The sequence below is a fragment of the Sminthopsis crassicaudata genome, chromosome 2, assembly GCF_048593235.1.
Source record: "Sminthopsis crassicaudata isolate SCR6 chromosome 2, ASM4859323v1, whole genome shotgun sequence".
Classification (NCBI taxonomy): Eukaryota; Metazoa; Chordata; class Mammalia; order Dasyuromorphia; family Dasyuridae; genus Sminthopsis; species Sminthopsis crassicaudata.
The window spans coordinates 99,185,581-99,257,669 of NC_133618.1; the positions used below are offsets into that span (position 1 = coordinate 99,185,581).

Here is a 72,089-nt window from a genome sequence, read left to right on the forward strand (position 1 = left end):
TCTGGCTGCCTCCACATTAAAGGATCAAAGGGCCTGGAACCTGATATTCCAAAAAGGCAAAAGATCAAGGATTACAACCAAGAATAAACTACCCAGCTAAGTTTAGCATTTTCTTCCATGGAAGAAGATGGTCATTCAATTAAACAGAGGAATTCCATTTGTTTCTAAGAAAAAAAACAAACTTAAACAAAAAATTTGATCTACATCCACAAGATTGAAGAGAAACAGAAAAAGGTAAAAAGAACTCTTGAGAACTGTATCTCTGTTGCGGATATATAGAAAGTCCGCATGGATAATTTGATTTTACTGATATTTAAAAAGGGGGGAGGGGAGTAGTAAAGGGTAGTATCAGAAAAAGGGGAAGGAGTGATAAAAAGAGGGAAACTACATCCCAGGAAGAGGCATCGAAAATTTACCACATCTGAGGGAATTTAGAGAGGGGGAGAATCATTGTGTGAATCTTAGCCTCATCAGAGAGGGCTCAAAGAATAAATAATTGAAATATTTGTTTTTCAGAGAATTCTCTCTCACCTCCTTAAAAGGGGGGAAGAGGAAAAGGGAAAAGGAAAAGAGGAATAAGGGAAGGATACAAGAAAGGGGAAGGGACTTAAAAGGAGGGAGGAGGAATACTAAAAAGGGAAGGCTGTGTGACACAAGTGGGGTCGATTAATAAAATTTAGAGGAATAGGTTCAGGGGGGTCAAGGGAAAAAAAAGCATAATCTGGGGATAATATGATGGCAGGAAATACAGAATTAGTAAATTTAACTGCAAATGTGAATGGGATGAACTCTCCCATTAAACAGAGGCAGATAGCAGACTGAATCAAAAGTCAGAAGCCTACAATATGTTGTTTACAGGAAACACACTTAAAGCAGGGAGATACATACAGAGTAAAGGTAAAAGGTTGGAGCAGAATCTATTATGCTTCAGGTAAAGCCAAAAAAGCAGGGGTTGCCATCTGTATCTCAGATCAAGCAAAAGCAGAAATTGATCTAATTAAAAGAGATAAGGAAGGAAATTATATCCTGATAAAATGTACTATAAACAATGAAGCCACATCAGTACTAAACATATATCCACCAAGTGGTATACCATCTAACTTCCTAAAGGAAAAGTTAAGAGAGTTGCAAGAAGAAATAGACAGCAAAACTATAATAGTGGGAGATCTGAAACTTGCACTCTCAGAATTAGACAAATCAAATCACAAACACATAAGAAAGAAATCAAAAAGGTAAATATAACATAAGAAAAACTAGGTATGATAGACCTTTGGAGAAAACTGAATGGTGATAGAAAGGAGTATACCTTCTTCTAAGAAGTTCATGGAACCTATACAAAAATTAACCATATATTGGGACATAAAGATCTCAAAATTAAATGCAGAAAGGCAGAAATAATAAATGCCTTCTTCTCAGATCACAATGCAATAAAAACTACATTCAGTAAAAAGTTAGGGATAAATAGACCAAAAAGTAATTGGAAAGTAAATAATATCATCTTAAAGAATGACTGGGTTAAACAGCAAATTATAGAACCAATTAATAATTTCACCCCTGATAATGCCAACTATGAGACATCATTCCAAAATTTGTGGGATGCAGCTAAAGTGGTAATAAGGGGGAATTTTATATCTTTAGAGGCTTATTTGAACAAACTAAAGAAAGAAAACATTAATGAATTGGGCCTGCAACTTAAAATGCTAGAAAAAGACCAAATTAAAAACCCCCAACCAAAAACCAAACTTGAAATACTAAAATTAAAAGGAGAAATCAATAATAATGAAAGTTAAAAAAACAAAAAAAAAACAAAACAAAAAAAAAAACAACTATTGAATTAATAAATAAAACCAAGAATTGGTTTTATGAAAAAGCCAATAAAATAAATAAACCTTTGGTAAATCTGATCAGGAAAAGGAAAGAGGAAAATCAAATTGTTAGTCTTACAAATGAAAAGGGGGAATTTTCCACCAATGAAGAGGAAATTAGAGAAATAATAATGAGTTACTTTCCCTAATTTTATGCCAATATATGTGATAACTTAAGTGACATGGATGACTATCTCCAAAAATATACGCTTCCTAGATTAACAGAGGAAGAGATAAACTGCTTAAATAGTCTCATTTCAGAAAAAGAAATAGAACAAGCTATTAATCAATTCCCCAGGAGAAAATCTCCAGGACCACATGGATTTATAAGTGAATTCTACCAAACATTTAAAGCAAAATTAGCCTCATGTTATATAAATTATTTGAAAAAAATAGGGGATGAAGGAGTCCTACCAAACTCCTTTTATGACACAGACATGGTACTGATACCTAAATCAGGTAGATTGAAAACTAAGAAAGAAAACTATAGATCAATTTCCCTAGTGAATATTGATGCTAAAATCTTAAATAAGATATTGGCAAAAAGATTTCAGAAAATCATCCCCAGGATAATACACTATGATGAAGTAGGATTTATACCTGGAATACAGGGCTGGTTTAATATTAGGAAAACTATTAATATTATTGATCATATTAATAATCAAATTAATAAAAAACATATGATCACCTCAATAGAGTATTTGATAAAATCCAACATCCATTCCTACTAAAAACTCTTGAGAGTATAGGAATAAATGGACTATTCCTTAGAATAATCAGGAGCATATATTTACGACTGTCAGTAAGCATAATATGTAATGGAGATAAACTGAAATCTTTCCCAGTTAGATCAGAAGTGAAACAAGTTTGCCTACTATCACCATTACTATTCAATATTGTATTAGAAATGCTAGCCTCGGCAATAAGAGTCAAGAAAGAGATTAAAGGAATAAGAGTAGGTAATGAGGAAATCAAACTATCACTCTGTGCAGTAACATGATGGTATACTTAGAGAACCCCAAAGACTCTGCTAAAAAGCTATTAGAAATAATTCAGAATTTTAGCAAATTTGCTGTGTAGAAAATAAATCCACATAAATCCTCCACATTTTTATACATCACCAACAAAATGCAACAGCAAGAGATTCAAAGAGAAATTCTATTCCAAACAAATGTCAGGAGCATAAAATATTTGGCAATCCATCTACTAAAGAAAAGTCAGGAATTATATGAACAAAATTACAAAACACTTGCCACAAAAATAAATTCAGATTTAAATAATTGGAAAGACATTAATTGTTCTTGAATAGGCCAAGCAAATATAATAAAGATGACAATACTCCCCAAACTAATCTATTTATTTAGTGCTATACCAATCAGACTCCCAAGAAACTATTTTAATGGCCTAGAAAAAATAACAAAATTCATAAGGAAGAATAAAAGGTTGAAAATTTCAAGAGAATTATTTAAAAAAAGACAGATGAAGGTGGTCTAGGTTTACCTGATCTAAAGCTATATTATATAGCAGCAGTCACCAAAACCATTTGGTATTGACTAAGAAATAGAACAGTCGATCAGTGGAACAGATTAGGTACAAAGGACAAAAAAGGATACATCTCTAGCAATCTAGTGTTTGACAAACCCAAAGATACCAACTTTTGGGATAAAAATGCATTATTTGAAAAAAACTGTTGGAAAAACTGGAAATTAGCATTGCAGAAATTAGATATGGAGCCACACTTAACACCATATACCAAGATAAGATCAAAATGGGTCCATGATTTAGGCATAAAAAATAAGATCATAAATAGATTAGAGGAACAGAGGATAATCTACCTTTCAGACCTGTGGAGGAGGAGGAAGGAATTTATGACCAGAGGAGAACTAGAGATCATTATTGATCACAAAATAGAACATTTTGATTACATCAAACTAAAAACTTTCTGTACAAACAATACTAATGCAAACAAGATTAGAAGGGAAGTAACAAATTTGGAAAATATTTTTAAAATTAAAGGTTCTGATAAAGGTCTCATTTCCAAAATCTAGAGAGAACTGACCCTAATTTTTAAGAAATCAAACCATTCTCCAATTGGTAAATGGTCAAAGTATATGAACAGAAAATTCTTGGATAATGAAATTGAAACTATATCCACTCATATGAAAGAGTGTTCCAAATCACTACTGATCAGAGAAATGAAAATTAAGACAACTCTGAGATACCACTATACACCTCTCTGATTGGCTAAGATGACAGGAACAAATAATGATGAATGTTGGAGGGGATGTCGGAAAACTGGGACACTAATACATTGTTGGTGGAATTGTGAAAGAATCCGGCCATTCTGGAGAGCAATTTGGAACTATGCCCCAAAAGTTATCAAACTGTGCATATCCTTTGATCCAGCAATGCTATTACTGGGCTTATACCTCTAAGAAACACTAAATAGGGGAAAGGGACCTATATGTGCCAAAATGTTTGTGGCAGCTCTTTTCATAGTGGCTAGAAACTGGAAGATGAATGAATGTCCAACAATTGGAGAATGGTTGGGTAAATTCTGGTATATGAAGTTTATGGAATATTATTGCTCTGTAAGAAATGACCAGCAGGATGAATTCAGAAAGGTTTGGAGAGACTTACATGAACTGATGTTGAGTGAAATGAGCAGAACCAGAAGATCGCTGTATACTTCCATGTTGTATGAAGATGTATTCTGATAGAAGTGGATATCTTCAACATAAAGAAGATCCAACTCACTTCCATTTGATCAATGATGGACAGAAACAACTACACCCAGAGAAGGAACACTGGGAATTGAATGTAAACTGTTAGCACTACTGTCTTATCTACCCAGGCTACTTATACCTTCAGGACCCAATACTTAATGTTCAACAAGAAAATTGGATTTACACACATATTTTGTATCTAGGTTATACTGTAACACATGTAAAATGTATGGGACTGCCTGTCATCTAGGGGAGGGAGTAGAGGGAGGGAGGGAGGGGAAAATTTGGAAAAATGAATAAAAGGGATAATGTTATAAAAATTTTGTCATGCATATATGCTGTCAAAAAATTTATAATTATAAAAATTAATTAAAAAAAAAAGATAATTCCTGACTGGCTCATTACTTGAGTTTTTGTTCGTTTGTTTGTTTGTTTATTTGTTTGTTATGTTTTGTTATGTTTTTTTTCTGTCAGGTTGCAGTTCTGGAGTTTTGAAACAATATTTCTTAGTGTTTTCCTTGTGGGATCTCTTTCTGCAAGTAATAGCTGTTTTGCCTTCTTGTTTTAGTATATTAGGGCACTTTTTGTTGATGGTCTTTTGAAGAATGCTATCCAGTCTTTTTTTTTTTTTTTTAGTCTTGGCCTTCAGATAGACAAATAATTTTAAAATTATCTTTCCTCCATCTATTTTTCAGGTCCCAGTGAGGCATTTTACAGTTTTGTTTTCTTTTCATTTTTTCCACATTCTTTTCAGTTTGTGTGACTGCTTCTTGATATCTCATAAAATCATTAACTTCCATTTGCTCTGTTCTAGTTTTTAATATGTGATTTTCTTGATTTAGGTTTTGTATCTCTTTTCCTTTTGATTAATTATTCTTTTCAAGGTGGTGTTTTTTTTTTAATGGATTTATTTGTTTATTATAGCCAACTCTATATTTTAAGGAATTAATTATTTCAGTATTTTTTTTTTTTTTTTGCATTTGGCCTATTGTATTTTTTAAGGAATTGTTTTATTTAATTAATTTTGATTCTCCTCCCCTCCCAAGCTATAGACATTCTCTTGCATACCTCTCATTTCTTTTCCAAGTTTTTTTTAATCTTTCTTATTTTCCTTTTAAAATCTTTTATGAGTGCTTTGAAAAAAACTCTTTGAGCTTATGAGCAATTTATATCACCCTTTGAGATTTTCCATGTGAGCATTTTGTCCTCTGCTAAGTTGAAGTTTTGCTCTTTCTTGTCTCCATATTAGCTTTCTATGGTTAATGTTCTTTTCTGCTCATTTTCTTTTGTCCTCCCTCCCTTCCTTCCCTCCTTTCTTCTTGCCTTCCTTTCTTCATTCCTGCCTTCCTTCCTTCTTTTTAAATAATGATATCATTTAAAAAAATAAATTCATATGATAATCTTATATTAAATTTATATTAAATATTATGTACATTCCTAATAAAAACTCTAGCAAGCATAAAAATAAAAAGATATTTTCTTAGAATATTGAGTAATATTTGTCTAAAAGTAAAATCAGGGGGCTGAGCCAAGATGGTGGAGAAGGCACAAGCAATTTTCTAAGCTCCTCTCATACCTCATTACCAATTTTTAAAATCAGCCTCAAAAATAGTGCTTGACTGGTAAAATTCACAAAGATTGGAAGTACAACTTACCAGCCGAAGATAATCTGGAATATCACCAGAAAATGTTTGTCCTGAGTGGCAGGAAAAGACCAGATCAGGCAGGGATAGAACTGGGAACAGGGGTGGCCACCATGGCTACAGGTTTACATAGAGCTCTCTGCCATAGCCTGACTACTTTGCTTTGGTTGCAGAGCAGTGGACCAGCAGATAAATTAGAGGCTAGCGTAGAGGGTACTCTGAAGGACACCAGAGCCTAACAGGATATGGCTGTGCCCATCCAGGACCAGAAGTGACCCAGCACAGACCATAACACAACTCTTCAGTGGAATTTTGCAGCAGAGGCTTTCAAATCCTCACGGCAGGGGGCACAGCCTCGTGGCTGCCTTTAATCTGTACAGTGGGGGACTTGGCCTGGGGCAATGGAATTTCCCCAGCTCGACTATGCTCCCCAGGCAGAGACATTTCCAATGCTGTGAGGGAAAGGACACCTGCTAATACTCAAAGTGGGTTTTTGTGGGGGGCAGTGATACTTTTGCAGCTCAGCCTCTGCCCTTAAGGCAATTGCTAATCCTCACTTCAGGGCTCCTCCCAGGGCACTTGCACAGCCTTGCCAGTGACCCAGGCCTAGTCACTTCCAGTGTGGAGCTCTTTCCAAAGCACTCTTACAACTCAGCAGCTACTTGCAGCCCATTGAGAAAACAGCTACTGTCCATATACCTATCCTTGCTCTGAAGAGGAAGCTGGTAATCTCCTTGCCCTGAAGGCAGACTCTAAAATCTATTTTTAAAAAAGAGTAAAAAAATCAAAAGGATGATTGACAGCTTCTATATAGAAAGGGAGCAGGTTCTCAACCCCCAAGGAGACTAATAACAGACAGTCTCCAGACAATTGTTGGTCCCCAACACAAAAGGCTCTCCTAAAAGAAACTATAAAAAATCTTAAAAGAGAACTAGAAGGAAAATGGGGAAAGGAAAGAGAAGCGATGGAAGAGAGCAACAACTTCCTGAAATGTGAATTAGAAAAAGTAAAGAACTCCCACAAAGTCCAGGGAAACAGAATTTGGGAATTGGAAAAGATAAAGAACTCCCAAGAAAGCCGGATTTGTGAATTGGAAATGATAAAGAACTCCCAGGAAAGTAAGATTTGTGAATTGGAAAAGATAAAGAATTCCCTAGAAAGTAGGATTTGTGAATTGGAAAAGATAAAGAATTCCCTAGAAAGTAGGATTTATGAATTGGGGAAAAAAATTAGTGAAATGGGAAAAAAAAATCCATAGAGAAAAACAACTCATTTAAAAACTCAATTGGACATGTACAAAAAGAAGCTTTTTTTTTTTTTTTTTTCCCCCCAGGTCTGTTGTTTTCCAAGTAGATACTTAACATTTTTTTTCTAGTTTTTCATTTTTTTTTTTTTATTTTGTTTGACTGATTCTTGATGTCTCAATGAATCATTCATTTCTATTTGTTCAGTTCTGATTCTTATTGAGTTATTCTATCTAACTCAATAAGAATCAGAACTGAACAAATAGAACAACAGACCTGGAAAATAGATCTAGGAGAGATAATCTGAGGATCATTGGCCTTCTCGAAAATTATGATGAAAAGAGCTTAGATAATATTATACAGGAAATCATCAAAGAGAACTTCCCAGATGTAATAGAATCAGAAGGTAAAATAGGCATTTAAAGAATTCATCGAACACCTTTTGAAAAAGACCCTAAAATAGAAACTCCAAGGAATATTGTGGCCAAATTTCAGAACTATAAAACTAAGGAAAAAATTAAACAAGCAACTGGGAAAAAAAATCAAATACCGAGGTGCTACAATAAGGATCACTCAAGATCTGGGTGCTTCCACATTAAAGGATTGAAGGGCCTAGAGTCTAATATTCTGAAAGGCAAAAGAACTTGAAATGCAACCAAGAATAAACTACCCAGGTAAGCTGAGCATTTTGTTCTGTGGAAGAAGATGGACATTTAATGAAATAGATGAAATCCATTTGTTTCTAAGGAAAAAAACAGATCTAAACAAAAAATTTGATCTCCAACCATAGGACTCAAGAGAAACAGAAAAAGGTAAAAAGAACTCTTGAGAGCTGTATTTCTGTTGTGGATATACATAAAGAGTACATGTATAATTTGATTTTACTGATATATCAAAAAAAAAAGGGTAGTAAAAATGGAAAGGGGATAGTTTCAAAAAAAGAGAAAAGGGGAGATAAAAAGAGGCAAACAACATCCCATGAAAAGGCAAAGGAAACCTATCATATCTGAGGAAATTTAGAGAGGGGGAGAAACATTGTGTGAATCTTCTCTCATCAGTGTTGACTCAAAGAGAAAATAATTGACATGTTTGGTTTTGAGAGAAAGTTCTCTCACCCCATTAAAAAGTGAGAGAGAAAAAGGAAAAAGGAAAAGAGTAATAAAGGAAGGATGCAAGAAAGGGTAAGGGATTCAAAGGGGGAAGGGATTGTCCCTAAAGAGGGACAGCTATGTGACACTAGTGGTGTCCATAAGTTTAATACTGAGAAAGGGAATTAGGAGGGGCAATTAAAAGAAAAGCATAATATGGGGATAATAAGATGGCAGGAAATACAGAATTAGTAATTTTAACCATAAATATGAAAGGGATGATCTCTCCCATAAAGCAGAGGCAGATAGCAGACTGGATCAAAAGTTAGAACCCTACAATATGTAGGGAGACACATACAGAGTAAAAATAAAAGGCTGAAGTAGAATCTATTATGCTTCAGGTGAAGTCAAAAAAGCGGGAATAACCATCCTTATCTCAGATCTAGGAAAAGCAAAAATTGATCTGATTAAAAGAGAAAAGGAATAAAACTATTTCTTGCTGAAGGGTAGCATAGACAATGAAGCAATATCAATAATAAACATACATGCACTATGTGGTGTAGCATTTAACTTTATAACGGAGAAGTTAAGAGAGTTGTAAGAAGAAATAGACAGCAAAACTATAATAGTGGGAGATCTCAACCTTGCATTCTAAAAATTAAATAATCAAACCACAAAACAAATAAAAAAATTAGAAAAATTAGGCATGTTAGATCTTTGGAGAAAACTGAATGGTGACAGAAAGGAGCATACTTTCTTCTCAGCAGTTCATGGAACCTATACAAAAATTGACTATGTATTAGGACATAAAGACCTCAAAATTAAATGCAGGAAGGCAGAAATAGTATTCTTTTCAGATAATGATGTAATAAAAACTACATTCAACAAAAAGTTAGGGGTAAATAGAGCAAAAAGTAATTGGAAACTAAATAATCTCATCTTAAAAAATGATTGGGTGAAACAGCAAATTATAGGCACAATTAATAATTTTACTCAAGATAATGACAATGATGAAACATCATATCAAAATTTGTGGGATGCATCCAAAGTGATAATAAGGGGAAATTTTATACCCGAGGGCTGCTTGAATAAAATAGAGAAAGAGAAGATCAATGAATTGGGCTTGCAACTTAAAAAGCTAGAAAAAGACCAAACTAAAAACCCCCAATTAAATAATACTCTTGAAATTCTTAAATTAAAAGGAGAAATTAATAATATTGAAAGTAAAAAATAAATAAATAAAACTAAGAGTTGGTTTTATGACAAATCCAATAAAATAGATAAACCTTTGGTAAATCTGATGAGAAAAAGGAACGAGGAAAATCAAATTGTTAGTCTTAAAAATGAAAAGGGAGAACTTTCCACCAATGAAGAGGAAATTAGAGCAATAATAAGGAATTACTTTACCCAACTTTATGACAATAAATTTAATAACCTGGGTGAAATGGATGACTACCTCCAAAAATATAGGCTTCCCAAATTAATGGAGAAGAAAGTAAATTGGTTAATTAATCCCATTTCAGAAAAAGAAATAGAACAAATTATTAATCAATTCCCTCATAAAATATCCCCAGAACCAGATGGATTTACATATAAATTCTACCAAACATTTAAAGAACAATAACCCCAATGCTATATAAACTATTTGAAAAAATAGGGAATGAAGGAATCCTACCAAATTCCTTTTTATGAAACATACATGGTACTGATGCCTAAACCAGGTAGGTTGAAAACAGAGAAAAAAAAAATTATAGACCAATCTCCCTAATGAATATTCATGCTAAATCTTGAATAAAATATTAGCAAAAAGACTACAGAAAATCATCCCCAAGATAATACACTATGATCAAGTAAGATTTATACCAAAACTATAGGTAGGAAAACTCTCAGTATAATTGACCATATTAACAACCAAATTAATAAAAACCATATGATCATCTCAATAGATGCAGAAAAAACATTTAATAAAATTCAACATCCATTCCTATTAAAAAAAACACTTGACAGTATAGGAATAAATGTAGTTTTCCTTAAAATAATCAGTAGCATGTATTTAAAACCATCAGTAAGTATATCATATAATGGAGATAAACTGCAACCATTCCCAGTAAGATTGGGAGTGAAACAAGGTTGCCCACTGTCACCATTATTATTCAATATTTTATTAGAAATGGTAGCTTTGTGAGTAAGAGTTGAGAAAGAGATTAAAGGAATTAGAGTAGGTAATTAGAAAACCAAATTATCACTCTTTGCTGATTATATGATGTATACTTAGAGAATCCTAGATTCTACTAAAAAGCTATTAGTAATAACCCAACCTTTATTGAAGTTTCAGGATACAAAATAAAATGTAAAGGGCTGATGCAGTTGGATAACCAAGCACTTAAGGCTAATTACCAATTGGACAATACTCTGTTAGCATATGCTTGGAGAATGGCTTGGCATACTATCCTGTGCTGGCTTGTTCTCTGGGTGTATATAGAAAATTCTGAGAGGGATCAGAGGATGGAGTAATAGAAGCATGAGTCACATTTTTGCAGTGGAAAGAGAGAAAGATGGTATGGAGATTCCTATATCCAGTCCCCTGACTGCTACCCCAAGATCAAAAATAAAGATCAAGGACTTTTGCTTATCCTGACTCCTGCTGATTATAAGGTATCCAGGGTACTAACTTGGCCTTCACAATAAACCCATATAAGTCATCAGCATTCTTATATATCACTAACAAAATCCAACAGTTAGAGTTACAAAGATAAATTTCATTTAAATAAATACCAATAGTATAAAATATTTAGGAATCTATCTGGCAAGGGAAAGTCAGAAACTATATGAGCAAAACTGCAAAACACTTTCCACACAAATAAAGTCAGATCTAACCAATTGTAAAAATATTAAGTACTCTTGGATAGGCTGAGCTAATATAATAAAGATGACAATACTACCTAAACTAATCTATTTCTTTAGTGCGATACCAATCAGACTCCCAAAAAACTATTTTAATGAGCTTGAAAAAATAACAACAAAATTCATATGGAAAAACAAAAGGTCAAGAGTTTCAAGGGAATTGATGAAAAAAAAAATCAAATGAAGGTGGCCTAGTTGTACCAGATCTAAAATTATATTATAAAGCAGCAGTTACCAAAAGTATTTGGTAATGACTAAGAAAGGGACTAGTTGATCAGTGGAATAGGTTAGGTTCAAAGGTCAAAACAGTCAATAACTTTAATAATCTAATCTTTGAGAAACCCAAAGTCCCCAGATTTGGGGATAAGAACTCACTGTTTGACAAAAATTGCTGGGAAAATTGGAAATTAATATGGCAGAAATTAGTTATTGACTTACACCAAGATAAGGCTAAAATGGGTTCATGACCCAAGCATAAAGAATGAGATTATAAATAAATTAGAAGAACATAGTATACTTTACCTCTCAGACCTGTGGAAGAGGAAGCAATTTATGACCAAATAGGAACTAGAGATCATTATTGATAACAAAATAGAAAATTTTGATTTTATCAAATTGAAAATGTTGTGTACAAAAAAACCTAATGAAGACAAGATTAGAAGGGAAGCAATAAACTGGGAAAACATTTTTACAGTCAAAAATTCTAATAAAGGTCTCATTACCAAAATATATAGAGAATTGACTCTAATTTATAATAAATCAAGCCATTCCCCAATTGCAAAGTGGTCAAAAGATATGAACAAATAATTCTCAGACAAAGAAGTTGAAACTATTTCTAGCCATATGAAAAGATGCTCCAAGTCATTATTAATCAGAGAAATGCAAATTAAGACAACTCTGAGATAACACTACACACTTGTCAGATTGGTTAGAATGACAGGGAAAGATAATGCAAAATGTTGGAGTGGATGTGGGAAAGCTAGGACATTGATACATTGTTGGTGGAATTGTGAATACATCCAGCCATTCTGGAAAATGCTTTGGAATTATGCTCAAAAAGTTATCAAACTCTGCATATCCTCTGATCCCACAGTTTACTACTGGGCTTACATCACAAAGAAATTTTAAAGAAAAGAAAGGGACTTGTATGTGCAAGAATGTTTGCGGCAGCCTTTTTTGTAGTGGCCAGAAACTGGAAACTGAGCGGATGCCCATCAATTGGAGAATGGCTGAATAAAATGTGATATATGAAAATTTTGGAATATTATTGTTCTGTAAGAAATGACCAGCAGGATGATTTCAGAAAGGCCTAGAAAAACTTATGTGAACTGATGCTGACTGAAATGAGCAGGACTAAGAGATCATTATATACTACAACAACAATACTGATTGATGTGACCCTCTTCAACAATGAGATGGACCAAATCAGTTCCAATGATGATCAGTTCTAGAAGCAGCTACACCCAGAGAAAGAACTCTGGGAAATGACTATGAACCACTATATAGAATTCTCAATCCCTCTATTTTTGTTTGCCTGCATTTCTGATTTCCTTCTCAGGCTAATTGTACACTATTTCAAAGTCCAATTCTTTTTGTACAGCAAAATAACTGTATGGACATGTATGCATAGATTGTATTTAACTAATACTTTAACATATTTAGCATGTATTGATCAACCTGCCATCTAGGGGAAGGTGTGTGTGTGTGTGTGTGTGGAAATTTAAAAAAAGAAGGAAAAAAAAAAAGTATAATCAATTATTATCTAAAGTGGGGATAAATTAGTAGCCTTCCCAGTAGTATTAAGAATAAACTAAGGATGTCCATTATCACCATTATTAATCAATGTTCTTAAAATTCTAACTATAACAATAAGGTTAAAAAAAAACAAAGGGAGTACAGTAGGTGAGGAAACAAATCTATTACTCTTTGTGTATGATATGTGGTATACTTAGAGCATACTAGAGAATCAATGAAAAAAAACTATCTTAAATAATTAGCAACTTTAGTAGTTACAGAATATAACATTAATTCATATAAACTGTCAGCACTTTATATATATTATGAACAAAGTCCAGTAGCAACAGATTGAAAAAGCAATGCCATTTAACATAACTGAGATAATATAAAATATTTTGTAGTCTATCTGCCAAGACAAATCCAGGAACTATAGAAACCCCAAATACGAAACACTTTTCACACAAGTAAATTAAGATCTATACAATAGGAGAAAATTTAATTTCTTAAAGGTAGGCCCAGTCAATATAATAAAAATAACAATTCTACCTAAACTAATTTGCTTATTCAATGAAATACCAATCAAAGTAATAAAACTTATTTTATATAGCTAAAAATAATAAAATCTCTCTGGGAAAGTAAAAATCAATAATATCAAGAGAATTAATGAAAATATGTAAAGGAAGATGGTCTAGCAGCACTGTATCTCAAACTATATTACAAAGTGGCAATCGTAAAGACAATCACGTATTGGCTAAAAAATAGAATTATGAATCAGTGGAATAGATTAGCAAAGCTAGTATTGTGTTTAGTTTTATATCTTATAATCCTATCTTCAAAATGAACAAATAATATGATATTATAACCAGTACTGTGATATTTTACTAAATATATAGGTATACATTTTTACTATCTTTTTGTTCTGTTAAGATCATATGTGGATTATTATATTCATTTCTATGAAGGGGATCCAGAAAAGGCAAATTTGTATTGTGTGAAAACAGGTAAATCAACCTTTAGAAGTTAAGTAAAGGAACTATTAGAGGTTGAAACTAAAGAAATAAAAACAAAGGAAAAATTAGTACAATTAAATTTTAGAATTATTTGTAGAACTGTCCACATTTAAAAGGATTTGTTTTTTTTTTTGTTTGTTTGTTTCCTAATAAAGAATTTATGAGCAGTAGATAGAAGTAACAGAAAAATGGATTTAATTTTGATATGAAGAAAATCTTCATAAAAAATTAAAGGGATGCAGAAACAGAATGGAGTTAGTGAAATGTATAGTTCACAATCATTCAGTCTGTGGCAGCAAACTCAAATAGAAATTGAGAATACCAAACTATACCCAAGAATATCTTGGGCAATTGAATAATTTTAAGTGTTTTATCTTGTTTTAATTTATTTTGTTATTTTTCCCCAATTGCATTTTAATCTAGGTTCCTCATAGGTTACATATAGCCTGAAGGTCCAGTGTTTGACACCTTTGATTTAGTCAATAAAGTGATTTTTATTAAGCTCTTCATAGTCAGGAACTGTTTTGGTCCTAAAATTATAAAGCCGAAAATGAAATTGTCCTGTCCTTAAGAAATTTGCATTCCAATGGAAAAGACATAATGTGTAAAAGTATACAAAATAGATAAAAAACATAAAATTTTGTGCAAGACACTTACTAGTGGAATGTTGGAGTTATACTGAAAAAAAGGTGGAGCTTGAGCTAAATTTGAAGGAAGAAAAGGGATTTCATAAAATAAAAGAAAAAGTGGGATAATTCCCATTCCTGGAAGATAGTAAATGCCAAAATACAGAGATTAAATGTGAGGTATCTCAAGACTATTTGGACTTCAGAACATAGTATAGGGTGAATTGTATGATAAGGTTGAAATTATTTTTGAAGAACAAATTTCTAAGATGCTTTACATGACAAAGGAATTTAGAATTGGGACTAGAGAAAATCAAGTACTACCATTTCTGAAATAAAAGAGCAACATATTAAGATTTGTGCTTGAGGAAAAGAATTAGCAGCATTGCACAGTGTAATATGGATTGGGCAGAGCCTTGATTCACGATTACTAATTAGGATACCATTGCATTACATAAAGTGGAAAACAATTTCTCCTGGAATCAATTGCTTGGGTTCTGTTTCTAATGTTATCTGTATTACATAAGGTAAGAGGCTTGATATGCTTGGATTTCTGTTCCCTTGTCTATAAATGGAGACATTTGGAATAAAAGGATTCTTACATTTTTCCAGCACTTGATCCATGATACTATAGGAAGGTTGATGAAGATTTAAAGTTGTGTGAATAGATATAAAGAACATATTAGAGAAATATCATAGAGGCAGAAAGCACTCTATCTTGCAATTGATTGATTGTATATGGTGAGGTACAGTGGGTAGCTAAAGATAATGCCAGTCACATGCCTTGGGGACTGGAAGATTGATTTGAGGAAAATAGGGAACTTTAGAAAAGAAAAAAGCTTTTAGATGAAAGATATATAGTTCTGTTTTAGATAAGCTTAGTGTGAGATTCCTATAATACATTCATTTTAAGATATGGTATTGGAGTTCAGCACTTTAGAGATAAAAACATACATTTATTCACAATATATAATTAAATAATATGTTCATAGTAGCTGATTAGATTATAGAAAAAAAAAAGATCCAGAATATACACAGTTTGAGACTCTAATACATTATGTATGTACATTTAAAAATATAAACATTTATATTTTATATTTTATATACATATATGAGACATATGTGTATATATATATATATTATATGTATGTGTTAAATATTATATATAAATATACATATATACATAAATGTATGTATGTAAATTAGTAAAAATGATGGGGTGGGGCAAAACCAAAAAAGAAGACTCACAAAACCCATGAGGGAGAGTATATTCAATAGGAAAGGAGAGTTGCCTGTATTAAAGGAAGTAATGAAATTTAAAACAAAAGGCAGAGAAAAGCCCATCCCTTTTTCTAATTAAGACATTTCCCCACTTTTTCTTGTTGTTGGTCTACCTCCTCCCTCTCTTCCCCTCCCCCCCACACACAAAGGAAGGAAAACTGTTGTATTTAAAGTTATAAGATTAGCAGATATGGAAAGGATGAAAATAAGTAAGGTGATGACTGTTAAAATCATTTTTCTGGAAAATATATGATAAAGACTATAATTGGAATCAGACTTTATTGGAAGAGTTGCCTGTTCATCAGAGATTTGAATAAATAACACAAAAAGAAAATTTAGTTATAAAGAACAAGGTGAGAGAATTTGTATTTTCCCAGTAAAGTACAGGGCAAAGTGATCAGCTGAAGGGGTAAAAGAAAATATGGTATAAAATTTCTGAAGGAAGATTAGAAGTTTTGGACCGTCTTTGTGGAGAATGAGCGAAAATATCAATTAAGCAGAAATGAGATGATTGTCTTGTTACAGAGAGGACACAGTTGAAATAAAATAACATTATTTTGTAGTAGATTGATTTGATCCGATTTTCAAGCAAAATCTAGATGGCCATTAATAAAGGTCAGGGAGAAAGAACACAGAAGTCTGAATGAATATTCAGAAAATCTGACTTCAAGTCTAGAGTTAATACTGTTCAGAAAGGGGAAAGCTTATAGACAAGTTACTTATCCTCAACAATCAATGGGCCTTAGTTTACTCATCTCTAAAACTGAAGACAGTTTGTTTTTATATGTCTTGTTCTTGTTTATACACACACACACACACATACTCATATGTCTTATATATATGTATACATCATATACATTCATTATGTATTTTTTCTTGGTTCTATTTGTTTCACTTTGTATCAATTTATGTCAATTTCAGGATTTTCTGTATTGATCATATTCATAATATCTTCCAGCTAAGTAATAATCTATTGTTTCATATGCTACAACTTGTTTATTTTTTCTCTTTTCCATGAACAGCTACTCTCTATTTTTTTTGTACTATGAAAAGTGGTACTATAAATATTACAATGGATCTTTTAATTATTGTGTTTCTTTATTGTTTTGCAGTAGATCCTGATCCTTGCTTCATGAACATTTACCGCATATATATAAAAATTCATCAACCCAATTCTTACACATTTTGTCATGTCACTATCCATTTTCCTTTCATACCTTCTACTTTTCAACTCTTGTTTTGTAAACAGTAATCAAATCAAAATTACTATTCCAAGGAAAGACATGCCTATCAATTGCACTAGGATTCTAATTAACTTCTCTGTTCAAATATCTCCTCAATGTCAGCTATTCCTTCATGCATATTAATTCCCACTATTTGATGGCAGAAATTATCTTGTCTACTGGTTTTTGTATCTTCATCACTTAGCACAATGTATGGCACATAGTAAGCTATCCATAAATCATTTTTCATTAATTCAAATTTAGGAAAGTCATATATTGCTTTTCTGAATGATTGTACTAGTGTTTTAGCATTTTTTTCCAATCCCTCCAATTCTGACTTTTCCTTGATTGTGATAACTTTGAAAATTTCCTAATTATTAGTTGAAAATTCAACTGTATTCATATGACTTTTTCACAATAGTAATGATATAAAATAATTTTACATCTGCTTGTTAATGATTTAAAATTCTTCTTTGAAGAAATTTTATATGTGTATACATACAAACATATATATGCAATTTTTACTATTTCTTTATGTACAAATAGTTTTTGTTTTATAGATTTCTGTTAGATAACTATGTATTTGATATTTTCAATATTTTTCTTTAAAATTAAACACTTTCTCAAACTAGTTATATTAATTTTGTATTAGTAAAATATAATACTTTTCATTATCATACAATTGAATTTATCTACTTTGAAAAATAAGTATCTCTTGTTTGAATAACCACTCATACTCCTATGTTAGGATTACTAGGTGAGAACTCAGGTTGTCTGGACAATGACAAGGTGAGAATTCAGGTTGTCTGGACAATTACAAGGTGAGAACTCAGGTTGACTTGATAGTTCTCTGGCTCACATTGAGCAAGCTCATTGGTTGGAGTACTTCTTCCCAGAAGCCCTTGTATTATCCCACGCCCATTCTCTGGGAGGATAAAAAGAGGCAACATTGAGCTTGGAGAGCAGTCTGGACTAAGGAAGGACAAGGGCTGGAGAACAGCACTCCAGGAAGAGGAGAAGTCTCTGCATTACATCAGGCCTGACCTGGCTCTCTGCAGGAAGGGAAGTCACTTCTCTAGACAAGAGTTAACAGCAACTGCCTGGAAACAACAGTTCTCTACAGGAAGAAGAATCTGTCTAAGAGATTTGAGTAGACGCAGCAGATCTATTCCCAGAGAGCGATCCAGCAGCTTCTGGAGACCACAGCTTGCTACACTCCTAGACATAATTGTTAGAGTGACCTGATCTGGTTTACATTTGGGTGTATTATATGATGTTGAATATTCATTTTCATGTACTCCTTTTCTATTTATTATGATATAGTTTTTCAACTGGTTTACCTAAAGCTAATTTGTTCCAGGTTGTTTCTCATTCATTCCCACCTCAACATATATATCCCAAACCTCATATATGTATCTGTATGTGTATCTGTATCTATATATATTTGTATGTTTATTAGGTTTTAATATATTTGTATGTTTATTATGTTTTACTAAGTTTATTTTTTCTAATAATTTAATAATATACATTTATATTTTTATCCCCTATTAGTTAATTTTAAATGGCATCATAAGCAGTGTAATAAAAAATACAAATAAATTTGCTAATTATGTTATGCCACAGTTCTCTTTTAATGTCCTGGCCGAGTTTCCCTAATTGTCCTATTCAGTTATTCTGCCTCAGGTTATAACCATTCCCTTTTATTTATTTATTTATTTATTTATTTATTTATTTTTACAAACAGTACCCCTTGTATTTATTTTTCCAAATTTTCCCCTTCCTCCCTTTACTCCCTCTCTTAGATGACAGGCAATCCCATACATTTTACATGTATTACAGTATAACCTAGATACAATATATGTATGTAAATCCAATTTTCTTGTTGAACATTAAGTATTGGATTCCAAAGGTATAAGTAATCTGGCTCGATAGACAGTAGTGCTAACAGTTCACATTCAATTCCCAGTGTTCCTTCTCTGGGTGTAGTTATTTCTGTCCATCATTGATCAGCTGGAAGTGAGTTGGATCTTTTTTATGTTGAAGATTTCCGCTACCATCAGAATACATCCTCATACAGTATTGTTGTTGAAGTGTACAGCGATCTTCTGGTTCTGTTCATATCACTCAGCATCAGTTGATGTAAGTCTCTCCAAGCCTCTCTGTATGCCTCCTGCTGGTCATTTCTTACAGAGCAATAATATTCATATACCTTCATATACCACAATTTACCCAACCATTCTCCAACTGATGGACATCCATTCATATTCCAGTTTCTAGCTACAACAAAAAGAGCTGCCACAAACATTTTGGCACATATATGTCTCTTTCTGCTCTTTAGTATTTCTTTGGGATATAAGCCCAGTAGTAGCACTGCTGGGTCAAAGGGTATGCACAGTTTGACAACTTTTTGGGCATAGTTCCAAATTGCTCTCCAGAATGGCCGGATTCTTTCACAACTCCACCAACAATGTATTAGTGTCCCAGTTTTCCCACATGCCCTCCAACATTTATCATTATTTGTTCCTGTCATTTTAGCCAATCAGAGAGGTCTGTAGTGGTATCTCAGAGTTGTCTTAATTTACATTTCTCTGATCAGTAATGATTTGGAACACTCTTTCATATGAGTGGATATAGTTTCAATTTCATCATCTGAGAATTGTCGATCATATCCTTTGACTATTTACCAATTGGAGAATGGTTTGATTTCTTAAAAATTAGGGTCAGTTCTCTCTAGATTTTGGAAATGAGACCTTTATCAGAACCTTTAACTGTAAAAATATTTTCTCAATTTGTTACTTCCCTTCTAATCTTCTTTGCATTAGTATTGTTTGTACAGAAAGCTTTTAGTTTGATGTAATCAAAATGTTCTATTTTGTGATCAATAATGATCTCTAGTTCTCTTCTGGTCATAAATTCCTTCCTCCTCCTCCACAGGTCTGAAAGGTAGACTATTTTCTGTTCCTCTAATCTATTTATGATCTTATTATTTATGCCTAAATCATGGACCCATTTTGATTTTATCTTGGTATATGGTGTTAAGTGTGGCTCCATATCTAATTTCTGCCATGCTAATTTCCAGTTTTTCCAACAGTTTTTTTCAAATAATGAATTTTTATCCCAAAAGTTGGTATCTTTGGGTTTGTCAAAAACTAGATTGCTAGAGATATATCCTTTTTTGTCCTTTGTACCTAATCTGTTCCACTGATCGACTGGTCTATTTCTTAGCCAATACCAAATGTTTTTGGTGACTGTTGCTTTATAATACAGTTATAGATCAGGTAAACCTAGACCATCTTCATCTGACTTTTTTTTTTCATTAGTTCCCTTGAAATTCTCGATCTTTTATTCTTCCATATGAATTTTGTTGTTATTTTTTCTAGGCCATTAAAATAGTTTCTTGGGAGTCTGATTAGTATAGCACTAAATAAATAGATTAGTTTGGGAGTATTGTCATCTTTATTATATTTGCTTAGCCTATCCAAGAACAATTAATGTCTTTCCAATTATTTAAATATGACTTTATTTTTGTGACAAGTGTTTTGTAAATTTGCTCATATAATTCTTGACTTTTCTTTGGTAGATGGATTCCCAAATATTTTATGCTCTCACCATTTGTTTGGAATGAAATTTCTCTTTGAATTTCTTGCTGTTCATTTTGTTGGTGATGTATAAAAATGCTGAGGATTTATGTGGATTTATTTTGTATCCTGCAACTTTGCTAAAATTCTGAATTATTTCTAATAGCTTTTTAGCAGAGTCTTTGGGGTTCTCTAAGTATACCATCATGTCACTGCAAAGAGTGATAGTTTGATTTCCTCATTTCCTACTCTAATTCCTTGAATCTCTTTCTCAGCTCTTATTGTCGAGGCTAGAGTTTCTAGTACTATATTGAATAGTAATGGTGATAGTGGGCAAACTTGTTTCACTTCTGATCTTACTGGGAAAGATTCCAGTTTATCTCTATTGCATATTATGCTTACTGACGGTCGTAAATATTTGTTCCTTATTATTCTAAGGAATAGTCCATTTATTCCTATACTCTCAAGCGTTTTTAGTAGGAATAGATGTTGGATTTTATCAAATGCTTTTTCTGCATCTATTGAGATGATCATATGATTTTTATTAATTTGATTATTAATATGGTCAATTATACTAATAGTTTTCCTAATATTAAAACAGCCCTGCATTCCTGGTAAATCCTACTTCATCATAGTGTATTATCCTGGGGATGATTTTCTGAAATCTTTTTGCTAATATCTTATTTAAGATTTTAGCATCAATATTCACTAAGGAAATAGGTCTATAGTTTTCTTTCTTAGTTTTCAATCTACCTGGTTTAGGTATCAGTACCATGTCTGTGTCATAAAAAGAGTTTGGTAGGACTCCTTCATCCCCTATTTTTTTTTTTTTCAAATAATTTATATAACAATGGGGCTAATTGTTCTTTAAATGTTTGGTATAATAAACATGTAAATCCATCTGGTCCTGGGGATTTTTTCCTGGGGAGTTGATTAATAGCTTGTTCTATTTCTTTTTCTGAAATGAGACTATTTAAGCAGTTTATCTCTTCCTCTATTAATCTAGGAAACCTATATTTTTGGAGATAGTCATCCATGCCACTTAAGTTATCAAATTTATTGGCATAAAGTTGGGCAAAGTAACTCATTATTTCTCTAATTTCCTCTTCATTGGTGGAAAATCCCCCTTTTCATTTGTAAGACTAACAATTTGATTCTCTACTCCTTTTTCTGATCAGATTTGCCAAAGTTTTATCTATTTTATTGGCTTTTTCATAAAACCAACTCTTAGTTTTATTTATTAATTTAATTTTTTTTTTTTTTTTTTACTTTCAATATTATTGATTTCTCCTTTTAATTTTAGTATTTCAAGGTGGTTTTTGGTTGGTGGTTTTTTATTTGTTCTTTTTCTATCTAAGTTGCAGGCCCAATTCATTAATGTTTTCTTTCTCTAGTTTATTCAAATTAGCCTCTAAAGATATAGAGTTTCCCCTTATTACTGCTTTAACTACATCCCAAAAATTTTGGAATGATGTCTCATTGCTGTCATTATCTTGGGTGAAATTATTAATTGTTTCTATAATTTGCTGTTTCACCCAGTCATTCTTTAAGATGAGATTATTCATTTTCCAATTACTTTTTGGTCTATTTACCCCTAACTTCTTATTCAATGTTGTTTTTATTGCTTTGTGATCTGAGAAGAAGGCATTTATTATTTCTTCCTTCCTGCATTTAATGTTGAGGTCTTTATGTCCCAATATATGTTCAGTTTTTGTATAGGTTCCATGAACTGCTGAAAAGAATGTATACTCCTTTCTATCACCATTCAGTTTTCTCCAAAGATCTATCATACCTAGTTTTTCTAATGTTCTATTTACCTTTTTAATTTCTTTCTTAATTGTTTTGTGGTTTGATTTGTCAAATTCTGAGATGCAAGTTTGAGATCTCCTACTATTATAGTTTTGCTGTCTATTTCTTCTTGCAACTCTCTTAACTTTTCCTTTAGGAAGTTAGATGGTATACCACTTGGTGGATATATGTCTAGTATTGATATGGCTTCATTATTTATGGTACATTTTATCAGGATATAATTTCCTTCCTTATCTCTTTTAATTAGATCAATTTCTGCTTTTGCTTGATCTGAGATACAGATGGCAACCCCTGCTTTTTTGGCTTTACCTGAAGCATAATAGATTCTGCTCCAACCTTTTACCTTTACTCTGTATGTATCTCCCTGCTTTAAGTGTGTTTCCTGTAAACAACATATTGTAGGCTTCTGACTTTTGATTCAGTCTGCTATCTGCCTCTGTTTAATGGGAGAGTTCATCCCATTCACATTTGCAGTTAAATTTACTAATTCTGTATTTCCTGCCATCATATTATCCCCAGATTATGCTTTTTTTCCCTTGACCCCCCTGAACCTATTCCTCAATATTTAATTTATAGACCCCACTTGTGTCACACAGCCCTCCCTTTTTAGTATCCCTCCTCCCTCCTTTTAAGTCCCTTCCCATTTCTTGTATCCTTCCCTTATTCCTCTTTTCCTTTTCCCTTTTCCTCTTCCCCCTTTTAAGGAGGTAAGAGAGAATTCTCTGAAAAACAAATATTTCAATTATTTATTCTTTGAGCCCTCTCTGATGAGGCTAAGATTCACACAATGATTCTCCCCCTCTCTAAATTCCCTCAGATGTGGTAAATTTTCGATGCCTCTTCCTGGGATGTAGTTTCCCTCTTTTTATCACTCCTTCCCCTTTTTCTGATACTATCCCCTTCCCTGTACTACTTCCCTTTTTTTTTTTAATATTATATCAGTAAAATCAAATTATCCATGTGGACTTTCTGTATATCCACAACAGAGTTCTTTTTACCTTTTTCTGTTTCTCTTCAATCTTGTGGATGTAGATCAAATTTTTTGTTTGTCTGTTTTTTTTTTTTTTTTTCTTCTTAGAAACAAATGGAATTCCTATGTTTCTTTAAATGACCATCTTCTTCCATGGAAGAAAATGCTAAACTTAGCTGGGTAGTTTATTCTTGGTTGCATCTTTTGCCTTTTTGGAATATCAAGTTCTAGGCCCTTTGATCCTTTAATGTGGAGGCAGCCAGATCTTGTGTGACCCTTATTGTGGCACCTTGATATTTGAATTGTTTTTTTTTTCCTGTCTGCTTGCAATATTTTTTCCTTTGTTTGGTAGTTCTGCAGCTTAGCCACAATGTTCTGTGGAGTTCTTTTTTTAGGGTCTTTTTCAGAAGGTGTTTGATGAATTCTTTCAACACCTATTTTCCCTTCTGTTTCTATTATCTCTGGACAGTTCTCTTTGATGATTTCTTATAAAATGGAATCTAGGCTCTTTTTTTTATCATATTTTTCGGGAAGTCCAATGATCCTCAGATTATCTCTTCTAGATCTCTTTTCCAGGTCTATAGATTTTCCCAGTAAATATTTGACGTTATTCTCCAGCTTTTCTTTTCTTTTCTTTTCTTTTTTTTTTTGTTTGTTTTGTTTGACTAATTCTTGGTTTCTCAATGAATCATTCATTTTTATTAGTTCCGTCCTGATTTTTAATGAGTTATTTTCTTCATTCACATTTTTTACTTCTTTTTGTATATGCCCAATTTAGTTTTTAAATGAATTATTTTGCTCTGCTGAATTTTTTTTTTCCATATCACTATTTTTTTTTTTTAGTGAGTTATTTTCTTTTTCCAATTCAGAAATCCTACTTTCTTGGGAATTTTTTATCTTTTCCAATTCAAAAATCCTACTTTCCTGTGATTTTTAACCTTTTCTAATTTGCAAATTTTGTTTCCCTACACCTCCTGTGAATTCTTTATTTTTTCCAACTCAAATTTTAGGACATTGTTATTCTCTATCATAGCTTCTCTTTCTCTTCCCCATTTTTTCTTCAAATTCTCTTAACTTTTTAATAGTCTTATCTAGGAGAGAGTTATGTGATGGGGGGCAGGTATAATTCCCCTTTAGGTGTTATCTGCAGACTCTCTGCTGTTAGCCTCCTCGGGATTGGATACCTGGTCTTTCTCTGTGTAGAAGGTGTCAAATCATTGTTAAAAATCTGTTGGGATTTGCCCTTGGGGTAAGGAGTTCATTTATTTATTTACCAGCTTCTTCCCAGACTGGAGGTAGAATGCAACAACTCTGTGACTGGGCTAAGAGAGAGCTCTGGAAGAGATTTTCCCTCCCTCTTCCCTGGAAATGCCTCAGAGGTGATTAGTAAGGCTGTGCTGTAAGGAGTACCCAGTGAAGGACCCTGCTGTGTGGCCTAGTGAGTGCCCTGAGGTTTAAGGCTGATAGTCACAAACCCCAGCCAATGCCTCCCATGGGGCCGTGGATATTAGCAGCTGAAGTGAAAAACCCCTGTCCTCAAACCAGAAGTGTCTGCCTGGAAACAGCGGTCCCTACTTCAAAGGTTCTGATTCTCTGGGAGTCCCGCTTCTCTGGAAATTCTGCTGCTGTTAGAATTCCACTGCCTCAGGCTGCTAGGTTAGAGGCTGCTTTGGGCTTTGTCCCAGCTGTTGAATCTCTTAACTACCCCAAGGAGAAGCCCCAGGCAGCAGAAGGCAGCTGCACAACAGTGCAGAGATCTATTAGGTCACTTCCTGGATTGGGGTGGTTCTAGGATCTGGCTTTCTATTTTAAAGTGGCTTGATTTCTTTTCTGATCTGCTATTTTATAAGCAGAGAAGAGCTAACAGCCTGTGTTAGATTCCTCTATCTCAGTGGCTTCTCTGTTCCCAGAGTTCTGCCCAGCCTGATTGGCACAGTGTGTTAGCACCTAACCTTGTCTGTGCTGGTCTTTTTTTTTTCCTCCCCTCAGAATTTACCTTTTCTGTTAAAATTCCATATTCTCTTCAGCTGGTAAGTTGTGCTTCTAATCCTTGTTGTTTTTATCAGTCCAGCATTATTTTTGAGGCTGATTTAACTAATTGGTAATGAGGGAGGAAGGGAGCTTACAAATCCGATTGTATCTTCTCTGCCATCTTGGCTCTGCCCCCTCCCCCCCAGGACTGGAATATTTGAGACAATAGTCTCATTCAACCCTGGGACCAAACCATGGATCCATTTGGTGCCAGTAATTTTTGGCTCTGACTTTTCTTCCATTTGGAAATACTATGATGCTTTCATTGCTCAAACCATCTTGGACCCTCAGTGACAAGTATCATTTACCCAATTTTATCCCAAGTAAAGTGAGTTCTTTTTTTCCTCCTAATATATGCATACCCTGGAGACCTGAATTCATTTCTTTCAAGTAAGCTAGCAAAGGAATAGGTCAAAACTGATAAGTTTTATTAAACTTAGTAAATAGATTATGTGTGGGTAAGATTGTCTAAGAATATAGATTTTCTTTAAAAAAAAAAATAGATTTGACATCTTTGCATATTGCATACTTTTTCTTCAATTTTATCAGTTAGAATCACTTTTGAGATTTTTCTCTTTTTCAGTGTTTTAGTGTGGGTCAGGTAGAAAAGCCTACTTATGTTATATGGGTTCTAGACTTAACTATTCCATTTTCCACTCATATTGGTGGACCAATGCTTGGGATTTTCTAATATTCCAAATGAGTTCCCTTCTGGTGTTTTCCTCATTGATTAACTTTACCATCTCTCTGCTAAACTTAAGAATGACTTTCTCACAATAATACAGTGTCTCTAGGGCAAGTTTAGGAAGCTTTGGAAGAGCATATAATAAAGGGATAATTCATAGTTTTAATTTTCTGGAAATTGTTTTTTTTTTTTTTCTTTTGTGGAAAAAAATGCTAAAATTTATAAAGCACTTACTATATGCCAGGTACAATGCTAAATGCTTTGCAGTTATTTCTCATGTGATCCTCACAACAACCAGGAATGTAAGTGTTATCATTCCAATGTTATAGATAAGAAAACTGAAGTAGACAAAGATTAAGTGATTTGCATAGTTCATAGAGCTGGGAAGTATCTGAGCTCAAATTTGAATTTAGGTCTTCCCAATTCCAAACTGGCCATTCTGTTTGTGTGCTACCTCCCTATTTTCTATTAAATGTGTGTAGCTTATCTTCTGAGATTCTCTATTGTCTCTGCTCTGTTTTCAACTCTTGAAGCAGAAACTCTATTAGCAATAATTATTTTGGGAATAATGTTGTGGATGCTGATGGGATGTTTAAATCATTGAATATTTTGATTAAATTTGCAACTCAAAGGAGTATTCTTATTGTAATGACAGAGAAACTGAAGCAAGATAGAGATTAGAGAGTTTTTAATATTTTATTTGAGAGAGAGAAATTGTCCTGGGATCAAATGGATCCATGGTTTGGTCCCAGGGCTGAATGAGACTATTGTCTCCAAGAATCCGGCTGAGAATGTGAGTTCTCAATGACATATATATGCACGGGGCTCCAAGGGGGTAGATCAAGGCATGGGTGGAGTCAGAGCACAGATAGTTGAAAGGGACTATCAATCCAGTTCTGACAGGGTGGGGGAGGCACCGGATATTCTGATAACTTAGTTAGGGTTAGGAGCCAGGAAGTCTGAACTCCCTCTTATCTTGAGTTTACACATTTACAATTCATAACCTTAAAGTAACTAGCCTTAAGTTACATCAGTCCCAATGATCAAAAGGGAAGGGTTGCAACCAGAGAGATTAAGGCAGAACAATTTAGGTAAACTGAGGCAGGACAATTAGGGAAACTAAATCAGGACAATAAAAGGGAATTGTGGCACAACATTATTTGATTAATCATCAAGTTGAAAAGCATCTTCTGAGGTACATTAATTGGGGCTAATGGACAAGATATATTCTTCTGTCAAATATAGGTCAGGAAGAGTGGCCACTCAGACAATCCCTTTATTGGTAAATAAAATATTCTAAAATAGGTATATGATGCTCTCATTTTTTCTGAGCAATCATGGTAAAAAAATCTTTGCAGTATCTATACTCATTCCTACAAGCCATATATAAATTCATAATAGCATGCTAGTAATTTATATTCTTATAGTATTTTGATGTTTAAAAAATCCTTTACTTATAACAACTTAATGAGGTAGGTGTTTCATATTGTAGTATCTTCAATTTACAAATTAAAAAAAAATTGGAATTCAGAGATATAAAAAAAGTGTTAGAAGGAAAAAGTGTGGATTTAGGATCTAAAGGATAATTTCAGGCCATTCTACTTATAGGAGTCAGTATTGCAGAGTAAGGAGTAAGTACTATAATCCTTTTATATTCACCTCTGGGCAACCATTACATAATACCCTATGAATTGTTCTGAAATGGAATTACAAACAAGGAAGCAGGATGAAAGAATAAAAGGGTCCTCTTATTTAGATAAGGAGTGTGGAGCATAGTCCAAGACAAGAAGCTCCATCAGCAGCAAATCTTATCTCAATAAATTAGCAGGAAATATTGAATCTTGGGGTGGTGGAGTAAACAAATACAGATACCAGCACCCTTATGTTTCTTTGCAAAAGCAGGGGAATCTGCAGACACCAAGACTTGAGAAACATTACATGAAAAGACATAGCTCCAGGCCATTAACATTCTTTTCAGGAGTCAGACTTCTGCGTGGCTTAGCCCCAGGAAAACAAAGAAACACTCAATGTGGTCTCAGCACATGCCAGACTCTACTGCTAGAACCCCAATTCAACATCAGGTAAGTTGTGAAATATTCAACCCACCTAACTTAGCTAGTACTAAATACCAGGGTCCCTACAGTTCTCATGATAACATCAGTGCCACACCAGGTAAATAGCCAGGGCCTGTAGCTAGTGACGTAGAAAGACTAAGAGGGCACTTCTTTCACCATGGGGTCAGACCTCAAATTACACACACAGAAAAGAATCTCATCTTAGAAAGCTATTGTGACGACATGGAAGACCAAAACACAAACTCAGGAGGCCAATGTCAAAATACTATGGGCAAGACCCCATTGATAAATGAGAAATCGTATCAAGACCAGATTAACTCATGGAAGATCTTAAAAAATATATAAAAGAGAAAAAAAAATATTGGGAAAAGAAATGAGTGATGAAAGAATTATGAAAAAAGAGTCAACAGCTTGGAAAATTGCTTATAAAAGTCAATTAGCCAAATGGAAAAGGAGATACAAAAATCCCCTCAAGCAAATGACTCTTTAAGAATATAATTTACTGAGGCAGCTAGGTGGTACCAGAGCACCAGCCCTGACCTGAATTCAAATCTGATCTCAGACACTTAATGCTTACTAGTGACCTCATGCAAGTCACTTAACCCCAATTGCCTCAGTAAAAAACTCACTTACTCACTCACTCACTAACTGTACATATATATAATATATATAATGTACCAAATGGAAAAGAAAATACAAAAGCTAACTGATAAAAAAGGCCAATTCCTTAAAAGTTAGAATTGGCAAAATGGAAGTCAATGACTCTAGGAGATATTAACAATCAATCAAATTCAAAAGAATGAAAAAAAAAAAAAAAAGTAAAATACCACCTGGGAAAAAAACGACCAGAAAAAGAGATCCATCAGAGTCAATAAGAATCAATGGACTAGTGGTAGCTAGGTGGCATAGTAGATAGAACACCAGCCCTGAAGTCAGGAGGACCTGAGTTCAAATCTGATCTCAGACACTTAACATTTCCTAGCTGTGTGACCCTGGGCAAGTCACTCAACCCCAATTGCCTCAGCAAAACCAAAGAGCAAAAAACAACAACAACAACAAAGAATCAATGGACTATCTCAAAGTTGCAATAAAAAAGATAACCTAGACAAACATCTTCCAAGACAAAATCAAGAAAAGTATCCTTATATCCTTGAAGCAGAGTACAAAATAGGCATTAAAATAATCCACCAATGGCCTCAGGAAAGAGATCCCCAAATAAATAAAAACTCCAAGGAACATAATAGACACATCCCAGCAATATTGCCAAGAAAAAAATAAACAACAATAACAACAACAACAAAAATCATTATAAGGTGAAATTACTAAGATTGAATTTTTAAAGGAGCTAATAACTAAATCTTTGAGTTGTTTTATATTTTAAAAATAAAATAGATAAGCCATAAGTTAATTGTATTGAAAAAAGAAAAACAAATATCCAGTGTAAAAATGAATAAAAATTGAAATAAAAAAAAATTAAATCAAAATGTATCAAAAATGGAAAGGATGAAATCACCATCAATGAACAATAAATTAAAAAAAAAAAAACAGACAGAAAATTATAGACTGATTTTCCTAATGAATATAAGATTGGGGTGAAGCACCTTTTATTATATTATTTAATTATATTATTATTATATTATTATTATATTTATTTTATACCTTTTATTATCCCTACTATTCAATTTAATACTAGAAATGTTATTTAAAGCAATAGGAGAAGAAAAATATATTGAATTAAAAATAGACAATGAGGAAACAAAATTATTGCTATTTGCAGATAATATAATTTAATATCATCCTAGAACATCAACTAAAAATACTGAAAATAATTAACAACTTTAGCAAAGTTGCAGGATATAAAATAAATGCATATAAATTATCAGCATTTATTTATATGACCAGCTAAGTCCAGTAGCAAGAAATAGAGGTTTCATTTTAAATATCTATATACAATGTAAAATACTTGGAAGTCTATCTGACAAGACAAACTCAGAAAATATATGAACACAAATAGAAAACATGCTTCACACAAAAAAGTCAGATTTAAACAATTGGAAAAATATCAGTTACTCATTGGTAGGCTAAGCCAATATAATAAAAATAATAATTCTGCTAAATTAATTTAATTTTTCAGTGCCATATCAATTAGCTACCAAAAACAAAAACAAAAAGTCAACTCAACTATCTGATAGACCTAGAAAAAATAACAAAATTAAACTTGAGGAATAAAAGTTGAAGAATCTTGAGGCAATTAATGCAAAAGAAAAATGCAAAGGAAAATGGCCTAACAATTCCAGATCTCAAACTATATTATAAACAATAATTATCAAAATTATCTTGTGTGGATAAAAAATGGAATGAGGTATCGGTACAATAGGTATGGAACAAAAGACATAGTAGTCAATAACAAAAGTAATTCAGTGTTTGATAATATAAAGACTCCAGTTTTTGGAATAACTACTCACTGTAGTATTATTTTCATCCTCAAGGTATGAAAAAACCTTCTGGGAAAGCTGGAAAATAATATAACACAAAGGCATAGACAACATGTCACATCATATGCCAAGATAATGTCAAAATATATGCAGGGTTTTGACATAAAGGATAAGGTCATAATTAAATTACAAGAGCAAGAAATAATCCATCTGTCAGACCTATGGGGGTGGGATTTGTAATCAAATAAGAGAAAGCATTTTAAAATGAAAAATAAACAATTGTGTTATTAAATTAAAAGACTTTATATTAATAAAAGACTATCATATTAATAATGCAATGAAGATTTTAAAAAAAGCTGAGAAACAATTTACAGCAAGAATTTCTGATAAAGGCTTCATTTCTCAAATATATAAAGAGTTCAATCAAATTTATAAGAATACAAGCCATTCCATGATTGATAAATTGTTAAAAAATATGAAAAAGCATTCCCAGTGAAGGAATGAAAGCTATCTATAGGCATCTGATGAAGTGCTGTAAATTACTTTTATTTGGAGAAATGCAAATTAAAACAGCTCTAGGATTCCACCTCCTACCTACCAGATTGGCCAATATGACAAAAAAGGAAAGTGATAAATGTTGGAAAATTAAGATACTAGTACATTATTGGTGGCACTGTGAACTGATCCAACCATTCTGGAGAGCAATGTGGAATTATGCCCAAAGAGCTATCAAACTATGCATATTTTTTAATGGAGCTTTACCATTCCAAGACCGTATTCCAGAGTAATCATAAAAAGGGAACAGAACCAACAGGTTCAAAAAATATCTATAGCACCCTTTTTGTATTGGCAAAACATTGGATATCAAAGTGATGTCCATCAACTGGAGAATGGCTGAATAAATTGTGCTATATCAAATGCAATTGTGTAATTAGAAATTGTGAACAAAAAGATTTCAGAAATAACCTGGGCAGGGGGAACCTGTATGAACTGATGTAAAGTAAAATGAGCAGAACAAGGAATACAACATACACAATATCAACAAGATTGTGTGATCAGTTATGATTGATTCAGCTCTTCTCAGCAACACAGTGATCCAAGACAAGCACAAAGGACTCAAGAAGGAAAATGATATCCATAACTAGGAAAAGAACTGATGAACTCTAAATGCAGATTGAAGCATTTTTTTCACTTACTTTAGTCTTTTTTGTGTGTTTTTTCCCTCTCAATCTGTTTCTTTTTTTCACAAATGTGATTAATACAGAGATGTTTTAAATGCTAGCATATACGTAAACTTTATTAAACTTGTCTACCATCTTCAAAAGAGGAGAATGAAGGAGAGAGAGGGAGGGAGAAAAATTGGAATTCAAAATCTCGTGAAAATGAATGCTAATTTTTTTCTTGACATGTAACTGGGATCTCCCCCCCCACACACACAAAATTCTATTAAAATATATTTGAATTGGCTTTGCCACTGATTGCTTGAGTTACCTTGAGCAAATTACCTCATCTCTCTTTATGAATCTACATTTCATCCTTGTGAAGGAGCCATGTTAATCTTCTCTGTATCATTCTAATTTTAGTATATGTGCTGCTGAAACAACCACTCACCTCATTTCTTTTAGCCTAGGTTTCTTAATCAATAAAATAGGAAAATTTGACTAGTTGATCTCTTCAATCTTAAGAAGAACCAGATCTCCAGTCTATAGGTCTAGAACTTTTTTCTGAACAAAAAATAAGCTGTGATTAAAATTAGCACAGGTGCTTTCATAGATTATTCATTCATTAAGGAAATTACCATTTAGCTCAAAATTACTATGACTAATTAATTAAATGGTATCCAGATGTATTTGCCAAGCTGATATTGATACAATTAAGCTTCATGTCAGTTATGTTTCAATTTCTACCCCCAAAAGCTGAATAGTTTATAAGGTAAATATATGATTGGTCAGGCTAGAAGGTCAAATGAAGTTTATGTTCAAAGAACAAAGAGAAGAGTGATGTCACATGTGCCTTTTTTTTTTTTTTTTTTTTTTTGGTGATTTTCTTTTGAAGAAAAGTTCATCAGCTGCCTAGATGATCTCTATAATAGGTTCCAGTTACAATCTTCTATTAATCTATATTGATGCATTAATATCTTTTTGACTAATACTTGTAATCATGATTTGAACAAATAAGTACCCAATAATGACTGGCTGAACTTTATATAAGATGATGATAATGATGCAGTATAATGAAAAGAAGAAGAGGAGGACAAAAAGGAGGAGAAGAATTTTGATTCTATGCAGAGAAAATTAAATTTTTTTTATACATATTGCTTTTTGTGAAAACATGTTTCGGCTGTAGATTGCTTTTCTTTCCACAATGTCCACAAGGCAAATAAAATGTTGATTAGTTGGGAGCAAGTTTTTGGATCCAAGGACAAAGAGAATGTCAAAATTGTTAGTGTAACATGTTCATATTTTAAGTTTTATGAAAAATTATAAGCAAATATTCTCTTGAAGAAAAAATATATAGTACATTTCAACTTTAACCATATAATATATGCTAAATGTTAATGAGCCTTAATCAGTCTTGTCTTCTATTTCTCAAAAATGTTTATTATTATCACCTTCCATTTGCTCTTTCTTCATTACCAAACTTAATTTTTTAAAAAGAGGCCCTTCTCATTGTTAAATTTCCTTATACTGATGCTTGATCCTATCTCCTAATAATGACCTGCCCACAAAATCCTATCTCCATTCTCAAATCTTCTATTCATACCCAGTGACAATTTTTTTTGCTATATAAAATATTTACAACCTTTAAAAATCTTTCTTTGATTTTATGATGTCAGATGTGTCAAGGCAGAGGTATAGATATAACCAACTAATTTCCAGGTGGGCCAACTTGATTAAAATGGAATTGGGAAATACTTAACAAAATAAAAATCCAATTAAACATAGATAATATTTCATTTTAAATCTAAGTTAATATGGGGCCAAAAGGAGTCCTTAACTAATGGTTCTGGTTTCTATTTGACTTTGTTATTACTGCCTTAATTTTTGTCCTATTTTTATTCTCTTATTAAAAGCCAAAATGCTAGGGGGGAAAGCAGCAATAAAATCAATAGAGAACTTATACACTCATTTCCTATATTCATCTCATTCATCAATCGACTCTCAAAATTCACCTTCAAATCACATCACTCAAAAAATGTTATTTTACTTAAAAATCACCAATGACATTAAAAAAATAATTATTGATGTTTTCTGTTTTTTACAGCATGATTGTAGCCCATGTATCCTCCTTCCTCTCCCATAAAGCCATAAGATGTAAGAGAAAGAGAGGAACAAAAACATTTCAGAACAATTTGGTCAATATATTACGAAAGTACTAAGACGTGAAATATATAGCAACTATGAATTTATCTACCCAAAGTGGAAAGTTGTTGGTAGATTCTTAAATCTCTTCATTCAAACTTACCTGTTCTTTATAATTTTGTTACATTTACTTTTGATATTTGGATATGTCATTACTTTACATTGTTGTAGAAACTGTGTATATTGTTTTCTTGATTACTATTTCATTCTGTACCAATTCATATAGATCCTTTCATGATTTTCTGCATAAATAATATGCATAATGTCTTACAACATGGTAGCAGATATTCTGTTACATTCATGTACCATGACTTTTTTAGTCATTTCCCAATTATTAAACATCTACATTCCAATTATTTCCAATTATTAGTAAACACAATAAGTGCCACTATAAATATTTTGAAGTATATATAGGAACTTTTGTATTATTGATGTCTTCCTTGTAGTATAAGCTCAATAATATGTTCTCTAGTTCAAATGCTATGAACACTTTAATTGTGAACATTAATTATATTAATTAACTAATTTAAAATTGCTGTTCAAAATAGTTGTATAATTTTACTATGTCACCAATAATGTATTAGTGTACTTCTTTTCCCAAAACTCCTTCAAAGTTGATTGCAAACTTTTTTTTTTTTTTTGCTATTGTTTGTCAATTTTCAGTGTGTGAAATGAAACTTCACAGTAATTTTGATTGCATTTGTCTTGCTATGAATAATTTGGAATATTTTATGTGTTTATAGATTGTAATGGTCTGTTTTTCTAGATTATAATCATTCTCTGGGAGCAGAATTTCTTGGGGAGTTTCTGGGAGCAGCCTTCATTTCAGTTCAGTTCAATAATCCCAAAATCCCAGGGTTTAAAGTCTGGATCCTTTACTGTGTCCTTCAAATATTGTCTCTTCCAAATTCTTATCTCCTTCACTTGGGGCTCGCCTAGTTTTCTGGGGGCCTTCCTCTCTCCTTGGTTCCCTGAGCGCTCTTGTCCAAAGGTCTCCAAATCCAAAGGTTTGTCCTTCAGCCTCCACCCTCTCGCCCTCCCAATGTCTCCAGCCAGCACAAATGTCAAAGTGGGAATTAATCTGACTCTGAATCTCCAGAGAAGTTTTCCCAAGTCTTCTTTGGCCCTGAATATCCTGAAGTCCTCTCCTCCGAAGTCCCCTTGAAGTTCTCCCAGGAAGTTGTCTGCTTGACTGAATCCTGGCTCTCCATCCCCTCCCAGAGAGTGGGCTTTTATATGCTGTCTAAAGGTGTGAGTCTAATGTGTGGACCAATGAGCAAGCTCCTTTAAAGGTGTACACTCCTTTAAAGGTGTGAACCAAGTATATTACCTTGTCTCAAATTCTGGCCCATAACATCTGTAAGAATCCTAACAGAGAATGACATGTATTCTTATAAACTTCAGTTTTTAAAATATTTTAGAAATAAGGTCTTTATCAGAATTTTTTTTCCTCCAGCTTTCTGATTTCCTTATAATTTGTCCCCCCTTTTTTTTTCTTTCTGAATAAACTATTTTTTTTTAATTTAATATAATCAGAATTATACATTTTGCATTGCATTCTCTAGTTCTTCTTTGGGTGTAAATTCCTTACTTCTCCAAAGATCTGAAAAGTAAACTATACCTTTCTCTCCTAATTTGCTTATGGTATTACCCTTTTATGTCTAAATCATATTCCCATTTCTACCTTATTTTCATATGGGGTGTGAGATGCGGGTCTATGCATGATTTCTGTCATTCTATTTTCCAGTGCTCCCAGAAATTTTTGTGAAGTTTTGAGTTGTTATTCCAAAACCCGGAGTCTTTGGATTTATCAAACATTAAATTACTATAGTCATTGATTATTGTCTTGTGTACTTAATCTATTCTACTAATCCAGTACTCTATTTCTTAGTTAGTAGCAGATGGCTTTAATGGCTACTAGGCTACTACTTTTATAATAGTTTTAGACTTCTGTCCTTTGACTTTGATTTTTTTTTTTTTCTTTAATCCCCTTGATATTCTTGAATTTGTCTTCTTCAGATAAATTTTGTTATTACTTTTCTAGCTCTATAAAATAGTTTTCTGGCAATTTGTTTTAAGTAGGGTTCCATTTTCAGGGTGGAGTGTGTACTGTACCAAGCTGTTTTTAGAGATCCTTGTAGGGATCTGAACACAAGCACTTTTTTCTGTTCTGGAACTGTGAAGAGTGTCCTCATTCTACTGTGGCTATATATTGTAGTGTGCTAAAGCAACAGAGTACTTCCTCAGTGCTTTTAAAGTGACTTCCTGTGAACTGAAGCCTCTAGAATGTGCTTCTGCCAATGCTGACCACCCATTAATGGTCTTCTGATTTCCCAAGATCTTCTCACCTTTCCTGCTGATCTTCCGTGTCATCTGAGTTGTCTCTGATCTGAAAGGTCTAGAACCTTTCAGCCTTACTGTTTATTCAGAGGCCCAATGCCCATTACTGCTTTACAGTCATGTGGGATGAAACTGCTCTGGTATGGCCTATGCTGCCATTTCATGCTGCTTTCCTTTCCCAGTGCCAGAGACCTTTCCTATGGACTTTTAAAGTTGACTTTGGCTAAAAAATGTTCCACTACATCTTTTGTGTGTGTATATTCTGACACTAAAATTTCTGCAGAATCATTATTTAAAGAATCTTAGAGAGATTTGATATCATTAAAATAAATTTTTAAAAAGTAAAGAATGCTTTAAAAATCTATTTAATTGAATGTCTATGTTTTCCCCTGAAGAATTATAAGTAGGTGATTCTTGGTTGTAATCCTAGCTCCTTTGCATTCTGAAATATCTCATTCCATGCCCTCTGATGCTTTGACATAAAAGTTGCTACATCTTCTGTTACTCTAACTTTGCTTCCATCGTAAGTGTTTCTTTCTAAGCTGCTTGCAGTATTTTCTCCTTTACTTGGGACCTCTGGAATTTGGCTATGATATTACTGGTAGTTTTCCTTTTGGGATATGTTTCAAGAGATGATTGGTGCATTCTTTTAATTTGTATTTTACCCCGTTTCTACAACATTAGGGCAAGTTTCCTTGAAAATTTCTTACATGAAGATGTGTAGGGCCTTTTTATTATTTTTTTTTTTAACATGGCTTTCAGGTATCTAATTTCTTTTTAAATTACTTCTCCTTGATTTATCCTTAGCTCAGTTGTTTTTCCAATGAGATATTTCACATTTTCTTCTACCTTTTTCATTTTTTTTGATTTTTTTTTCTTGATTTGTCATAACGTCATTAGCTTCCACTTGCTAAATTCTAATTTTTAAGATTTTTTTTTTCAGTGAGCTTTTGTGTCTCCTTTACCATTTGTTCAATTCTGTTTTTAAATTTGTGGGATTTTTCAGGTTTTTTTTTTTTTTTTTTTTTTTTTTTCCATATGTACAATTCCATTGTTTAAGGAGGCTTTTTTTTTTTTTTTTTTTTTTTTTTTTTTTTTTTTTTTAACATGGCTTTCAGGTATCTAATTTCTTTTTAAATTACTTCTCCTTGATTTATCCTTACCTCAGTTGTTTTTCCAATGATATATTTCACATTTTCTTCTACCTTTTTCATTTTTTTGATTTTTTTTTTTTGATTTGTCATAACGTCATTAGCTTCCACTTGCTAAATTCTAATTTTTAAGATTTTTTTTTTCAGTGAGCTTTTGTGTCTCCTTTACCATTTGTTCAATTCTGTTTTTAAATTTGTGGGATTTTTCAGGTTTTTTTTTTTTTTCCATATGTACAATTCCATTGTTTAAGGAGGCTTTTTTTTTTTTCTTCAGTGAATTTTTGAGCCTCTCTTTCTATTCGGACAATTCTACTTTTTATAGAATTCTTCTTCCATTTACTTTTTGTACTTCCTTTACCATTTTTCCTGCATTTTGTCCTGGATCTCCTTCAGTATTTTTCACACCTATCTTCCTAAGCTATAAACTTATTATATTGTTTTCATGATTTTCTTCTCCCATGTTTGCTATTTAAAACCCATTCACAGGCTCACTTCAGCCTTTCATTTAGAATTTTTTGTTTTACTCTCCTTTGCATGCGCAAATTAATTTACATATTTTTATTCCCTAACATATATTACTAAGGGCTAATAAACTGCTCTTTCAGTTTTTGGTAATGGTAGGCTATTTCCTATTTCTATATCTTTGGAATTCATTATTTCACCATTCCTAGAATTTATACACACACAAACACATGCAAAAATATAGAACTATACCAGGCAATGTGGATGGCATATTATCCATGGAGTGAAGAAAGCAATATTAAAAAAAAAAAAAAAAAAGTATCTAATACAAGAAGTCCCCCTTGAGCTGAGCTTTAAAAAACACTGGATTTCTAAGAGATAGAAATAAGGATAAAAGATATTCTAATTTCATATAAATTTGTTGGTTCTGCTACTGCAGAGTTTGATTTGAGGCTTTTTTAAAAAAATTGTTTGGAAGGGAAAGTTGGGTAACCTTAGCCGATGACTGAGAAGAAGGTCTCCATCTTCACTGTACCTTATATTATTTATTTTCAATTATTTTGTAGTGATTATTTTTTCCCCAAAATTTTGTATAATTGTGAGTTACAATGTGTATTATTTTATTGGCTGTGCTTACATTCTTCAATTCAATTATATTTTTCTATGATTCTTTTTATACATCATATTTATATATTACCAAAATGTATTATTTCTCTGCAATTATGTATTACAAATTGTTTAGCCAGTTCTCAAATAATTGTCATTGCTTTGTATTATAGTGTTTAAATAAGTCAAATCTCTACTCTCAAGAACTTTTTAGTTTATTAAAGAAATAAAATACATTTAGAAAATAAGATATGATGTATTATAATGAAGCATGATACATATTTCTGGGTTTTTAATAGTGACATTTGTTTTAATCCTATGAGACATAAAGCAATTTAAATCATCAATATATGATTTTACTATATTTCTTACCACTCACCAATTTGAGGCTTTCATTTCCTTTTAATAAAATGTATTCTCTCCTCTTTAGTTTAAAGATAATTTCCCTTCATAAAGGAGAAAGAAGAAAATTTTCATTTCTATGTTTTTTATTTAAATACTTTTCCACTTTCATAAAATTTCATTAGTCACATACTTTTCTTAGCACCTGGATCATTTACTTTTTATCCTTTTTGTATTTTTACATGAATGAAACTGATGGCCCATGAAGACTTAGTTCTCTACATTCTGTGATGAATACAAAGGTATCTGTCAGTGTCTAAACTCAGTAATGGAAAAAGCAGATGTTGGTATTTTCTCACTCCATAGCAAGAGTGATGCATAATCTTATGGTCAAGACACCTAATAGGAAAAATTTGACAGTTTGATTGAATTTAGGCAGTTATGATAGATAAAATGCCAAGAAAAGAAAGGAGCAAAAAGTTTGATTTAGACTTTAATTTTCAGGTCAGAAAAGCATCAATGTATAAAAATAGGTTATATTGTTTAAATATTAATTAGTTTGATATTTATAAATAAAAATGATTTTAACTGAAAGCAATTAATCATTTTTGTTTTAGAGTTGATTGAAAATTATGATGGAAAGTAGTTTATAATCACCAATAACAACATAAGCAAAAATGTATTGACAACATAACTCTAGGTATCAACTGTTTTTCTAGACCCTAGGTTTAAATAGATGTGGTTCCTTATTTTCAAAAAGAAAATTACAATAACAATCAATTTTATAAAATTTTCTTTGAATTTCATTTATTCATTCTATTCCTTTCCCAAATGACATCAGATTAAAAGATCATAATAATATTATTCCTCTTAGGACAAAGAATTTAGATAATTTCCATAGGAAAGTGAACCTCATTATTTACTTTCTTAATGTAATCCTGAAGGATAAAAATACTTTCTCTCTAAATGTAACTTTTGCCTTTCAGAAATAAAGAGGGAACAGTCCTACTTTATTTGGTGCTTTGTTTAGAAAATCCATTAATACATTTTACATAATATGAAAATATCTTAATAAGTTTTCAGAATTTCCAAAAAAAGTTACAAAAATGATGAAGAACAATTAAATATTTCCAGAAGAGAACCATTTGAAGAAAAGATAGGTTATTTATAGTGAAGAAAACATAACTAAGTAAGGCTCTGATAGCTTTAAGCAATGAATGTACATGCAAACATACATATATACAAACACCCTCACACATTCATGCCATATGATTTAAAATTAATGGCTCTAGTTTTTAATCTGGCATCACCACTTATTTTCTTCTAACTTTGGGAAGGTCATTTTATCACTGAATATTATTTAACCTCAATGTCCTCCTTTACAAAATGTAAGGATTAGATTAAATGCCTCCTACTGTGTTATCTTCCTCTAAATTGTGATCATGTGGTGCTATGTACTAAGGTGGCTGTTATGTTAATTAGGGTTTCAATGTTTCATTTTGTTTTGCTTTGCTCTTTTGCTTCATTCCAGATATAAGAACTGTCAGTAGTGAGTCTAAAATATACAGAGGCAGATTTCAGCTTTAATTCTGGTTCATGAAATTATACAACAATAAAAAAATAAAATCCTTGTACTTTGGAACTATTCAAAACTGAAATTGGTTGCCTCTGTAAGTAATATATATATATATATATATATATATATATATATATATACATATATATATATATGTATATATATATATATATATATATATATATATATATATATATATATTTTTTTTTTTTTTTTCCCCCTCAGTTGAGGTCTTTAAGTAAAGACAACTTGTGTTATATTGTTGATTTGGAAAGCAAATGAAGTAAATGATTACTGATGACTATTCAATTCTGAAAACCTATGAATTTGTGATGAAATGCATCTTAATAGGGTACCTTTGTTATAATTCTTATTTCACCTTTGGTGGACTTCAAAGGAGTTGAAATTTTAAAGTTGCAAAATAAGGAAAAGCTTCATAATATTCTATCTTTGATTAACCATAGTGTCTTGGCCATGTTCCAAAGTGGGTAATTCTATTTTGCTTACCTTAATTCCCCCTGTCGTTTCAATTGAAGAAGATATGCTTCACTTCCTTCTGTAATCAAATAAAAAAGAGCATTACTTGCTGAGAATGACTGCTGAATTCCCTTTTAGATGCATTTCAATAAAGGATATGTGATCATTCTACAATCTGTATAATGCACTTTAAAAAATTTTTAGGTCCTTTTAGAATTAAAGATGTGTTTGATCATCATTCATTCTATTTGGCTCCCCACTGTGGAATGGTCTGGTCCACAGGAATGCATAGTTTGACAAAGAATTAGCCATTCAGAAAGAGAGAGAACCTGATTCTCATTTCTCTCCTGTGGTTTCCTGTCATTACTTTTAAATGGAAGACTGAATAATTAGTCAGTATGTGTGATGCTCCAAAGGGCATTAGTATCATTCTAGAACATAGATCTTGTTAGATTCTGCCCACTCATATTTAGCTGAAGTTCTCTTCCGCCACTTTTAGATCTTTTCTCCCTGAAAGAGATAAAAAAAGATAAGGAATCATTTTTATGTTCAAATCATAATGTTCTTCATTACACTAAAGAATGTCATTGCAGAATAATGTCCAGGTGAGTATATGCCTGTCCAATTTAAAATCTTTTTTTCCCCCACTCTATTAACATAAACTGACATTTTCCTTTATGCAACCTCTAAGATAGCTCATAATGTCATGGAGATGATGCTGGATAATCAAAGGCTATTTTAATAACATACAAACTGGAAAGACATTAAAGGTTTACTCAACCAAATTAAAGAGCATTTTTATGAACCTTATATATTTCAGAGTAATTTGTAAAGTATATTTCAAGGTTTTGAGGGAAATCATTAATTGTATACAGTTAATGGGAGCTAAGGAAGTTAAACACAACCACACCTAACAAATAGTCCATACTTCCTAGAATCTTTATGAATTTAAAACATGGGCATTTCCATATGTGGATGGATATTTCCACTCCTATCTTATATGAAGTTATTGCAGGAGATCCAGGCAGATATATTAAATTAATCCAACAACCAAAGTTATAAAATGTTACCAAACAGTTCTTACTATAATTTGGAAGCAGCAAATAAGAGTAGAGTAGGTAGAATTATTTTTGTCATAGTAATGACTGATAGGAATACATCAGAAGATGAAAAAAGATATTCAAATTAAAGGTAGTTTCAGGAGTCTATAAGGTTATTGACCTTCACAGCATATCAAATAACTATACCTAAAAGGAAGTTCATGAAGGCTCAGTGAGGGGAGAAAAGATCAAAATAATTAATGATTTTGATATATCTTATCAGACCTATGGGGAGGGGGGATTTATAATCAAATAAAAGATAAAAAGCATTCCAAAATGCAAAAAAAAATGTGGTAATTTTAAACTAAAAGCTTTTATATCAACAAAATCAATCAAGATTAGAAAGAAAACTGAAAAACAATATTTACAGAAAGTATCTCTGTATAAAGGCTTCATTTCTTTTTTTTTCTTTTTCTTTTTTTTCTTTTTTTTTTATTTTTTAACCTTTTAAGATTGAGCTCTCCCTCTGGGATAAAGGGGGCACTGTCCCAAGCTTCCTGTTTACCTCTGAGTCTTGGCTCTTGGACTGACCTTTCTTGAAAAATTTCCAACCTATCTTGAGCAAGAGAGTGGTTTCATTTTGTCCGTGTTCAGATGTGATGTGATTTTCAAGGCAAACTGGAAGAGCTTGAGCAGTTAACTGGCTTGACCCTGCCAAATTGGGTCAATTCTACCTAAATATTTTAGAAATGAGATCTTTATCAGAAATGTTGACTGTAAAAAAAAAAAAAAAAAAAAAAAAAAAGTTCCCCATTTTTCTGCTTTTCTTCTAATCTTGGATGTGCTTAGTTTTGTTTGTGCAAAAATGTTTTAATTTAATATAAAGTTGTACATTTTACATTTCGTAATGTTCTCTAGTTATTCTTTGACCATAAATTCCTTCCTTTTCCAAAGATCTGATAAATAAAATGTCTCTTGCTGTGCTAATTTGCTAATAGTATCACCCTTTATGCCTAAATCTTATACCCATTTTGACCTTATTTTGGTATGAGATGTGACATATAGGTTTATGATGTGTTTCTGACATATAATTTTCAAGTTTTCCCAATAAATTTTATGAAATAGTGAGTTCTTATCACAAAAGCTAGAGTTTGGGGATTTATCAAATGAATTACTATAGTCATTAATTATTGCATCATGTGTATTTAATCTATTCCATTAATGCACTATTTTACTTTTTAGACATTACCACATAATTTTGATAACAGCTGTTTTATAATAGAGTTTTAGGTCTGGTACTGGTAGGCCACCATCCTTTTGTATTTTTTTCCAATAATTCCCTTGATATTCTTGATCTTTTGTCTTACCTAGATGATTTTTGTTATAATTTTTATAGTTCTATAAAATAAGTTTTGGCAGTTTGATTGGTATGGCACTGAATAAGTGTACCAATTTTAATAGAATTGTCATTTTTATTTTATTAGCTTGGCCTACCCATGAGCAATTGATGGTTTTCCAGTTGTTTTGATCTGACTTTATTTGTATGATAAGTATTTTTTTTAATTATGTTCATATAGTTCCTGAATTTTTCTTGGTAGGTAGATGCCCAAATATTTTATTATTTTATTTTATCTATAGTTACTTTAAATGGAATTTATCTTTCTATCTCTTGCTGCTGAACTTTGTCAATAATATATATATATGAAAGCTGATGATTTGTGGGGATGTATTTTCTGTCCTACAACTTTGCTAAAACTGTTAATTGTTTCAAGTAGGTTTTTAGATGATTCTCTAGGACTCTTTAACTATGCCATAATGACATATGCAAAGTGATAGTTTTATCTCCCTCCTCATTGCCTAAACTAATTTCTTTATTTTTTTTTAATTTTGTTATTCCTAGAGCCAGCATTTCTAGTAAAATATTGGATAATAGTGGTATTAATGAACATTTTTGTTCCACTCCTGATCTTATTGGAAATATGTCTAGTTTCTTTATATTACAAATGCTTACTTTATAGATTTTAGATAGATGTTGCCTTTCATTTTCAGGAAAACTCCAATTTATTCATAGACTCTCTAGTGTTTTTAATATACATAGGTGTTCTACTTTGTCAGAAGCTTTTTCTGTATCTTTTGAAATTATCATATGATTTCAGTGAATTTTGTTATTGATACGGTCAATTATTCTAATAGCTTTCCATATATTGCACCAGCCTTGTATTTCTGGTATAAATCCCACTTGATCATAATTATCTTGCTGATTAGTTGTAATTTCTTTGCTAATATTTTATAACCAATCTCTTTAAAGAAAATAAGGAATATGTCAAAAATATGCTTATTATTGAAGAAAATACTGATAAGAAGATCACAGATTTAAGGGTAGAAGATAAATTCAATGTCATCTTTTTTCAAACAGAAGAAGAAACTGAAATTACATGAATTAAATGATTTTCCTAAGTTCACAAGAAAAAAAGGGGTAAGAATTTTATTCCAATTAAATTTTCCAACTCCAAATTCTTTCCAATTCACCACTCCATGTTTCATGTAAACTAAGTCAAAGTATTAACTCTTTTCAGGTAGAATTTTTTTCATTCATTGCATTTATTTTGTTGTCACTGTCTAAAACAGTGTCTGGCTACTTAATAAATGGGTATTTTAAAATTCTTAGTTTTGTTGTTGTTGTTTATTTGTTAGCTTTTTTTTTAATTATGTGGGAATCTCTACCAAAATAGATTGTAGATTGAGAGCTTGCCTTTGACTTTGACTTTACACATAGATTTTAGGAAATAGCTTAAGACATGTAGAAGTTATGAGTTGCTCAAGGCTAGCAATTATGAGAATACAGGTTTGAAACCATGTCTTCAATATTCAAATCCCCAAATGTATAACCATTACATTCTAACACCTCCTTCAATAATGGTGTAAAGAATATATATTTTTCAGTATTCAAAAATTCGTTGTCATTCTTCAATTTTGTTAAACTTTTTGTGATTTCATTTGGAATTTTTTTTTTTTTGGCAAAGATACTAAAATCATTTGTAATTTCCATTTCCATCAAATTTTGCCTTTGAAGAAACTGAGTGAAACAGAGTTAAAGAGTGAAAAAAGTGCCTAGAGTTACAGAAATAGTAAGCCATTGAATCTTCTTTACTCCAGACCCAGCACTCTATCCACTGAGCCCCTTAGTTGCCCTATTCACAAGTTTTCCAGGTCTATATCCTAGCATTATGTTTAGAAACACTATGGTCACATGCAGAAAACAATAGTGAGATATTTAAGACAAGAAAATTATGCTAGTTCAAAATTATCAGCTAAAATAAAATGAAATGTTGATAATCCAATCAAATCTTTAATTAACATGGTGCTCTGACATACTATACAATGAAGAAAAAATTAAAAAAAAAAAAGATACTATATTAAGGTTGTGCCATAACAAGGAGAAATTGTCTGATTAAGAATCTGTAAATTCTTGGATCACGAGGCCCAACGGGATAGGATTCTATTTGTTTCAGCATTTATTAATTAGAGAAAGTATTAGTTTTCTATTTAAAATTCATTAAAAGATGTGGATTTATGTCTCAGTATCTGTGAAAGACAGATACAGATGCATTTTAGATCTTTTCTCTTTTATGTTGAGAATTGATTTCTTGTTAATATCATTAGGAATAAAAAATAGCTATTTTAAATATTAGTTACATAATCAATAGGATATGATATTTATATTAGGTTTATTTAATTTTTCAGAGGAAAAAATGAAGGTAAGAAAAGTTTAAGAAAAGTATGAGAGGTACAGAGAAAATATCTAATAAATGGATAGCAATGAGAGCATGGAGTTCTTAATCAAGGACTAGACTGTCTACATGAATTTGGGTTTCATCTAGACAGAATAATTTACATGCATAAATTGAAAAGTAAGGTAGAATAAATATATTAGAAGGAAAGGATACCTACCATTAATTGATAGATTAAAAGACACCCTGGAATGTTGCATTTATCTAGGTGACTGGTGTTCCCTCCATTAGAATAAACCGTATTTGAGGGCAGACTTTTTTCTCCCCTTTTTTTCTTTGTTCCAAGAATGAGAGACAATATGGAGTATGGGGGTGGGAAGGGTTGTATATTCAAAGACTGGTGTGGTTGATCCTCGGTCACATACAGGCTATATGATTGAGGCTAAGTGCTGAAAAGAATACTACTGATCTAGAGAAATGCAAATTAAGACAACTCTGAGATACCACTATACACCTATCAGATTGGCTAAGATGACAGGAACAAATAATGATGAATGTTGGAGGGGATGTGGGAAAACTGGGACACTGATACATTGTTGGTGGAGTTGTGAAAGAATCCAGCCATTCTGGAGAGCAATTTGGAACTATGCCCAACTGTGCATACCCTTTGACCCAGCATTGCTGTTATTGGGCTTATATCCCAAAGAAATACTAAAGAGCAGAAAGGGACCTGTATGTGCCAAAATGTTTGTGGCAGCTCTTTTTGTAGTAGCTAGAAACTGGAAAATGAATGGATGTCCATCAATTGGAGAATGGTTGGGTAAATTATGGTATATGAAGGTTATGGAATATTATTGCTCTGTAGGAAATGACCAACAGGAGGAATACAGAGAGGCTTGGAGAGACTTACATCAACTGATGCTGAGTGAAATGAGCAGAACCAGAAGATCATTATACACTTCGACAACAATACTGTATGAGGATGTATTCTGATGGAAGTGGAAATATTCAACATAAAGAAGATCCAACCCACTTCCAGTTGATCAATGATGGAAATAACTACACCCAGAGAAGGAAACTGGGAAGTGAATGTAAATTGTTAGCACTACTGTCTATCTACCCAGGTTACTTATACCTTTGGAATCTAATACTTAATGTGCAATAAGAAAATGGTATTTACACACATATATTGTATCTGGGTTATATTGTAACATATGTAAAATGTATGGGATTGCCTGTCATCAAGGGGAGGGAGTGGAGGGAGGGGGGGGATAATTTGGAAAAATGAATACAAGGGATAATATTAAAAAATTACTCATGCATATATACTGTGGAAAACAATTCTAAATAAAATTTAAAAAAAAAGTAGTAAAAAAAAAAAAGAATACCACTGATCTGCACTGATAGAGATATTCTTCACTAGTGATTTTCTATACTCAAATATCAGCTTCCTCCCTTCAAAACAAAAATAAAAACAAGCACAACAGCCAAACTCCCAACACTTCTGTCACATACTTTATACTTAATTTTTAAACAAAATATGTTATTTCTTTGATATAGAAAATTTACAAGAAGGAAATTCCCTCATGATGCACATAACATCCTCTACAATATTCTAACATACAGGGAGCAGTCTTGCATGGTAGGTAGATATCTGGTTATAAAGTCCATAAGATTAGAGTTCCAGTTTCCTCTCTAAAAATGATTATATATGATACTGGGCAAGTCTCTAAACCCTGAAGTTCTCCCAGAAAGCCCTTCAGTTTCAAAGAATGTGCCATTCCTTTTTTGTATGGGACAGGGGAAGATAGAAGTGGGGGGAGACAAAGATAAAAGAGAATGACAAAGGAACTATAAGAAGGAAGAACAGATACAACTGGTTCACTGAGAGCCTAAGGAACTTGTTAAGAGTCACACACTCATTAATAATGAGACATGAATTGAGACCTTCTTCAAATATCCTATTCTGTTTATATTGAATTGGTTGAATTGAATTTGAATAGAACTGGAGAAAATAACCATATTGATTAGATCCATTGGTTTACATTGCATTATCTTCAAGATTATCCTTTTAAGGATGAATAATTGCTTGGAATGCAATGCATGAAAGTCAATAAGATTAGATATTTCTTATAATCATGGACATTTATGAAAACATGTAAAGTAAAAATCTCTGATAAAATCTTAGAGGTTGGCTAGATCAAGCCTTAAATAATTGAAATCATAATCATAACTACAATTTATATTTAGTTTTAAGATTTACAAATTATTTTCACTAGTATTACATTCTTTGGTCCTTACAACAATCCTGCGAGATAGGAACTATTATCATTATTATTAAATAAGAAAAATAAAGCAGTGAGGGAAGGTTAAATAACTTAACACAGTTAAGAATTATCTGAAGCAATACTCAATTTCAAGTGTTTTCTACAACAAAACAGTGGCTCTATCTAGTTGCTTCCATAGAATACTTTGCAAATGATTACTCAGTCTTCTCTTTAAGATCTCCAGTGATAGGGAATTCATTAAATCCTCAATAAATTGATTTCAATTTTGAAGAGTTCTGATTGTCAATAAGCAATCAGCAGTCATTATCAAGTCCCTGTTATATGCTTGAAGGCAGAAGGCCAAAATGGGAACATTACCTATGACACTAGAGAAAAATATAAACTACCTTGAATAAATGTAAACAAAACTCCAACTTGCACATGATCTTGGATCATTCCGGCATTATCTTGTGTGTGTGTGTGTGTGTGTGTGTGTGTGTGTGTGTGTGTATGTGTGACTGCTATATAATAGCTAATATGATCTGGGTTTGATTTGGATATCCATAATGCTACTTTGTCTTGTTGACATTCAACATACTCTTGTGAGTAAACCCCTTAAATAATTCAGTCAACCTAATAAACTACAAGAGATACTAATAAACAAACTTTCTCTGCCTACTTCTATTTCAGTTATCTGGGGCTAACATAAGAAGGTAGTATCCTACTATTATGATGGTTTCAATGAATAACCAATTATTAAAAGATAATTAAGATGTTGGTATTTTCAAATTCTCCATTTTATTCTTTTTTGATTTCTCTAAAAATCATTAACTTTTATGTGGTCAATTCTAATTTTAAAATAATTATTTTCTTCAATAAATTTTTGAACCTCCTTTCCATTTGACCAATTTTACTTTTTTAAATTTTATTTAATATTTTCCCCATTTAAATTAAAATCAAAATTTACATAATTGCATTTATTTTTTAACTTTTTGACTTCTAGATATTCTCTTTATTAATTAAGAAATTAAGAATTAAGAAATTACACATGAAGTTATGCAAAACATTTCCATAAAAGTCAAGTTGTGAAAAAAGACATAGATCTCCCACCCTAATAAAAATTAAAATCCTCAAGAAAAATGGTTTTAAAAAAGAGAGATAGAGAAAATGAGAATGCTTCAATCTGTGTTCAAACACAATAAGTTCCTCCTCTAGATATGGATGGGGTTTTAATTATAAGTCCTTCAAAGTAGCTGTGGATGATTATCCACAGCTTATTATTATTATGAGAATAGCAAAATCATTTACAACTGGTCATCTCAAAACATTGCTATTACTTTGCATATAGTACATTTCATTTTGCTTGAATTAAAGGAAGACTTTCCAGATTTTTTTTCATAGTTTTTTAACCATTCCCCAATTAATGGGAATTCCCTCAGTTTCCAATATTTTTGCACTGAGAAGAGAGATGCTTTGGATATTTTTTGTACATATAGGTCTTTTTCCTTTTTTTTTAATATTTCCTGGAATATATTTTGGTATTCATGTGTAATAATGATGTTGGGTCATAGGACATTCAAGAATATATAGTAATTTGAGTACAGATCATCTTTTGAGCATTTGTCAACTGTGACATAGCTTTTATTTTTCATAAGCTTGACTGAATTCCCTCTATGTTTGAGAAATGATGCCTTGAGATACTTGTTTCAATTTTTTTTTTTTTTTACAATAACTATTGCTATCTTTATCTCTTTCCCAATTTATTCTCTTTCTCCTTTCACCCTGTTCCTCCTCAAAATCATTTTGAGGCTGACCACTCCCTCCTCCAATATCCCACTCCCCTCCTATTTTACTGCAGAGTAAGATATATTTCTGTACCTATATTGACTATGTCTGCTATTTTTTTCTTCGAGTCAATTCTGATGAGAGTAAGATTCATTAACTCATCCTCTATACCCCTTCTTTCCCTCTACTTTAAAAGCTTTTTTCTTGTCTCATTATCATTCAGATAATCTGCACCATTTCACATTTCACTTTTACTTTCTCCCTTAATTTCATTATTTAAAAAATATTATTCCTTCATATTCAACTTATTCTTGTATCCTCTTTCTATATATACTTCTTCTATCATAATAATGAGGAAGTTCAAATTTGTAAGATGTAAACAAATCTCCCTTTTTAAGTCCCTTAAGATATCACTTTTCTGATTCCCTCCTTATGCTTCTCAAGTCCTGTATTTAAAAATAAATTTTTTCATTACAATTTGGTATTTTCATCATAAAAACTTGAACATCTTCTGTTTTATGGAATGATCAACTTTTCCTCTGAAAGATTGTATTTAATTTTGATGGGTAGGTGTTTCTTGGTTGTAATCATAGCTGCATTGCTCTCCTAAATATATTATTCCAAGCTCCAGCCTTTTAATGTAGAAGCTGCTAAATCTTGCATTATCCTGACTATGGGTCTACCATATTTGAATTGTTTCTCTCTGAATGCCTGCAATATTTTCTCCTTGACCTGGGAGTTCCAAAATTTGGCTATAATATTCCTGGGAGTTTTCATTTTGGAATCCCTATCAGGAGGTAATCATTGTGTTATTTCAATTAACATTTTCCCCTGTGGATGTAGAATATCAAAACAATTTTCCTTGATACTTTATTCACAGATTCCAGGCTCTTCAATTGCCCACAACTTTCAGATAGATCAATAATTTTTAAATTATTTCTCCAGGAGCTATTTTTTAGGTCAGTTTTTTTTTTTTTAATTTTCCAATGAGATATTTCACTTTTTTATTATTTGATTTTACTTTATTCTATCTTGATTTCTCATAGAGTCATTAGTTTCAATTTACCCAATTTTATTTTTTAAAGAATTATTTTCCTCAATGAGCATTTGTACCTCCTTTCCCAATTGCCCAATTTTTCTTTTAAAGGCATTCTGTTCATTAGCCTTTATGCATTTCCTATTTTTTTTTTATTTTTCTTCCACTTTCAATTCTTTTCCCTATTTTTTTCTCTATTTCTCTTATTTAATTTTCAAAATCTCTTTTGAACTCTTCCATGGCCTGACTCTAATGTTTCTTTTTCTTGGAGGCTTTGGATGTAGAACCTCTGAGTTTTGTATCATTTTTTTTTTGAGTATGTATTTGGATCCTTCTTGTCACCATAATAACTTTTGAAAGTTCAATTTTTTTTTTTCCCTCTCTGCTCATTTTCCTAGTCTTTTACTCAGCTGTTATAGTAGGGCCATTACTATATTGGAGGCTGCTTTGTCCCAAGTTTTAGGGGTTTTGTGCACCTATTTCCAGAGATCTTGCTAGGAACCAGACAACAAGAACTCTCTTTTTCCCTGGAGTTCTTAGGATGTCCCCACCCCACTGTAGCCATAAGATGTAGAGTTTTAAAGCAACCAAGTCCTGCTTTACTTATATTGAGGCCAGGGCGGTGCTGCTATGGCCTGCACTGAAATTGCATATCAGACTCTTATCCTATTGAGATGGATCTTCTACACTGACCTTCTAAGTCCTGCTTAGTGTCCTCTGACTAAAAAATTTAGAATCCTTTAGCAGTGCTATTGACTTAAAACTCCCAACTCACTGATGCTGGGGCCTAGGCCTGGGCCAGGGCTGGGGCTAGGCCTGGGATAAGAGCTACACTGGCATAACCTGCAATGCCATCCAAGTGCTGGATATCCCATCTCTCTACAGACATATTCTGATAACCTTCCAGATCTTCTTTCTTGTCTCTAGGCTTAGAAGTGTGGAAGCCACAAGTATTGCAGCTGATTGAGAAGTTGTGTTGGGTCCAGGCTGGGGCTAGGACTGAAGCAAGTTCAGGGCTACACAGGCTCTGCCTGTGCTGGGACTGGCTGGATTCCCAGGCTAGTGTTGCAGACTTTTTCTGCTGATTATCTTCTAAGTTGCCTTCCAATGGAAAATATTCTACTACATCTTTTGGGGTGTTCTGACATTCTAAAATTTCTTTAGGGTCATTATTTAAAGGAATTTGTAACAGTTAGGAGGAGAGTTTGAGGGAGTTCCTGCATTTACTCTGTCACTCTGCCATCTTGCCTCTGCCTCTTCAAATAATTCTACTTTTTAAGGAATTTTTTTCTTCTTTGAATTTTTTGTGCCTCTTTTCCTTCTGAAATAGACCCTAAAAAAAGAACACCACGGAATATTGTGGCTAAGCTGCAGAATTACCACACAAAGGAGAAAATCCTGCAAGCAGCTAGAAAAAAACAATTTAAATACCAAGGTGCCACAATAAGGGTCACCCAATATCTGGCTGCCTCCACATTAAAAGATAGAAGGGCCTGGAACCTGATATTCCGAAAGGCAAAAGATCAAGGACTGCAACCAAGAATGAACTACCCAGCTAAGTTTAGCATCTTTTTCCATGGAAGAAGATGGTCATTCAATGAAACAGAGGAATTCTATATGTTTCTAAGAAAAAAACCAGACTTAAATAAAAAATTTGATCTACATCCACAAGACTGAAAAGAAACAGAAAAAGGTACTCAGAACCCTTGAGAACTGTAACTCTGTAGTGGGTATATAAAAAATACTCAAGGATAATTTGATTTTACTGATATAAAAGAAAAAAAGGGGGGTGTAGTAAAGGGAAGGAGGTCGGTTCAGAAAAAGGGGAAGGAGTGATAAAAAGAGGGAAACTACATCCCAGGAAGAGACATAGAAAATACACCATATCTGAGGGAACTTAGTGAGGGGGAGAATCATTGTGTGAATCTTACTCTCATCAGAAGAGGCTCAAAGAGTAAATAATTAACATATTTGTTTTTCAGAGAATTTTCTCTCACCTCATTAAAAGGGGGGAGAGGAAAAGGGAAAAGGAAAAGGAGAATAAGTGAAGGGACTTGGAGGGAGGGGGGAGGGATCCTAAAAAAAAAGAAAAAAAAAAAAAGAGGGAGGGTTGCGCGTCACAAGGGGGGGTCTGTAAATTAAATATCGGGGAGGGGGATCAGGGGGGTCAAGGGAAAAAAGCATAATCTGGGGATAATACGATGGCAGGAAATACAGAATTAGTAATTTTAACTGTAAATGTAAATGGGATGAACGATCCCATCAAACGGAGACGGATAGCAGATTGGATCAAAAAGCAGAACCCTACAATATGTTGCCTACAGGAAACACACTTAAAGCAGGGAGATTCATATAGAGTAAAGGTAAAAAGTTGGAACAGAGCCTATTATGCTTCAGGTAAAGCCAAAAAAACAGGGGTAGCTATCCTTATCTCAGATCAAGCAAAAGCAGAAGTAGATCTCCTTAAAAAAGATAAGGAAGGAAACTATATCCTGCTGAAAGGTAGCATAAATAATGAAGCCATATCAATACTAAACATATATGCACCAAGTGGTATAGCATCTAACTTTCTAAAGGAAAAGTTAAGAGAACTGCAAGAAGAAATAGACAGTAAAACTATAATAGTGGGAGATCTCAACCTTGCACTCTCAGATTTAGACAAATCAAACCACAAAACAAACAAGAAAGAAATTAAAAAAGTAAATAGAACATTAGAAAAACTAGGTATGATAGACCTTTGGAGAAAACTGAATGGCAATAGGAAGGAATATACTTTCTTCTCAGCAGTTCATGGATCCTATACAAAAATTGACCATATACTAGGACATAAAGATCTCAAAATTAAATGTAGGAAGGCAGAAATAATAAATGCCTTCTTCTCAGATCACAATGCAATAAAAGCTACATTCAGTAAAAAGTTAGGGGTAAATAGACCAAAAAGTAATTGGAAACTGAATAATCTCATCTTAAAGAATGACTGGGTGAAAGAGCAAATTATAGAAACAATTAACAATTTCACCCAAGATAATGATAATGATGAGACATCATATCAAAATCTTTGGGATGCAGCTAAAGCAGTAATAAGGGGAAATTTTATATCTTTAGAGGCTTATTTGAAGAAAATTGAGAAAGAGAAGATTAACGAATTGGGCTTACAACTTAAAAGGCTAGAAAAAGACCAAATTATAAACCCCCAACCAAAAATTAAACTCGAAATACAAAAATTAAAAGGAGAAATCAATAAAATTGAAAGTAAAAAAACTATTGAATTAATAAATAAAACCAAGAGTTGGTTTTATGAAAAAGCCAATAAAATAGATAAACCTTTGGTAAATTTGATCAAAAAAAAGAAAGAGGAAAATCAAATTGATAGTCTTACAAATGAAAAGGGGGATCTTTCCACCAATGAAGAGGAAATTAGAGAAATAATAAGGAGTTACTTTGCCCAACTTTATGCCAATAAATTTGATAACTTAAGTGAAATGGATGACTTCCTCCAAAAATATAGGCTCCCTAGATTAACAGAGGAGGAGATAAATTGCTTAAATAGTCCCATTTCAGAAAAAGAAATAGAACAAGCTATTAATCAACTCCCCAGGAAAAAATCCCCAGGGCCAGATGGATTCACATGTGAATTCTACCAAACATTTAAAGAACAATTAGCCCCAATGTTATATAAATTATTTGAAAAAATAGGGGATGAAGGAGTCCTACCAAACTCCTTTTATGACACAGACATGGTACTGATACCTAAACCTGGTAGATCGAAAACTGAGAAAGAAAATTATAGACCAATCTCCTTAATGAATATTGATGCTAAAATCTTAAATAAGATATTAGCAAAAAGACTTCAGAAAATCATCTCCAAGATAATACACTATGATCAAGTAGGATTTATTCCAGGAATGCAGGGCTGGTTTAATATTAGGAAAACTATTAATATAATTGACCATATTAATAATCAAATTAATAAGAACCATATGATCAGCTCAATAGATGCAGAAAAAGCATTTGACAAAATCCAACATCCATTCCTACTAAAAACTCTTGAGAGTATAGGAATAAATGGATTATTCCTTAGAATAATCAGGAGTATATATTTAAGACTGTCAGTAAGCATAATATGCCATAGAAATAAACTGCAACCTTTCCCAGTAAGATCAGGAGTGAAACAAGGTTGCCCACTATCACCATTACTATTCAATATAGTACTAGAAACACTAGCCTCGGCAATAAGAGCCGAGAAAGAGATTCAAGGAATTAGAGTAGGAAATGAGGAAATTAAACTATCACTTTTTGCAGATGACATGATGGTATACTTAGAGAACCCCAAAGACTCTGCTAAAAAGCTACTAGAAATAACTCAAAATTTCAGCAAAGTGGCAGGATACAAAATAAATCCACATAAATCCTCGGCATTTTTATATATCACTAACAAAATGCAACAGCAAGAGATACAAAGAGAAATTCCATTCCAAACAAATGTTGAGAGTATAAAATATTTGGGAATCCATCTACCAAAGAAAAGTCAGGAATTATATGAGAAAAATTACAAAACACTTGCCACAAAAATAAAATCAGATTTAAATAATTGGAAAGACATTCAGTGCTCTTGGATAGGCCGAGCGAATATAATAAAGATGACAATACTCCCCAAACTAATCTATTTATTTAATGCTATACCAATCAGACTCCCAAGAAACTATTTCAATGAACTAGAAAAAATAACAACAAAATTAATGTGGAAGAATAAAAGGTCTTGCAAGGGAATTGCAAGGGAACTAATGAACAAAAACTCAGAGGAAGGTGGTCTAAGTGTACCTGATCTAAAGCTATATTATATAGCAGCAGTCACCAAAACCATTTGGTATTGGCTAAGAAATAGACCGGTAGATCAGTGGAACAGATTAGATACAAAGGACAAAAAAGGATACGTATATAGCAACCTAATCTTTGACAAACCCAAAGATACCAACATTAGGGATAAAAATTCATTATTCTGAAAAACTGTTGGGAAAACTGGAAATTAGTATGGCAGAAATTAGATATGGATCCACACTTAACACCATATACCAAGATAAGATCAAAATGGGTCCATGATTTAGGCATAAAGAGGGAGATAATAAATAGATTAGAGGAACAGAGGATAATCTACCTCTCAGACTTGAGGAGGAGGAAGGAATTTATGACCAGAGGAGAACTAGAGATCATTATTGATCACAAAATAGAAGATTTTGATTACATCAAACTAAAAAGTTTCTGTACAAATAATACTAATGCAAACAAGATTAGAAGGGAAGTAACAAATTGGGAAAATATTTTTAAAAACAAAGGTTCTGACAAAGGTCTCATTTCCAAAATATATAGAGAACTGACCATAATTTATAAGAAACCGAACCATTCTCCAATTGATAAATGGTCAAAGGATATGAACAGACAATTCTCAGAGGAAGAAATTGAAACTATATCCACTCATATGAAAGAGTGTTCCAAATCACTACTGATCAGAGAAATGCAAATTAAGACCACTCTGAGATACCACTACACACCTGTCAGATTGGCTAAGATGACAGGAACAAATAATGACAAATGTTGGAGGGGATGTGGGGAAATTGGGACACTAATACATTGCTGGTGGAGTTGTGAAAGAATCCAGCCATTCTGGAGAGCAATCTGGAATTATGCCCAAAAAGTTATCAAACTGTGCATACCCTTTGACCCAGCAGCGCTACTACTGGGATTATATCCCAAAGAAATACTAAAGAGCGGAAAGAGACATATATGTTCCAAAATGTTTGTGGCAGCTCTTTTTGTTGTAGCTAGAAAATGGAAGATGAATGGATGTCCATCAGTTGGAGAATGGTTGGGTAAATTGTGGTATATGAAGGTTATGGAATATTATTGCTCTGTAAGAAATGACCAGCAGGAGGAATATAGAGAGGCCTGGAGAGACTTAAATCAACTGATGCTGAGTGAAATGAGCAGAACCAGAAGATCACTGTACACTTCAACAACAATACTGTATGAGGATGTATTCTGATGGAAGTGGAAATCTTCAACATAAAGAAGATCCAACTCACTTCCAGTTGATCAATGATGGACAGAGGTAGCTACATCCAGAGAAGAAACACTGGGAGGGGAATGAAAATTGTTAGCACTAATATCTGTCTGCCCAGGTTGCATGTACCTTCGGATTCTAATGTTTATTGTGCAACAAGAAAATGATATTCGCACACATGTATTGTACCTAGACTATATTGTAACACATGTAAAATGTATGGTATTGCCTGTCGTCGGGGGGGAGGGAATAGAGGGAGGGGGGGTAATTTGGAAAAATGAATATAAGGGATAATATTATAATATATATATATATATATATATATATATATATAATAATAAAAAAAAAGAGAGAAAAAAAAGATATTTAATATGTATGGGAATGCCTGCCATCTAGGGTAGGGGGTGGAGGGAAGTAGGGGAAAATTCGGAACAGAAGGGAGTACAAGGGATAATGTAAAAAATGTTATAATGATAAAATTAATAAAAAAAATTTTTAAAGAAAAAAAAATTCGGATATTATATAATTTAGCATATATATATATATATATGTGTGTGTGTGTGTGTGTGTGTGTGTGTGTGTGTGTGTGTGTGTATACACATTTGGATGCCCACACACACATCCATTCATTTGCCCTCCATATATTGATATCATTTCATTGTCTGTGTTATCTTTTGTAATAATGTAATTTCTCAGTTTATTTCTTTTCATTAAATCTATTTTAGCTGTAATTTTATCTAAGATCCTAAGTGCTAACTTCTTTTTTTACTTTAGCTGAAGAATAACAGATTTTGATTCAATTATTTTATTCTGTGTATTTATGTGTATATTATTCAATTGTGTGTTTTTTAAAGAAAACCCCCAAATAAATAAATAACATAGTCAGATTCAATTTTTAATACACCTCATGTACTTTTGTTTTATGAATGAGTTTATCCAATTCCTATTCATAGTTTTGATTACAAACTACATTTCCCTCCATCCTATTTATCATCTTCTATCTTTAACCTGTTCCTGATCAGAAGTCTCTTTTGTTTCTCCCCATTACCTTTCTCAGTTCCTCTACCCTTCTTTCAGGTCTTTCACATTTTTTTAAATCAATTTTTATTTCTACTTTCCTGTATGGAAAAATTGATTTTTATTGGCAATGTAATGTATATGTTATTTCTTCTTTGAAACAAGTAAGATGAAAGTAATGTTCAACTGTTGCCTACCAAGCTATCTTCCCTTCCACAGTGAAAGATCCTTCTTTCAAGGCTCTGATTTGAGATATTTTTCTTCATTCTTACTCTAGTACTTCCAATGCATTTACTTTTCTTACCCTTTTAATTTTTAAGTCCTCCTATCATAGTGAACGCACACATATGTCCTCTATCCATATTTTTAACTGTGCTTGTAATGATAATATTCTAAGGAGTAAAAGGAATCATATAAACATATAGCAATATAAATATTTTCATGAAAGCTCCCATGGCCACTTCCTGGTTTGGTGAGGCTGGAGCTCTGCTGTCCCATTTTGGACTAGGCTGGGTTCCACTCTCATCTAGGTAAAATAGACTTTCTTTTTTAAATTTTCTTGGGATGAAAACCTCTTTCACTGTCTTTTTGTGAGTTCCTTAGTTAGAGTCATTATTTATAGCTTTGAAGGAGAGATTAGTTGAGTCCTTCACTTTTTTCTTCTATCATGATTCTGTCCCTTATCTCTACCCTTTACTGGGTCTGCTATTGCAGAATTTGAGTTGAAGTAATTTTTTTTTTTTCCTGTTCTTTGGAAGGAAACTTGGGAGAGTTCAGATTAGCTCCTCCCTTTACTCTGCCATTTTAACTCTACAACCCATAAAGTGATTTTGATAGATTATTTATCATGAAACCTTTTCCTGATTTCCAAGCTACTAGTATACATACCTCTCTTCCTCTCCAATTTTCTAGATAGATAAATTGTCTTCACCTAAAATTATGTGATTTCATTGAGAAGAGAATTTTCTTTTCATTTTCAGTGTCTAGTATATTTCCTGGCACACAATTTAAAAAATAAATTCTGGATATTGTATTGAGTTCAGGAGAGCTCTCTCCTTCACTCTTCCTTTCCTTCTCTCTCTCTCTCGTCTCTCGTCTCATCTCTCTCGTCTCATCTCTCTCTTCTCTCTCTCTGTCTCTCTCTCTCTCTCTATCTCTCTCTTTTCTCTCTCTCTCTGTTCACTCACTCCTCTCTTCTCTTAAAAGTCCTTGAAATTTAGTTGATCAGGTAAGTTATATGGGAAAAAATGATTTCTAAGGGAATATCTGCTAAATGCCAGACAATATTTTCTTCTAGATTGTGAATCTTTGATAGCTGAATGCTAAAGAAATTGCAAAAGTGTTTGTGCTGAAGGTGGTGAGGATTAGAGAAATAAAAACTGTAGGAAAATATTCAAAGCAGTTAGTTTTGTGCATTTTTTAAAGCATTTACTTTGTTGCAGGAAATTGTGTTGAGCTAATTATGCAAAGAAAGGCAAAAAGGTGATCCCTCTTCTCAAAGTAATTATAGAGAAACTATGTAAATAAAAAGTGATCTTTTGGAAATCATAATGAAGTCTATTTGAAGAAAAGAATCACATAGAAACATAAGTTTGGGAGAAATATTTAGGTTTTATAGATATGTTAGAGGCAACTTGTGAAGTGTTTGAAGATACACATTGTAGCAATCTAGATGTCTACCAACATCAGAGCATGTCTGAGGGTTATAGGATATGTCCCTTATGTAATTTAATAAAATGGGATGTATCTATTATTAATTTTAATTAATCAATATATTCACAAATATTTATTGAACAAATAGTATGAAATTTAACAGAGAATGCAAATAAATTATAAGCTGAATGTGTGAAGTATAATTGTTATAGGAATTCAATAAATAAATTAACTCCATTTTGGCTAGAATGGCTGATGAAAGCTATGTAGAAGACTTGAAATTCCATCTGGGCTTTAAAATCAAATATCACTTCTGTCAGTTAATGTAAAATTGTAGTATCCTTTGAGTAGTATTATTTCAATAAAGTCATGAGCATAAAAATTAGTTCATGTTTATGGATAAGCTATTAATTGAAGCTCAAAAAGACATTCAACAAATGTTTATTACTTGCCTTATATATACATATGTATATGTATACTGGGTTCTAGGAATCCAAATCAAAAAAAGTGAGACAATTTCTGCCCATAAGAAGCTTACATTTTACTGGATAGGAAGGAAGAATAACCTAAACCTAACCTTCAACAGAGATAAGCACAAATAGCCTTTCTCATGTTATTTAGCCTATTCCCATGCTTGCTGGAATAAGGTTCTGCATATTTGTCAGGCTAAATCAAAATGAATGTGGTTCATTTATAAAATTTCATAAGTAATGGGAGGACCATAAGGATGAATTTCACCACCTTAAATAGCTTTAAGTTATCATACATTATTTGGGTAGGCTTTCACTCAATTTGTATAGCTATATGGACAAAACTTAAGTACTAGTTACAAGTGAGTCCTTCTAAACTTGCTATAGTTTTCAATAAAATTAATCTAAAAATCTGTCAGAAGAAAGCAAGAGTAATAATATTTCATTTCTCTTCATTGTTTTTGATATGATTTGTGAATATCCAATGGACATATCAAGTTCAATATTTGCAACATAGAATTATCTCTTCCCTCTTCCCTATCCAATGCCTAAATCTTTATTTGTTCTCATCTTTCCTATTTCTGTTGAAGTGGCCACTTTCCTTCTTTACTAGGGCTCATAACCTCGATTCTTTATTCACACTCACCTCATATTATTATTTTAAATGCTCAACATGAAGCTTTCTGAAAAAAAAATTTGGGTAGGCTTCCTTCTAAATTTTATCTGCATTGTTAACATTACTATCTTAAGTACATAAATTAATAAATAAAAATGCAAATCAAGCTCTAATTTTCAGTGTTTTCCAATTTGGGGTATATAAATGCACTAGGTTGAACAAGAGACTCTTTCAAGGTGATTCAGTCTGGTTCCATCACATTTTTACTCCTTCCATATATCTAATTAGTTATTAAATCTTGTTTTGTCTACCTTCAAAACATTTTGTGTATATCTGTTTCTCTCCACTCACACAACTATGGCCTTAGGGCAGATCCTTATCACATTTTACCTAACCAATTGTTTTTACCCCTTCTTCAAATCCTCTTTCCACTAAAATCAATCCTCCTTTTACCAGCCAAAATAATTTTTCGTAAGATCTTTTACCTTTAAATAATGAAATGTATTGGCTCCATATTACTTATAGCATAAAATGCAAACTCTACTTCTTGATATTTAAATCACTTCATAATCCATGACCTTCATAATGTTTCCTGATTTCTTATACTGTATCTCCTTACATACATTTCATGATCCAACTATATCATCTGACTTGAAGTTCCTTGATCATGACATTAAATTTCTTTCCTGTGTCCCTTTGCATTAGTTGTTCTCAAATTCTGATATACTCTCTATTCTCACATCTTTCTCTGGAATTCCCTTCCTTTGTTTCAGAATTAGCTCAAATTCCAATTCTTTAAGATGACTTTCTTGTTGCCCCCATCATTTCCCTGGTAATACTTTCTCTTTGACAGTACCTCCCATCAATTCTGTATATATTTACATATATATTACTATTCATATGTTGTTTCCTTTATCAGAATGTGAGGTCTTTGAAAATGGAGACAGCATTATTATCTTTCTTTAGATCCAATTCACTTAACATTTTGCTTGCAACATAGATAGGATGTGTTTAATAATACTTACTGTCTGATATTGAATAGATTGTTTAAAGAAAACTTATGGAAAGACCTGGACAGGAATTATACAAGCAGGACTTCAATCCTTATGTAGGGAGGGAATATTAACATTAGTAAAATCAAAGCGTCTTCTAAATATTTAAATATTTCAAATACAGATAAGTTGAACAACAAACAATATGCAGGCTCCATAATTGCAATGCTATGTGTTCCTGTCACCTTGTCATAAGGATCATTGTAAGGTGGGAAGAGAACATGTCACTATGTTTGTTTAATTTAACAGGTTCAGTAACATCAGTGAAAGTAAGTGAATGGGAATGTAAAATCACCAAGAATTGAAATACAGATATGTACTTGGCAATATCAAAGGGGTGTTAAGCGGGGTCTGCTTATAATATTTTATAGTATATGAATAAAGTTCACCATTCTATTTATTTCAATCAAATTTTGTTGCAATTTTAATGTCCCTGTCATTTCAAGAATTGATCTAGATAATGTTAACTTACTTTCAGGTTATCATTTTTTTGTTTTGTTTTGTTTTGCTGAAGCAATTGGGGTTAAGTGACTTGCCCAGGGTCACCCAGCCAGGAAGTGTTAAGTGTCTAAGGCGAAATTTGAACTCAGATCCTCCTGACCTCAGGGCTGGTGCTCTATCTATTGCACAGATTAGCTGCCCCACTTTCAGATTATGTAAAAGGATTTTTACCCCCTATGCTGTCTTTTGCTTTCTACCATGATAATGTAAAAGATACTGATTAAAACTGGATCAATTATTCGCTGACAGATATAGTCATAGATTTCTAACATTTTTAAATCAATGGAAACAGGTTATGTATGATGTAATCTGCCTTCATTTTTGTACCCATCATTTTCATATTAGTGAGGTAACATATATTGATCTGCTTCTACTTATTTACTTATACACTTAGATTTGCCAAAACAAATGTTGTTACTGCAAAAATAAATAAATAAATAAATAATACTATTAAAAGCTTCATGGATGAAACTGAGATTGCCTCTGAATGAAAGTCAGCTTATTTATCTAGCCTAATATATATGTTCCATTTTTTTTTCTTTGCCCTTTTGTGTTATATGGATCTCCAGATTCTATATTATGTGACAGATTTTCACTACTCATGTGGTATTAATTTGTTGGTGTTGATGTCCTTGTTTTTCCATATTTTTCTTATTTCTGATCCAATTTTTTTTTTCATTGAGCCTCTATGGTTATATTGACATGGTTTCCTACACACTTCTTTCCTGATGTCTAGTGCCTATGTATCTCTTAACTTCAATTAGATTTTAGTTCCTTGAGAGGAGGATCTTCTTTTCTCCATTTTTATCCCCAGTTCATTGCACAATATCACAATATCACAGAATTTTAATCAATGTTTGTTGACAAATTGTATCTCACTTGCAGATTTGGGGTTCACTAATCAACTCGGATCTTTTATTTATATGTATCTAATTCCCTTATGTGCTACCTGGTTTCTATCCCCCTTTTAAATATTTTGATCTTGTTATTTTTCAACTCTGCCAGTTCTGATCACTTCCACTATTTCTATGCTCTGACACACCACCAGGTAATTATTTCTGTGTCAAGGCACTGAAAGAGACAATGCTAGATAGAGTCATAGATATTTAGTTAGCCAACAAGCATTTATTAAGTACCTACTATATTTACAGGAATTTGTATAATCCATGAGGAAACAAAAGAAAAAGACCAAAAAAAAAAAAAAGGCTCTCTGACCTTATGGAGTTTACATTATAATGGCAAAAACAATATATGAATTAATAGGTGCATTTACTCTGTGTATATGTTTTTGTAATGCACACATATACAGTGATACATATTTCATATTTAAGAATGTACATGTGTATATTTATTCATATATATATATTTGTATATATAAACATATTCATTTGTATCTAACTACATCTATCTATATCTATATATATAAAGAGAGGAATACACACACACACACACACACACACACACACACACACAGAGAGACAGGCAGAGATACACAGAGAAAAGAAAAGTCATCTGAGAGGTTATTGAGGGGGAGAAGGAGGGTAACTTGGAAATCCCTCCTAGAGAATGTAGGCTTTGAATCTTAAAGTAAACCATGGAAATTAAAAAGTAGAAAAATGAGTGGGAGTCAGCAAAGTATTATAGGCATGAGGAATGCTAAGCCATGAAGAAGGGAAATGGAGTGTCATGTTTAAAGGCTTACAAATAGTTCAATATAATTGGAAATTAGAATACATATGGGGACAAAAAATTTAGGAGATTGAAAAACTAGAAAGCAGTTAGACAAATTGTGTAGGTAGCACATTCAGCTGAAAATCAATATGAGGTCTCTTTGAGAAGATCATGTAAAAAGAACTAATCATAAAATTGAAGTAATAAAAATAATATCCTTTGGCCCTTCCTTGGAATCAGTCTATCCATCAATGAACTTCACTATTTGTCACCACTGCTAATTTACTTCATGACAAAAATCAAGAGCTTCCAGTTAGTTTCGAATGGGCCAATTGAGCAGTATTTCTGAATACTTTCAACAATACCTCAATCTGACTTGTACTTAGTAGGACAGGGCATAGCACCAAGTTATAGGCCACTGACAAACAGATCGAGAGATACTTGACTGACGAAAAACTCAAGAACAATTCATAGATGAAGTTTAAATGTTTTTATCCAAGTATAACGAATTTCTTAAAGTCTTCTAGACATGAAGTGATTTGTCTTAGTCATGTCATATGTTTTTTGAATCCATGGACTTTGCCTATAGATTTTCTTGGCAAAGATGCTGGAATAGTTTATCATTTTCTTCTTTGGTATGCTTCCATTTTACTGATGAGGAACTGAGGCAAATAGGGGGTTAAGTGACTTGCCCAGTGTCACACAGCTAGTCAGTGTTTAATGCTGAATTTGAACTAAGATCTATCAGACTCAAGCTCAATGCTCTATACACTGTACCACATAGCTGCTCTGAAATGATTAGTCATAGTGATTCAAGTCCCTTTTTTTTCCTCTCCTTTTATGCATCTTGGGATGGCACTGCTGTGGTTTCAGTGTGTTTGCTGGAGAGAGTTATAAATCAGCAAGAGATATAGCTTACTGCCCATGGGCATTTTCCAAAAATTTCTCATTCTAGAAGTGGCCTTGTCTGGCCCTGCTTGGTTGGTGAGCTATCACAGGGTCACAGACCAAGGAGAAAGAGTGTTCTTTTACTGTTTTATTGTTTAATCTATCTGAATAGTAAAGCAACCTCACAAAGGTGGATATTAAATTCTTATACTTGCTCCTTTTCCCTGAGTAGCTATAGATAAACCCTTGTTTGTTTATGAGGCCTTGGGGTATAAATTTTATCTTTGCTTTAGTCAGATGAAATTAAGGGAATAGTTACTGAAATGATATAGAGGCATTCATGGTTATAGTTTGTGAAACACAAAAGTGTGATTAAGAACTACAAGAGAAGAGTTAATTTTAGAATTGGCAAGAAACTGCTTCAACTGGAGTATGATGATACATAGAGCATTTATTAAGCATTTAGCATGTGTCAAATTCTTTAAAAAGTTCTGATAACACAAATACAAGAAAACAAAGTTGTACCTACCCTTAAGGAGATTTTATGCTAATGGAAAAAGACAACATATACAAGTGTGTGTGTGTGTGTGTGTGTGTGTGTGTGTGTGTGTGTGTTTGCAAATAGGGACAGAACTAGTATCAATACAGGGGCAAGACAAATGGCAATGAAGAAAAATAATTTCTGAGAACCAAACTAAAAAATGAAGTGTAGATAGCTTGGTCCTCTAATGAAATGGTGGTCAATTAGAACCTTCATCAACAGGGCAATGGGGGGGCGGAGCCAAGATGGCGGAGAAGAAACACACGACTCAGTGAACGTCCTCACTCCCTCACAACCAATTAGATAAATTAAGTCTCAAAATTAGCTCAGGACTGATAGATACCACAAGGACTGGAAGCACGACTTACCAGCTGAAGAGAATCTGGAGTTTCAACAGGAAAGGTCAGTTCTCAGGGGAGGAATAAGAAAGACCAGCACAGACGGTGGGGTAGGGGCACACTGCGCCCATTGTGCTGGGAAGGGCTCTGGGATCAGAGAAGCCACTGAGGTAAAGGAATCTGGCACAGGCTGTTAGCTCTTCTCTGCTAATTATTTAGCAGTTCAGAAGAGAAAGCCAAAATATTTTAAAACTCAAATTAGATTTTCCCCGATCCTGGGGGTGACTCAGCGGATCTCTTGGCACCAGGGGGTGTGGCCTCAGCTACCACCTGAGAATAGTTAAGAGATTGACAAGTGGGTGGATACGGCCCAAGGCAACACACACTGCCTAGCTTAGCTGGAGGGAGTGGAACTCAGCTCCAGGAAGTCCCAGAGAAGCGGAACCTTTGAACTAGGGACCGCGGTTTCTGGCAGACACTTCCAGTTTGAGCGCAGGGGCTTCTCACGTCACCTGCTGCAGACATCCACTCCCCACCCGGACACATAGGCTGGGCTTCGTGCTGTCTTCACTATTCTACGCCCTTGAAGCACAGCAGTGCTAATCACCTCTGAGGCACTTCCAGGGAGGGGTGGGGAACTCTCTCCCAGAGCTCTCTCTTAGCTCGGGCTCAGGAGCCGCTGCATCCATCCCGTCTGGGAGGAAGCTGGTAAAGAAGTAAATAATTTCCTACCCCAGAGACAGACCCCAAAAGATTTTTTTTAAGTATGAGCAAAAAAGCTAGAAAAACCATAGATTCCTTCTATACAGAGAAAGAGCGGGTATCCAACCCCGAGGAAGTTGACAGCAGAGAATCAACAGACAACAACCTAAAGGGGAACGATTCCTGCCCCCCATCACATAACTCTCTCCTAGAAGAAGCTCTTAAAAAATTGAGGGAGATCAAAGAAAAATGGGGAAAAGAAAGGGAAGTTATGATAGAGAATAACAACGTCCTGAAATTGGAGTTGGAAAAAATAAAGAATTCACAGGACATGCAGGGAAACAAAATTAGTGAATTAGAAAAGGTTAAAAAAACACAGGAAAGTAGGATTTCTGAATTGGAAAAGATAAAAAAGTCTCAAGAAAATAGAATTTCTGAATTGGAAAAAGAAAATAATTCTCAAAAAAAAAAATTAGGGAAATGGAAAAAAACTCAATAGAGCAAAATAATTCATTTAAAAACGAAATTGGGCATTTACAAAAAGAACTAAAAACTGTGAAAGAAGAAAATAACTCCTTAAAAGTCAGGATGGAACAAATAGAAATGAATGATTCACAGAGAACCCAAGAATCAGTCAAACAAAACAAAAAAAATGAGAAGCTGGAGAACAATGTCAAATACTTACTGGGAAAATCTATAGACCTGGAAAATAGATCTAGGAGAGATAATCTGCGGATTATTGGACTTCCAGAAAACTATGACCAAAAAAAGAGCCTAGATTCTATTTTACAGGAAATTATCAAAGAGAACTGTCCAGAGATAATAGAAACAGAAGGGAAAGTAGATGTGGAAAGAATTCATCGAACTCCTTCTGAAATAGACCCTAAAAAAAGAACACCACGGAATATTGTGGCTAAGCTGCAGAATTACCACACAAAGGAGAAAATCCTGCAAGCAGCTAGAAAAAAACAATTTAAATACCAAGGTGCCACAATAAGGGTCACCCAAGATCTGGCTGCCTCCACATTAAAAGATAGAAGGGCCTGGAACCTGATATTCCGAAAGGCAAAAGATCAAGGACTGCAACCAAGAATGAACTACCCAGCTAAGTTTAGCATCTTTTTCCATGGAAGAAGATGGTCATTCAATGAAACAGAGGAATTCTATATGTTTCTAAGAAAAAAACCAGACTTAAACAGGGCAATGGACTTTAGTGGGAAAATATCTCCAGTATTAAAAGGCATCATTCCATATCTCTAACCAATATAGTATATTGTCATCCAAAAGGGAAGAAGCCTGCTACTGAGAAAGGAATTTGTTTCTTAAATTAGAAGAAAAATATATATTGTTTTTGATCTATAATGGAAAGTTGTTAGGAGGAAACAAATAGGCAATATTTTTAGCAAAAGTATAAAATATATCACCAAAGAAATTATGCAAAGAAAAGAAGATGGAGTGGTCATACAACCAGAGTGAGAGAAAGCCCAAAGGCTGGATTATAGCCATATAATGTTAAGAGGAGTAGAAAATTGCTGATGATTACTGGAGGACATGGATGATAATAAAACATAATGAGAAAATATAGAAGAGCTTTTCTCTACTACTGGAGCAGGTATCAACAATGATGAAATAAGAGCACCATTGAAATGTCAACATTAGTTTTGAAGCGCAGAAATGAGTACAATTTTGCATCAGTCAGCTAGTTTGACATTTTCAGATTTAAAGCATAATACTTCTACGTTCAAGAATATGGACTGAATATTATTTTCCTTGTATACAAACTGTGATATCTTCCAAAACCAAAAGGAATGCATTTGAAATGGAAGGTAAATAATCCCTTGAAAATATCCTCATTATTTTCAAATGCTCAGACAGAAAGTCTTTTTTTTTTTTCTTTTAATAGAAATTAAATAGCAATGACCAATATAGCTCTTTCATTTTTGCTGTTGTTGCCACATTGGGAAATAAATAACTGCTTACATTGACTACAGAAATAATAACATTGAATGAAATAGTTGGATTGATATTGTGTGATTATATAACTTTAAATTTTGATTTATTTTGTCTTCTTTTTTAATGAGGGTTTTCAACTGAAATTTACTTTATTTCAGTATACCAAATCATATAAAATTAACATTAAAACATTTTGTTGTCATTCTTTCATTCTGAAATATCTTTCCTTGTCTTGAATAGGTTCATCATGAATGTTATGGAAATATTCAGCATGTTAGAATTTGAAGATTTAGGCATCTTCCTATATGGCCTCCTATCCCATACAGAGATCTTTTGGACAACTTTTTTTTGTATGCAGTTAAATGACAACTCATGTTTTGAAGAATTCTACTAGTAGGGAACTCACTAAATAGTAACATCTTTTCTATCACTTTGTGGTAGCCAATTGAAGTCTTGTTAAGTCAACCATATTCATTAAGTATTTACTTTGTATAAGAAATAGTGGTGTCCTGCAAACATGCAAAAAAAGGCAAAAAGTCATTAATCTCAAGAAATTCATATTTTAATGATTGAGACAGCATAGGACCAATTATGTACATACAGGATTGTTATTGTTGTTTATCCTTAGTTCTCAAAGAAGATCATAACATAAGAGAATTGATCCCGTGAAATGCAAGTGAATTAGATTTAAATGAAGGAGGATTGTGCAAAGTCACCAGTCCTACTTTCTCCTCCTAAGTCCTCCAAGTCCAGTGGCAGTATAAAGATCTGGATGATTAGAGATATGCTTGGAAGCAGTAAGAGACCATTGTCTTTTAAGGTCATGAAGGACTTTGACAATTTTCAGTTTTGCTGAAGCAATTCCTAGTTTGTGATTGAGTCAAGAAAATAAGACAACCCCCCCCCAAAAAAAAAAAAACAAAAAAAAAAAACCTTCTTTTGCTTAGTTGAAAAATCAGTCTGGGAGAGGGTTTCTTGCCAAAACAGAAGCAGTTGCTATTTACATTCACTCTGAACCAATGAGAAAACAAATAATGACCAAATGGGATTTGACTATTATTGGTCAATCAATGAGAGCCAAAGCAATTTTTATATAAAGCACAAGATATCTTGTGTGATATCAGTGGTCAAAATTTACATTATTTTGTACAGAGCACCTGAGGTTGGATAGAGGGAAATGTCTTGAAAGAAAAAAAAAAAAAAAAAAAAAAAAAAAGACAAGGGAAAGGAAAAGGGAAAAGGAAAAGGGAAAGAGAAGAAGGAATGGAAAGAGAAGGAAAGGGAAGAAATGGAAAAGGATTGGGAAGAGGAAGGGATAAGAAAAGGGGAAAGAAAGAAAAGGAAATGGAAGGGAAGAGAAGGAAAGGGAAGGGAAAGGAAGAAGGAAGGGAAAGGCAAAGGGAAAGAACAAAGGAAAAGGGGGAAGGAAGAGAAGAGAAGAGAAGTATGTTGGTTGCCTATCACTGAATTTTTTTTTTTAAAGTAAAATAAATTATTTAATTATTAACTGAGCAGTTGAGTGGAAGGGAAGGAAGCATTTCTACTTCTGGGTTCAAAAGAAAGAAGAGGTCTTTTTTTATTCTTTTACTGATGTTTTTGGTGTGACAAAAGCTTACAATTAAAACACAGTCAGTGTTTTTGAGTTATATTCTAACGTGTGATGTTAAAGAATATTATCAAAGGAAAGATGGGATTAGCTAAAAGCAAGTATTATATATTGACCTTTCCTAGGCACTATGTTAATCACTGATTATGTAGATTAATTCTGGTTAATCAAGGCATTGACATTTAAATAGATGGAGACAATGTATAGAGGGTTAAAATTGAAGTTTAAATAGAAAGGTCTATTGGTCCTTAGGATGCAGCATCAAGGCAGATAGTAATGCACAAATCTTAGTTTCATTTTCATTGATAAACTTAAATTTCTTTCTTGTATTACACCATCTGAGGATCCTAAGGATTTTTTTGGTAACAATAATTTCTCTCTGTGTCTCTGTTATGTTCTATTTCTTGTCAGTCAGTCTGTCTGTCTGTCTGCCTGCCTGCCTGTCTGTCTACCTATCTCTCTTTCTTGGCTTTGGCTTTTGGGGTTAAAGAGACATGTTGGAGTGTGGCAATAATTAAAAAAGTACTTATCAGGTCAGGATTCAAGCCTCTGTAGGATGACTGCCATTACATGACTAAAAACAAGATAGATGGTCAGGGGAATTAGGGAGGAAGAAGAGGAGAGCTATGTTATTCTTGTGAACTTTGGGTGTAAAAGACTTTGATACTTCCATTGGGGTCTTAGAGAATTGTTGTATAATAATGTTGTATAAAATGATAACATTTTATAAGTTCTGGCTCACACTATCTTCTTTCCCAGAAAGGCTTGTTGCTTTGTCTATCTTGGGGTAGGAGTTAGATGGAGCTCAGTAGTGGTAGTGGTAGTAAGGATAGGAAGACTGCATACTCATAGTTCTTACTCTGCATTATAGTTACAGATATCAAAAAGGAAGTTGGGACAAGATCAAAAAGGAGCAAGACCATAATATCACAGGATCATAGATTTGGAACTGAAAATGACTTGATGAATATTAATTTAATCTCTTTCTTGGCTCTTTTTATTTTATTTTATTTTATTTTTTAATGAAGACTGGGGTCAAGTGACTTGCCCAGGGTCACACAGCTAGGAAGTGTTAAGTGTTTGAGACCACATTTGAACTCAGGTCCTCCTGAATTCATGGCTGGTGCTCTATCCATTGCTGCACCTAGCTGTCCCCTCCTTCTTGGCTCTTATAGCCGAGGTTAGCATTTCTAGTACTATAATGAATAGTAATAGTGATTGTGGGCAACCTTGTTTCACTCCTGATCTTAAGGGAAAGGTTCCAGTTTATCGCCATTACATATGATGTTTACTGACGATTTTAAATATATGCTCCTGATTATTTTAAGGAATAGTCCATTTATCCCTATACTCTCAAGTGTTTTTAGTAGGAATGCATGTTAGATTTTATGAAATTATTTTTCTGCATCATTTTATAGATGAAGAAATTAAGGTTACCTTCCTCAGCTCTCTTTTATTTCCAGAATTATTATTTTTTATTATTTTTAATTTTAATTTTTTTATTAATTTTATAATTATAATGTTTTTGACAGTACATATGCATAGGTAATTTTTTACAACAATATTCCTTGTACTCCTTTCTTTTCTGAAATTTTCCCCTCCTTCCCTCCACCCCCTCCCCTAGATGGCAGGCATTCCCATACATATTAAATATGTTATAGTATATCCTATGTGCAATATATATGTGCAGAACTGAATTTTGTTGTTGTTGTTGTTGTTGTTGCAAAGGAAGAATTGAATTTGGAAGGAATAAATAACCTAGGGAGGAAAACAAAAGATGCTAACTGTTTACACTCATTTCCCAGTGTTCCTTATCTGGGTGTAGCTGATTCTGTCCATCATTGATCAATTGGAATTGGATTAGCTCTTCTCTATGTTGAAGATATCCAAGTCCATCAGAATACATCCTCATATAGTA

General features: G+C 32.9%; 1 non-coding gene across 1 annotated transcript; it reads right to left on the minus strand.

Annotated features, from left to right (window-relative positions):
- Positions 1–32,429: 32,429 nt before the first annotated feature.
- LOC141559158 (U6 spliceosomal RNA) lies at positions 32,430–32,537 on the minus strand. The gene has a single exon (XR_012487242.1). It is a non-coding gene; the product is annotated as a U6 spliceosomal RNA (small nuclear RNA).
- Positions 32,538–72,089: the final 39,552 nt, after the last annotated feature.